Raw genomic sequence first — 72,089 nt, forward strand, 5'->3', positions numbered from 1 at the left:
CCTTAATTCTCACCTTTAAAAAAATTTTAGGGTCTGCAAACTTATATAAAAAACCAAAATCATCAAACCCGCTACATTTTAACAACGCACCAAATATGTCTCCAATCGTGGATTTAGTTAGGGTACCAAACATCATCCTACAGTTCTTTAAGCAAAAAGCCCACGCATAAATTTGTAAGTCTGGTGCAGCCAAACCGCCTTTGTTGATTCTCCTCCTCAACTTTTTCCATGATAACCGTGCACCTTTTGATGCCCATATAAATGAAGCTACCTCACTCTGAAACTTAGCCAACCATTCTTTTCTAAATCCCAGCGGTATAGTCTCGAAGAAATAAGTAACTTTCGGTACAATCACCATCTTCACAAGATTAGTCCGGCCATACAATGAAGATGGGGAGAGGAGTTGGCCTAACGGCTAGGGCGCTCGACCTCGGACCTGGGGAACTGGATTCGAGTCTCGGTAACGACGCCAAAAACCTCCTGTGATTCTGGGCAAATCACTTAATGCCGTGCCTAAAATGAATGTGTGTCCATCCTCATGTAACGTAACTGGTGCTATGTAAAGCGCTCTGATACCTGATTCGGTTCGGGTCTAGTTCGCGCTATATAAAACTCTGCAAAAAAAAAAAAAAATGACAGAGGAAGATTCATCCATCCTTTTAAAGTAGCCGCAATTTCTTTCTTAATCTTGAAAAAATTGACTTTAGCAAGATCTTCAATCTTATGAGTTATCCTGATCCCCAAATATCTCATTTCAGATTTGCTAATTACTCCTTCTGTACTTAGATTCCAGGCCATTATCTCAGTTTTATCCTGATTTATTTGATAACCTGCAACTTTTCTAAATTCTTTCGTTATTTTCAGCAAATTATCCAACGAGTGATGTAAATTAGAAGAGTAAATAATAATGTCATCCGCATATAGGCCCAGTTTTTTTTTTACCAATCTCCAGCTACAAAGGGGGTATCTCTTCTGAAGCCCTTATTTTACAAGCCAGTGGCTCTATATATAAATTGAAGAGCAAGGGCGACAAAGGGCACCCTTGTCTGGTGCCTCGCATTACTTTTATGGGATGAGTAAGGTTTCCATTAACTAAAACACGTGATGTCGGGGAGCAATACAGAGAAAAGAGAGATTGAGTGAAATTCTTCCCTAAGTTAAGATATTGCAAAAGAGCTTTCAGATATGTAAAGTTGACTTGGTCAAATGCCTTGGCGGCGTCTAGTGCAAACACCGCCAAGGGACACTTTTGACTGGAAGCCATATCAATTGTTCCAATCAAGGTGAAAGTAAGTTCCTTCAAATATCTCCCCTTAATAAAACCTTTTTGATCCTCGTGAATCAGTTTCTGAATAACCTTAGCAAGTCTGTCGGCTAAAATTTTTGCGAAAAACTTATAATCGCAATTTAAAAGTGATATTGGTCTGTAAGCATCTAGACTACTAGGAGATTTCCCTGGTTTAAGTATCAAAGAGATAGTTGCCTCATTCCACGAACTAGGTATAGTTACCTCCCCTTTAAAAACTTGATTAAATAATTGGCAGAGTGTAGGAGAGATTACTTCAACTAAAGTTTTATATACTTCAGCCGGGAGGCCATCCGGGCCAGGTGCTTTCCCCCTTTTACTATCCTTAATCACTTTAGCCACTTCATCTAGAGTAATTTCTTTATTTAGTATTCCCATTAAATCATCAGAAAGAGGTTTCAAAAGGTGTAGCCACTCTTCTATTTCGGTCTTTCTTGGATCAAGGTCTTCTGCGTAAACATTTACAAAATAGCTATGAAAAGCATCCGCTATTCTTTTGCTATCTGTTATGCTTTCTCCTGAATCAACCTTTTTAATTTCTTTTATTTGATTGCGCATTAAATCTTTCTTTGCTTTCCACGCTAACAATTTACCGCAACCCTCTCCATATGAAAAATGAGCCAACTGACTAGCTTCCCAACGTTCTTTGACTCTTTGTGAAAGTACTGATGTAAGCTCTATTTTTAAGTTCTGAAGCTTATTTTTGACTTCCTCCTCAGTTAAATTGCTCCCTGAGTGACTTCCACTACCCTCCCAGAGTCGAATTTCTTTTTCCAACTCTAAAATTTTACTGTAGTAAGATCTTCTCTTTTTAGCACCCTGAGCTCCCAAACTCCCTCTCAGAAATGCCTTACATGTATCCCAGACTATATCTCCTTTAGCTGATCCTTAATTTACATCTAAGAAGTCTTGTAACTCGATTCTTAAAGTTTGTAAATAATCCTCAAGCAATAAAATGGTACGGTCCAATCTCCAAATAGAACTGGAACCATCTATTCCTAATTCTAAATCTAAACTGACCGCTGAGTGGTCTGACATATGTGCTCCCAGGTGTATCACTTTCGTGACCCGATCCTTCAACCTAGTATCCAGTAAAAAAAAATCTATTCTTGAACTGTGGTTATATTTTTTATTACGAAAGGTAAACCCTCACTGCTGGCCTGCTTTCAATCTCCATATATCGCATAACCCTTGCTGCGCCATAGTTAACCTTAACATAGCTGACATTTTACCATTCACCACAGCCCGACTATTTCCTGTCCTGTCTAACTTGGCATCTAACACTGTGTTGAAATCACCGGCCATAATTACATTTCCTGGGACATCCAGTAATTCTGTTGTTAAATTATTTAAGACTGATGGGTCATCAACATTTGGTCCATAATACCCAACTACTACCAGAGCTTACCCTGCCACTCTTATCTTGACAATCGCCCATCTTCCTCTTTTATCTGCTAACTTCTCTTCCAGAACAATGTCAACCCCTTTCCTAAACAAAATTGCCACCCCTTTTGTTACTAACTCTTGAGGTGTAAAAACAGCATTAGCAATCCATTTCTGTGCAGAAAAGATCTCATTACTTTCTTTTTCAGTTAGATGGATCTCTTGTATAATAATCACATGGGTAAGGGAATCCTCCAGATATTTCAATATCAGTTGTCTTCTAGTTTTTCCTCGTAGGCCATTAACATTCCATGTGAGGAACTTTAGCTCCTTAATTTTAACCCCAGTCATATGAACTATCCCATAGTTCTCTTTCTTTTCGGTGGCAAAGATGCTCCTGAGGATTTTTTTCTTTTTTCTTACTTCCCCTTCCCTCCCAACCACCCCTACCCCTTCTTCCCCTCTTCTTTCTCCCTGGAAAACCCAACCAAAATTCCCATGGCCTAACCCTAGGCCAGTGGATGCTACAGTGACGGTGCCCCTATTTTATCTAGAAAACTAATGATTATTTTTATGAGTGTTTAAACAACAATCTGAACTATCTAATACTATTCTTCTTGACACTGATCCAAGAAGGCATCCACCTCATCAACTGCACGGAACGTATGCATTTTGTTACGCCACATTACTTTTAAGAAAGCAGGGAATTTCAATTGGACAGTTGCCCCCATTTCTCTGAGTGGCGCCATTCGCTTTCCTAATTCCCATTGCCTGCTTGCTGTAGTTGGCGATAAATCTGACCTAATGTCTACTGAAATTCCATCCACGATTATATTCTTTTTCTTGAGGGCTGCCGTCAAAATCTTCTCTTTTAAGTTATACGTTAGGAAATTGATTAATATTTTCCTTGGTTTAGAACGATTTGGATTCAACCGGAAGGGGTCCCGGTGAACTCTCTGAATGTCTCGTAACAGCATTTCTTCTGATTCTTCTAACTGTAACTCCACTTTTAGCAATTGTACTACAAAGTTTTTTAAGTCTGACCCCTCCTTTCCTTCTGGTAATTTTAAGATCTTCAGGTTGTTACGCCTTTGCATATTCTCCAATCTCTCAACTCTCTCATCCGTCTCTCGTTCTTTAAATTTCAAAGCCTCAATTTCCTTGCGATTATCCACAATTCTCCCCTGCATCACCTTCATCTCTGACTCAATCACTTCTGTGCGAGTACTTAGTTTATGTAACTTGTCTTCTAAGAGACTACATGAAGCACTTATACGCTCCTGATTTTTTTTTGAGGCTTCAAAACCCATATGGGTTCACTTTCCAGCTTTCTTAATAATGTCAATACCGACTTATCTGGTATATCTAAGCCATTCTGCTGAGAATCAGCCTGCCTCGTGTCCAGCCCATCCTGAGAAATTGAAAGTCCATCCAGTTCCCCCACCTCCGTCTCTCCTTCTGTTACTTCTTTAGCTATTCCTCCTACTGCTCCTACTACAACTACACCATCAGCTTTTGGTGCTATGTTAAGCTGTTGAGAGTTCTCTGTATCCGGCAACTCTGTAATTGGTAACAGCGCTTCTTCTTTCTCAGACTCCATCTCAATTGCCAGAGCCTGAAAAGGGTTTGGAGTTAAGTGCGCGGACCAATCTAAATCCTCAGTATCCCCGTCTAGGGGCCCCACCAACTTTCCGCCCTTAATAACGATAGGGGTGGGGTTCTGAGCTGTTAGTGAGCTGTGAGCTGTTAGTGCAGGTTTAAAAAATAATACCTTGGGAACTGGCTTAAAATAAGAATTTAGCGATGGGGTCGTGACTAACTTATGTTCAGGCCCCTTTTGTTTCCCTTTTCTCGTAGCTTTTTTTTGGGAACACTCTCCTAGTTTACTGGTTTTAATCACTTTAATTGGGCCCTTTTTGAGGCTTCTTTGCGAAAGTTTGGAGTTGCCCAAAACAAGTTCGTTACTTTCTGGCTTCGTGCGTCTTAATAAATATCTGGGGCGCCCAAATGCCACATCCGAACCCCCCCTAAGTTTCTCTAAGTCAGTGTCTACTAGGCACAGTTCTTGTGCATCCAGCCCACTCTCCGCGCCTTTTACCTTCAGAGACCCAGGGGAAGCCTTCACTAAAGACTCTTCTCCTCTCCCCCGACCTCCGCTGGGTTGGATTCCAACTCTTGCAATCATCCGGCGTCCTCTGCCGATTTCCTGGGCTGCCCTTCCCCAGCTCCCGCTGCGCGGCCCCGCTGAATGACGTGACTCCGCCTCCTCGGTCTCCGCTCTAAGCTGCTTGGAGATCTCCTCCATCCGCCACCAAAAAGCGAGAAAAAGTGATCTCCGAAGTGACCGCTACACCTATAAGCAGCCTGAGACTCACAATACCGGTAAGCGCCTCCTCGAACGCTAAACACTAGCTCAGTTGCCGATAAACACCCCAGCCCGGCACCGCCGCTGTTCCTGGCATCCGCGACCTGCTACCTAGCCGGCTGCCATATTTTCCCCGTGACCTCACCGCCCTCAATAGGTTTTGGGACAAAAGCGGAACCTTTAGCGAAACGTGAATGTGCAATAATATCTTTGATGTTTATGATGTAACAATGGGCAAATTAAGGCTTTGGTAATTTGGTTTTTTTTTGTCATTGGAGTATTGAGGATATACCAATTAGAACTGACTATTTGTCTGCCTGTTGCATTCATCATGGAATGTTTAGTAACGCAAACCAATTGAGTTACCAGTGGTCGGGAGTGTGATCTTAACAACGTATGTCTATCATTTTTGACTGCTTATATGCTTGGCGTTTATTGTCTAATGACCAACCTTATCCGTTACAGGGTTTTAATATGTTTTCCAGATACATGCCATCGTTAGATTTCATTTTTTTTATCTTGTGTGTTCCCATGACCACTGAGGCCCTGATCCTGCAGGTTATTTCAAATGTTGATATTACCTTCAGGGCTCCCGTATCTTCAGCAATAGGAAGTTACCAGTTACCATTGACATGGGAATGTTTTTCTCTTCATCTTTTAAGTTAGCCACAGGTACCTTCTGTAATTTCTGTATCTGTTTTGAAATAGAGTTACATTCATGTGTGGTTAGAAGGGGTTAAATTAGCAATTTATTCATACTTGTAGATTTCGTTTTACCGCTTGCCATCCCTCTTCTGATTGGACATCTGCCGTATCCTTACCAATCAGTCTGTCAACATATTGAGAAGCTACAGTCAGTTATGATGGACAGCTGTTCCTTGACCCCAGTGTCTATTCCTTTATTTCAATTCTTGTTATATAGAATATTCTAGGTTGACACTGTTTGCATTCTCACAAGTATTCCTTCTTATTGTCACTGCTGGTTGCATTCCTGGGATCTGATCGGAAGTACATTTAGACAGATCCGATTGTGATGGACTTGGTGAGAAATTTCAAAATATTGTTGAAACTACTCAGTTTTACTTTGTCTCCTATACTATACTCAGGGCTCATTCCAGGCATTTTATGGTATGTTTCACCTTTAAAACGTATTTGTATCTCAGTTGCACAGCATTTTTCTGTCTTGTGCACATTTTGGTATATATGTGCAGGTATCACTTTGTTTCACTGGTGGTGTTATAGGCACTTCAGACTAGTTTTAGCAACTGTGTTGTATTGAGACTCAATGTACTTTTCATTTTCAGACAGTATTTTTCAATGTGGTTTCCGGATGAAAGCGCCATGATCACTGAAACGCACGTTGATATATTGAGGAACCACCATTTCATGACATTATAAGCTACCATATTGTCTTATTTTCATTGTCTTGATATTTTATGTATTGTTTGTACATATTGTGATCCTATATTGTTTTGTGTGATTTTCTAGACATTGTACTGCTACATCATCTCAAGGTATATACAGCTGCACTAGCTATATGTTACATCACCAACATATATTCAAGGTCTGAAATTGTGTTGTATTGTTATGTCAATTTCTCCACATTTATTGTCTATATATTAGAACTTCACGAATTCATGAGCTCTTTAGCCATTCTAACAATAGTTTTGCATTAAAATACATTTTTAATACATAAAAGTGGTACATTGAGTATATCAGTTGTCTCATAGATAGGTATCAGTAAAAAAACCTGAGCTCAAACCTTGGTAGCTTTGGCACAGAGCAGACCGGTTTAACTTAAGAACACGTCTAAGGCATTTAGAGGTACTAAAGCAATTTAAAAAAAATGGAAAACCCAAGACAATAAAAAACCCACTCAAATTTATAAAAATAGGGTCCTTTTAAATGACTAAAATGACAATGAAAACAATGCAATAACCGGAGATATGAATTTTTGGAGTTTAAATTTAAAAACAGCTCCAACCACGGTCAACTGGTTGTGCTTGACTGTGATCTAGGAACAATGTAAGGCTGGCTGTGATAGAGAACAGGCTGAATACAGAAACAAGGTTTGTCTCGGTCAGAGGTTTTGCCTTTGACTTAGTCTCTAAAATGTCAGTAAAAAATCCTCAGCAAGGCAAGGTAGCAGCTGAATTAAGCTCCAGGAATGAGGTCCAGTAGAAGCAGATGACCTGTGGTTGGAAATCTCTTAGTGGGAGTAGTTAAAAAATAGTACCAAGGAAGGTCACTCACAGACCAGATACTTTTGGTACCCTTCTCGGATCACTGAAAGAATATCGACGGAGAGAATATCGACCATCAAAAATATCGTTGAGGAAATATCGACAGTCAAAATATCGAGTTTCTATCTACAAACAGGTAAGTACAAAAATATCGAGTTAAAAATATCGTTTACAAAAATATAGTTGTAAAAAATATCGTATTTACTAAAAACAGTGTTAAATTAAATTAATATTAATAATTAATTACTAAAATATACTTAAAATTACTTAAATTAACTTATAATAATTAAATAATTAATGAAAGTTAAATAAATATTTTTTTATTTCATATTTATTAAACATATATATATATAGTAATAAAATATAATAAAATAATACCCAAAAACTGAAAACTGACCCTGAACCCTAAAAATACCCCTTTACCCAAAAACTGAAAACTGACCCTGAACCCTAAAAATACCCCTTTACCCAAAAACTGAAAACTGACCCTGAACCCTAAAAATACCCCTTTACCCAAAAACCCAAAACTGACCCTGAACCCTAAAAATACCCCTTTACCCAAAAACCCAAAACTGACCCTGAACCCTAAAAATAAAAACAATTTTTTTTACTATCTATAGTATATACTTACATATTTTCACTTTCTATATTATTTACAGTCGATATTACTGCACTTACCTTAAAAACGATATTTTGGCTGTCGATATTCTGTCCAGTCGATATTTTGTCCAAACGATATTTTTTCCTCGATATTCTGTCCAAACGATATTTTGGAGTCGATATTATGTCTGTGCACCACCCTTCTCCTGTGAAGATTTCTACATTTGGACTAAGTCCCTTTTTTGGAACTCAGATTTCTCCAGCAGGACCAGGCTGCATGCTGTAGCCGAACAGGGCCTCAGATGGCCAGATACTCCCTCCGAGACGTCCATGTAAACAAAATTTGCTGGTGAGGAAAATCTCAGTCAGAGTGCCATACATCTTTGGCTCAGCAGCAATGTATCTTTATCGGATTAACTTGGGTGGCTTGTCTTGGTCCTTTGGAGGTTTTTGAAAACAAAATGTTTCTAAGTCCCAGGTTTCTCATGATATTAGGAACAATACACTTTGACGCAATCACGGGCCCCAATACATTAGCAGTACTTGTGTCCAAGATTCACTTCAGAGGATGCCACCAGCAGGATTCAGGGCAGGTCAATTTCGAACTGGTCTGCTGGACTCCTCCGGAAAAGAACTTCTAGGATTTTGTTGTTTCAGCCAACTTACCCTTGGAGTCCACTTGCATCTCTTGGCTACAAGAGGAATGAGGTACTGTCGTTCAGTGCCTCTCTAAGGTCACAAACAGCCGGCCCAGTCCTAATCTGATCTTCCACAAATTCCAAAACGTCTTCTAAAGCAGCTTCCTTTATGGATCGATCTATCCATTGGTTTGTGTTAGACCTGCAGTCTGAGGGTGGTCTTTTCGCAAACGTTTGTCTGCTTACCTCCTCTTTTTGCTGATTCTTTTTGTTGACCTATGGACTCTGAGCACTTTACCACTGCTGGCCAGTGCTTAGGTGCATGTGCTTCTCCCCTGAAAATAGTTACATTGGATTATCCACAGTTGGGCGATTAAGTTTATCTGTAAGTCCCTAGTCGAGGGCACTAACTGTGCCCAAGGCCTGTAAATTTGATTTGATTTGATTTGATTTGATTGTTCAATTTATAGAGCGCAACGAACGCCCGGAGGGGTCTTGGCGCTGAGGACTCAGGAAGTGTGAAGCTAGTATGTAAATGATATCAGTTTGGAAAAGCCAAGTTTTTACTTTTTTTCTGAATGCTGGAAGATCTGACCTATTTTTATTTGTTAGCGGAAGGAGGTTCCAAAGCCTGGCGGCTCCCAACAAGAAGCTCCTTCCTCCCCAAAGGCTCTGCCTGAACCTGGACACTTACAACAGTCTACGTTGTGCAGATCAGAGGTTCCTGGATGGTGCATAGTATATTATACGTGAGGTTAGATAAGCAGGGCCCTTTCCATGCAGTGCCTTAAATGTGATACAAAGAGTCTTAAAAATAATCCTCTTCTTAAACGGGAGCCAAATGCAAAGCTCCCAACTGTTGAGAAACTGATTCATGCTTAGGGATGTTCAGTATCAGTCTGGCTGCTGCATTCTGCAGGCGTTGTATCTTTTTCAGGAATTGGGTTTGGATCCCCACATATAGTGCATTGCCGTAATCCAGTCTTGAAAAGGCCAGCGTAGGCACCAGCATTTTTACTACCTCTAATGGCACAAAAGGTCCAACCTTCCGAATCATTTTCAGAATTGACCAGAAACTGGAGGTAAGGCACTTGGTTTGACTGTCAAAGGTCAGCCTACAGACAAACGTGATCCCAAGATTTTTTGCCTTAGAGAGTGGGCCTGCAGCACAGGTTGTGGCACCCAGAGAAGTAGCCCTTTAAACATATCTCAGGCCTGCCACTGCAGAGCCTGTGTGTGCAATTTTGCTGACATGTCAACTTGGCATTTAAAACAACTTGCCAAGCCATAAACTTACCTTTTTATTACACATGTGACCCCTAACGTAGACCCTAGGTAGCCCACTTTTAAGTTTTGCAGGTCCCGGTAGTTAAAAATACCCACATGTTTTGTTTTACTACGGTGAGGCCTGCTCCTCTCTTAGCTTCACAATTGACATTTCTTATTACAGTTAAGCTGGTATTCCTGGTGGAGAATGAATGGCTCTGTCATGTTTCATATCATTGGACTGGTAATGATAAAATATCTCTACTGGTAAAGTTAAATTTAACAGTACTATTTTAGAGATACCACTTTAAGAATGTTGGTATTTCTTAAAGCGCTGCATGCCTGCAGGCTCTCTTGAATATCCATTTGGGGTGGGTGACACCTTGACTTTGTGCATTCCCTCTAGACAGCCCCAAACAAAGGTAGGTTAGGTGTGTCTGAATGCCCATCTGCAACCTGATGGCTTATCTTGGACAGGATGGGAATGCAGAGCTGGCACTTACACCTGAATAGACAGTGTCCTGTCTCCACACAAAGTGTTGATTACCACTGTGTGGTGAATCTGGAGTGAGGGCTGGAAAGAAAGGCCCTCTGTATACTTCATAGGTCCTTCTTTGAAGTCTCCCCCACTTCAAAGGCACAACTCTGTATACGAACTAGGTCTCTGACCCCACCAAATCAGACACTTCTAGACCTGCAATAAAACTTTGACAAAGTGACTGCTGTGGAGCTACAAGGACTGCCAATCTGCTGGACTGCTGCTCTGGTAGAAATGCTTTCCTGCTGTGTTGCCCTGCTGCCCTCTGACCCTGCGGAGAAAGAGCTGAACACGGACTTGAATCCAGAGTGATCTCCAAGGGCTGTTGGCTTGCCTCCTGTTTTTGAGATTCAGGGTCATCAAAGTTTCACCATCTACTCTTTCGCCTGGTCAATTGGAAGTGGACTTAGGTGCTTGCTCCAGTCAAACCAATGCACCTCCTGTCTGTGTGTAGCAGAACCGGCGCTTCTTCGCTGTTGAGGGAGCAGAATTGGTGCATCGCATTCAGAACTAGCACATTGCATAAAAGAACTGATGCATTGGAACTACCACATCGTCACTGCTGCAGTGTGGAAAGATAGATTCATCCCCTTTACTGCATAAAGAAACCTGCCGAATTGTCTACGGAACCAATGCCTCTCGGCTTGCCACATGGTTTTCAGTACCAGCGCATCACCACCAGTGAGTGAAGGAAATCAATGCATCACCTCAACTGTGAGATCGACCCCTTTGTATTGCTTGACTGCACCTTGCATCTCATACAGCCAGGATCAAGGTACTTTGTGCAGCAGGCCTTGTGTGGCTCCCACATCTAGCCCATGCTCCATAGTGGTTGGAATGAACTCTTGACTTTGCTCCCGTCCTGCATGACCTAATATACCCCATAAGCTCATATTGCTTCTGAATGCTAATTTTTTATTTTAATCTCTAAAAATTCATATCTCTACTTCTACATATTGGATTTTTGTTGTGTTCATCTTGTTTTTATTATACAAAACCTATCTTTTTTTAACCTGCTTGGATTCTTTTTGTGGTGTTTTCATTTTGTTACAATGTGTTGCACAAATACTTTACACATTACCTCCTAAGTTAAACATACCTGCTCTGTGCCAATTCACCAGAGGGTCAGCACAGCCTATGTTGTGGTGTGTATCTGACTTACCCTGACTAGGATTGTGGTCCCTACTTGGACAGGGTGCATACCTCTGCCAACTATAGAACCAATCTCTAAAAATGGGGTTGACTCCTGGACACTCCATACCCAATGATGAATAAGTTCCTGGGGACATACCTGCTCACTTCTTTCTGAAGTTCCTGTATGACCTACTACAAACAATCCCACACTGTCCCCACCATTACAATCTTATAATACAATGGTGAACCCTTTCTCCCCAGTGCAGAGCTCTTGTGTCCACCCCAAGATTCTTCTAAGCAAATGAGCATGCCACTCTCCTGTGTTCACTCCAGCTAATTCTGGGGGTAGATTCCCTTCCCCCAGAATATGAACTGTAGAAAAAGTCAATACTCGGTTGATCTTTCATCCATGGACATGCTAAGATCTAAATAGAGAAGGCAGACAGCCAAGCAGGCAGGCATTGAAACCGTAGAAAAAGTGACAGCAGGACGAGATGTGCCAAGTTCTAAATCAGGCCCTAAATTCGATTCTACTTAAAATCTGCTGTCTGCCATCCTTCATACAAACTGAGCACTGCATTACCCCATTATTCCCCTACAACCAGCGCTCTGTGAGCGCGTAGTACAGTAAATATTTTTTGCTCAGAAGAGTAAGGATTTTTTGTATTGAATTTTATTTCAGGACATGAGATTTCATGAGGACATGAGTGCTGCCATCTTTGCAGGCTTCCTGTGTGTGTATTCACTTAGCTCACTCATTAAACATGCTGATCAATGCTGTGAAAACAAATTTTGAAATGGAGCATATTTTCAGCATTTGTGTGCTTCATAATACACTTGCTAAATGGAGCTCAGCTATGTAATGACTAAACAGCAAAATAATTATCATCACATTGCGTGAACCTATGGAGAAAATACAAAAACATTATTAACAAACAGAAAGTCTAGGAAGAGGTGAGAACATGCAGAGCAATACATAAACGTACGGTCACGGTGGGAAGTTGGAGGCATGGGTGATAATTGGATTGCAAATTGCAGTAGGTTAGAGATAAATCATTATTTCAGTTGTTTTCCCATTTTTCATTGTACTATTTACCTAGAAGAAACACAGTGCAGCATTATTTCTCAAGTACAATATGTTATGACTCCTATTTTATACCATGAGCACTTTGTACACTTATTAGAGCAGACCATTACTCAAAGTGGCAAAAAAGCCCACAAAAACCAAAACATATGTTGTTCTCTGTAGTTTTTAGTTAATGATCCATGCATTTTAGACTTTACCCAAAGGTGGTAGAGTGCTTTACAACAAATAAAGATTGCCACACAAGATCCAAACTACAAAATAGCAGATCATTGCATAAGGCACATAATAACAATGTACAGCTTTACAACTGTACATTTAACAATAAACAGAGATAGTTAATGTTCGACCTGACCCTTTTTGCAGGGTTACCCCCAACCTTCTTCCTTCTTCCTCCTATTTGTTCTCAGCTTTTTGTTTTTGTTTTAGGACTCTGGGCAGTTACCACTGCTAACCAGTGTCAAAGTGCATATGCTCTCTGTCTAAATTGTATTGGTGATTGGTTTATCCACGATTGGCATAATTGATTTACTAGTAAGTGAACCATTGTGCCTAAGGGTGGGCGGAATTTGCGTAGTCACGCTACGCAAAGCTCCACGAAACGGTAAAAAATCTCCGCGAGCACGCGGAATTGCTTGTTTTGCCTGTTGGCGATGCTTTTTTCCTGTTCGCGAACGCTGTTTGCGTGCTCGGGGAGAAATATCTTGCAAACACGCATTTTGAAATCACAATCAAGCAAAAAATTCCACGAAGCTGCGGATCGCTGAATTTTTGGCAATTCCACATTCTCCACGGAACGCAACCTTACACAAATTCTGCAAATTCCGTGAGCGGACTGGAATTTACCGCCCAGGCCTAATTGTGCCCCAGGCCTATAAATCATATGTTACTAGTGGCCCTGAAGCACTGACTGTGCCACCCACTTAGGTAGCCCTTTAAGCATGTCTCAGGCCTGCCACTGCAGAGTCTGTATGTACAGTTAAAAACTGCCAGTTTCACCTGCAAGTGCACTCACTTGCTAGACCCAAACCTTCCTGTTTGTTACATGTAGGGCACTCTTAACCCCATCTCCGCGGGCCTCATTACCCCGCGGCGCGGTGGGGATGGGGGCCGCACGCGGCACCGCGGTGCTGATGACGAGCTTGGCTCGTCATGGCCCTGCCTGCTCAATGGAACGCCCAGGACAGCGGGGGAATTATCCCCGTGTGGGCGTTCCGCGGAGGCCTTGACGAGCTGAACTCGTCATCAACACAGCGCCACCGTGCTGCATGACGAGCTGAGCTTGTCTTCAGCATGGAAGAGGTTAAGGTCTGCCCAAGTTAGCCCTTGGGCAGGGTGCAGTGTATTGAAAAGGTAGGACATGCACTGCTGCGCTTTACATGTCCTGATAGTGAAATACTGCTAATGTCGTTTTTCACTAATTCAAGGACTATGTCTCCCGTAGGTTATCATTGGAGCTGCCCTGTAACATCTTACAAGTGTAACTTCCATTTGGGAAGAGAGGGAGATTTGGAGTATGGGGTCCCTGAACTGACAATTTAAAAATACATCTTTTCATAAAGTTGTTTTTTTTAATTGTGTGTTTAAAAAAGCCACTTTTAGAAAGTGGTAATTTTCTTGCTTTACCAATCTGTGCCTCTGCCTGGATTTGGAATCCATCTCTGAGGGAGAGTGACAGTTGGGTTGTTTGTGCATTGAATCTAGAAAGTCACAAAAGAACGCTGAGGTGTGCCCTGCACATTTTGAAGGCCCATTACCAGGCTGATGAGTCTTCCTGAACTAGAGTGGTGAGAGGAGTTGGCACTGACACCTGATTAGGGCTGTGCCTGTCTTCAAACAAAGTTGCCTCCACTCCCTGTAGTGTGTCTGGACCCAGATCAAGAAAACGCAGGGTCTTGTGCGAAACAAAGACTTTCCTTTGAAGTTTGCCTACTTTAAAGGCAGAAACTGGCATAAGACCTGGATCGGTGACACCATAACTTTCCAACACTTCTGGACTGAGATGACATTCTGCCAGGAATGAAGAAGTCTCAGGGCCATCAAAGACTTCCAATGTGGCCCCTGAACTCCTCTGCTGGGAGTTAGGGCCTTCAAATGGTGCCAATTCCAGTTTTGGGTCCTTGGAGGGGGTGTTCCTGCTAAGAACCAAGAAAATCCACGCATCGAATCTCAGCGCCGGTTTTTCCAATGCAGCACCGCCGGCTGGTAGCAAAACCGATGAATCGCTGCAGTGTGACCAAAGAATCAACACAGCTCCTGCTGTGCGGCTGAAAGATCTCTGCAACCCGAGCACTGTGTTACCGACATCTGTGGAGAATGCTCCAACACTGGTGCAGGTCCTGCTGTGTGGCAGAAGAATTCAGTGCATCACCTGCTTTGCGGTTGGGAAATCGATGCAGCGCCTGTTCCTCCACTGCCCCATCGACACAGCGTGTCTGGATTTTCAACGCATTGTCCCTGTGCACCAAACTCTTTATTGATGTGGCCCTGCAGTAAGGAACCTAGGCTGTGTGTCCAGAGATAGATGCATCATCTCCCCTCACAGTTAGAAACCGTCTCATCACCTCCCCTGCACTGCAGTAAGGAACTGATGCATCACCTCGCCTATTTCTAAAAATCCGATGCATCACCTACCCTGGCAGTAAGGAACCGACGCATCTCATCACTTTTACAGTGCCTCACCTCCCCTGCACCTAGTTTCATATTTAGTTTTGGTGCATCCCAGGTACTTTGTGTTAAAAAGTGACGCATCCATAGTTGCTTATGTAATTAACTATTTCAAACCTTTTTAAAGTGATATCTTGATTTGTGTTTGTGGATTTTTCTGGTTTTGGTCTTGTAAATATTGGTTATTTTTCTAAACTGATGTGATGACCATTTGTAGGGTTTTAGCGGTGCTACTGTGTGTGTTTGTACAATTGCTTAACACATTGCCTCTGAGATAAGTCCGACTGCTCGTGTCAAGCTACCAAGCAGGTGATTAAGGGTTATCTTAGCTGTGTAATCCATATACCCTGACTACTATAAGGATTCCAACTGGGACAGAGTGCAAACCTCTGTCAGATAGAGACCTCCATTTATAACAGTTACATAAGGTGCACAATTAAAAGATAGCATATTGGTAAATAATGCACAGAGTTACAAATAAGTAAATGCAGCAGTGAACATGTTGTCAACTCATGCTAAATTCAGAGTAGGGTCTAATGTGACAACTGTCTTGCAGTACTTCTAAGGGCCATGGTCAGAGTCTACGCCATATAGATGAGAGAGCATAATCCCCGGGAGAGGAAGCTACGATGTTGTAGGAAAGTGCCTCTTTTGACATTGTTAGCATCACTTTTTGCTTGATGCCCAATGTGATTTTGAACTGTAAGCTCACTTTGTCCCTACTAACCAGGTTTACAATGCCAGATCAATTTGCCAAAATTGTACCATAATTGGCACAACTTCAACCACCCTTGTAAGTCCCTAGGTAAAGGGTACCCCTGGTACGTAGGGCATGGGTACCGAAGAAGATCTACTGGGGCTACACAAAAAGTGTGCCACCTCAGAGACCAATCACCAAGACTATGCAAACAGCCATAGCAGGCTGCATGTCTTGGTGCAGAGAAAACAGAAGAGTCAACATGGCACACAGCCCTGTGTACCATACCCTAATATACTTAATCGGGAATAGGTAAGTCACCTCTACTGCAGGTCTTACAGCCCTAAGTCAGGGTGCACTACATCCCATGTGTGGAAATATATGCATGAGAAGATTTTTCCCTGCAATATCTGAGCCATTGTTAGACATTCTAAGTACACCGGGAAGCCATAAAGAATACCTGGGCTGGAAACTTGTCATTATGAGTTCCCCAGCGCCATGATGGCTTCACTGTACCCTAAGATATTTGGTACCAAATATCTTGTTTTAATAAATCCTTACGGATGTCACTGTTGGATGTATTAATAAATAAACACAGGAGACCCTATAGAGGGTCTCCTGACAGTCTACCAAGCACTGGTGTTGTCTCTGACTAGTCATAATGAGCATGCTATCACAAGACATGTTTCTGACCTAATGGAGTGAGAGACTGTGCTCTCTGAGGCTTGAATCAAAGCCTGCTCTGGGCGGAAGTGCTTCACACTTCCTCCAAGCCGGAATGGTCTTCCAGAGCGGGAAGCTTCAAAGGCAGTTTCCCCCATGTCCTGCTCCACATTTGGCAGGAGGACAGGCAGGAAAATTAGTTAGATGAGGAGTGTCCACATTCAACCATTTCCACCCCTACGTTGGGGCAGCAATGTAGAAGCTACTTTTACAAATCCTCCTTCTTGAGATGGTGGGAAAGCAATCTATCAGGGCCAGGGTAGTGCCTCTTATCCCAGGAAGTGGTCACTTAGAGGGTCTAGCCAACCTAAAGGTAGGTATCCCATTGGTTCCTACCTGTCTTCCCCTTTAACACCTCTACATTTAATATTTAGGGGCATTTCTGGGACTTTAACCATATATTAAATCGTCACAAAGAAGAAATGGACCAAGAAGAGCTGCTACCAAAGAGCTGAAGCCATACTGCAGAGAAATTGTTGCCAAACCCTGCCTGCTGCCTCAAGGACTAATGTTGTGCTGCCTTACCCTGCCACTCTGAGGACTCCAAGAACTCCAGAGCACCTCCAGTCTTAGACAAATTGACAAAGAACCTCCCTTGGAGCAGACGCTCTGCACCCCTGTGACAGCAGGCACCAAACCACAGACTATGGACTTACCGACTTGCTGCTCCCCAGTGACTCAGATGCAGCACCAAGACCAACATTGATACACCAACTCTGAAGGGTCTGATCTGTCCCTCTACCAAGTTTTGGGACAACAGAACCTACCAGAGCTGTGCTGCATCAATACTCAGGGTACAGGACCTCCTGAAACCTGCAATCAGACAAAGAGTCCCCTCCAAAATTCAACTGCCCAGGAATCAAGCACCCATTGATGGATGTTGAGACTCCTGAGACCAACATTGTCAGTGGCCCAGGTGTCCTGAAATTGCCTTTCCAAGTTTCCTGCTCCTGACTGCAAGGACATCTTGGCGCATGTTTCCCAAATGACAAATCTGCTTTACACCCGACCCAACTAACTCTAGTAACAATGATCCACAAGTACTCCCATGGTCCTGAGGACCTTGTGACCTGTTACATCAAGTGGGCCCGCTCAAACATACTTTACCCAAAAGGGGGAAAAGGTAATGCCTCCCATAGTGGATTCCAATAGACCCAAAGCTATACCTGCACTAGACACTTTTTCATTATTAGAGACACAAGACTCTATTAAACTCCTGGCTTAAATCTGATCAGGGTCTCCCCTGGACACATGTCTGGCGTTTGTGATCAAACAAATTCCAGAGATCATAGGGCCAGCCCTTACACCCCTGTTCAATGCCATATTCACATCGGGCCAATTTCCAAGACACTGGAAATAGGCCTCTATTCGCCCCTTACTTAAAAAACAGACCCTCGACCCCAAGGACCCGAACAATTATAGACAAATCTCACGCCTCTCGCTACCCACAGAAATGGTTGAAAAAGCCATGAATGCCCAGCTCAGTGCTTACCTTCAAACCAATAATATACTTGATCCAGCTCAATATGGGTTTAGAACGGAACATAGCACGGAGCTGGCTCTGATTAAATCTACAGAGGTAGTGAGAGAGGCTTTGGATTTTGGAGGCAATGCAATACTGATCATGTTGGGTCTGTCAGGGCTTTTGATATGTTCCATCATAAAGTTTTGATGGACCGGTTGTCGGAAGCCGGGATACAAGGTAGTGCCTGGAACCTCCTGCAGTCCTTCCTCTCTGACAGAACCCAAACGATGGATCTAGACAATAACAGGTCCAACCCATTTTCCGTCCCATGTGTGGTGCCACAGGGCTCGTCTCTCAGCCCAACGCTTTTTAATGTTTACGTGGCAACACTGGCGGGTTTGATAAGATCATTTGGCTTCCAACTTACCTCCTATGCGGATGACATGCAAATAGAGTTGTCTCTCAGGGATGGAGAAGGGAAGGAAACAGGGATAAGATTTCTTCTTGAGTGTGTCTCATTTATTGCCTCTGTCAGTACAACAAATACTTAGCACTACCCTCTGCTCACCCAAACTACCACAAATAGAGCATTTGTATTATCTACTTTTGCTTCTGTCAACCAAAAAGTGACTAACTGGAGACTTTGTACAGTGTACTTCATTTAAGTACACTATATAGAGAGCCAGTATCCTAAAGATGTCATTAGTTGAAACGTATTTTAAGGAGAAGGGTTTTCAGCTGTTTTGAAGATTGCTAATGAAGTAGTGGTACATATGGTTCTGTGGTAAGGAGCTCCATATTCTGGTTCAGTTTCCTGTGAAATACTGTTCCATTAGTCATTCCATTTTAAAAAGTCAGAGGCTCTAGCAATTGTTCTTCAGCATTACCCAATGGTCTAAGTTTGACTTTCTGGTTCTGAGGAGTGGTTGAGTATAAGGCTTAATCTGTGATACAAGCAATCTATTATATGTTCCTGGTTTCAATGGGAAACCGGTGGAGAGAGGCCAGCCTAGGTGAGATGTGGTCATTCCTTTTGGAACTTAGATGAAGCTTGCTGCCAAGTAAAGAACAGATTTGTGTGAGATGAGATGCGTCTTAGGGAGACCAGTTGACAGAGAGTGCCCTAAGGTAACTATAACGCATGCCCTCACCGTGAACAGTTTTTTCATCAATGATGGCATTGGAGATGTTGCAGTGATACTATCAATTAAATAACTGATTTAATATGTGGGGTAATTATCAAGGCATGGCTAGGACACTAGATACAGTTACTTTACGACACAAGTTATACTTACTTAATATAACTATAACTGGCGAATTTCAGTGGCTTTATTAATTTAAAACGGTATATTTAACCAACTTTTTTACTTAAATATAACATTGCTTTAATCTTTGTTTTTTTCAGTCTCTTTCTAAGGTTTTGTTTAATGCAAATTGAGATATTATTATAATACCTAACTATGACGGCACTTTAACCTTTGGTGTTTTGAATGCATTTCTAGGGTTCTGTATAACATTAAGTAATATGTAATTATCATAAGTAATGCTAACCCCACACTGTGCACAGCCACAGGCGTCCAACCCTACGAAGGCAATCAACCCAAGGCTGTGTATAAAAAATTAGCAACATTTTTATTCAATTCCATATCTCAATATCCAATACAATGAAATGTTTAATAATAATGAATAGTATAAAAATGTTTAATAAAGTTAGAAAATAAAAATTAAACCAACATGTCTCTCCTTTAACATTTTTCAGCCTACAAAGTGCAATCATAAAACAACCTTGCATAGCAGCTCAAGAGCGCAGAGCTCTAGCTCAGAGTAATTAAAAAAATATGCAAAGTTCTCCTGTAGTCATAGATCCAATGACCCAGAAAACTTACAGTTTTTTTAAAGTTCTTTGGGGTCTGCTGCACTTCCTGCAGCAGCCGAAAACATTAAAAAATGGCATGGTGGTGCCCCTACCTCTTCTAGGGGCAACACAAGCTTGAAACTATGTAATGTTTGGCATTATGGGGTACTCCTTATTTGAAGCAGTAAATAATCAATGAGTGGCCCCGTACCGCTCATTTAGTATACATTTTTTGTTTTTAACCCTTTATATTGGTGTCCTTGTGCCCACTTCAGAAATCAATATATATTTTTTTTGGGTGGGGCTATAGGGTACCTGGGCCCCTGCGGCCCCACAATTTTTCCTGCTAGCAGCCATAGTAGTTGCTGGCATCAGTCTGCAATTATTTTTTCTTCTTTATGTAATACTGGGGAGGGGGTGCATGGCCCCATCCCAAGCCTTTAAAGCCCCAAGGTCCATATTCCTGGCACCATTTTGTTTCTTTAAGGGAGGGCATGCTACAACCTGCATATAGTGGGGATGCCAGAGTCAACCCTGACCCGAAACATGGAGTTATATGTGGAGTACCTTCTTGTTACGTTGTGGTGGACCATGCCCATCATGCGCTAGCATCAAGACCTCTGACTGGGGCCCCTCCACGTCCAATCCTAGCTCGTATACTGAATTATAGAGACAGAGACTCGGCATTACGGGGAGCAAGAGAGCTTCGGACTCTCAACCATGGGGGCTCTATTTTGCCTGTGTATCCAGATTTCACCCCTCAGGTGCTGAGAGAGCCTAACATTGAGTATGCCATGCTTTATCCGGCTCACCTGAAGGTCACTTTCGATGGCAATGCAAAAATGTACATGGACCCCAGCAATGCACAGGAGGCGCTCAATGGCTACGCCAAAGCACAGTCCAATAAGCAGGTGCAACAGAGCGACTTCAGGAACAATAACTCAAAATGGCTGATGGTCTACCTGCTGATTGTATAACTCATGACCAGTAACAATGTCTGTGGTAGCTGAATGGTATATTTTATGGAAGCCCATCCTTAACTAACATGCAGTGGAGAGGGTAGTTGCAGCACTCCAAGGTGGTAATAAGATTTTTAAATTTTGATTAAGTGATGCCAGATTGCTATAAATGCTGCGGGCTCGGGCCGGGAGCTCCTATATGTATAATATGATATTAGCATCCTGCAGTCCTAGGGTCCAAGTGTTATGTTCTGAAAATGCTTAATAGTTGTAGGCCATGGATAAATATGTTGTTTGGAAGAATATTTGAGGCGATGTTTGAGTTTGTAACAGGTGGTTGGGCACTCACTGCCCTTACATGTAATTCATATTGTTATCAGGTGTGGTGCAGGGGTTCAGAGGGAGGGGAACATGTCGCCATGTCAGATGTTTGGGGACGTGATGTGAAAAGGGGAGGGGGAGGGGGAGGGGGAGGGAGGATTATAGATCAGCCATTAATTTGCCACAGTAGCTCTGATGACATCAAAGGTTTCCATCTAAGCAGTAACATGATCACTGTAACATTTTGTATGTGCTATGAGCCTGGGTAGGGGGTATGACCCAACGATGGCACAGGGAGATCACACAATAAGCTTTTTGACCTGGAACATTAGAGGGTTATATGATCAATGGAAGATCCGTAAGGTGGTTTTATATTTGATCAGGCATCATATGTGGCTGTGCTGCAGGATACTCATCTGGCACCTAACTCTGGGTTACTGTCACAGAGAAGGTTGAAAGGTACTTGTGTAGCAGCTGGATTTACCACACATGCATGGGGAGTATTGGTATGGGCCAGACAAGGCGCTAACATTAGAAAACACGCAGTGAAAACAGACCCTAGGAGGAGGTATGCGGTTTTGCACAGTTGCAAGGATAATCTAGATGTATGCGTGGTGGGAGTGTATGGTCCAAAACTATGACAACCCCCAATTCTCTTGTTCTTTGTAGAACAAGCTTACCACATATTCGAAAATGCCAACTGTAGAGGGGGAGATTTAAACTTTGTGCAATCACCTGCACTGGACTGCTCAAAAGGCCTCCTGCGTACTCCCTTGTCAGCAGCTAAAGCTATTGCAGCAATAGCGGAAGCCTATGATTTAGTGGATGTATGGCGTTATTCCACTCCTTTGGGCAGGCAATACACACACTGTTCATCGGTGCATGACATACATACCTGCATAGATATTGTTTGGCCTCCCAAGACTTAATACCCTTCATACCAGACTGCTAGCACCTGCAGCGTACATATTCAGAACACTCCCCACTCAAACCGAAGCTAGAAATTAACGACCTACAGCCCAAGGTTCAGATGTGGGGCTTTACCTGGTATTTCTTGTTGGACACTATTTAAGGAAGAGGTATCAAAGAAAATAGATGATTATTTTTCCACTAATCTTGGCAGTGTCCCTAAAATGCTACTATATGGGAAACATTCAAGGTCTACATCTGGGGCGTGGTCATATCAAAACACGCTGGAATGCTTACCTCCATCAGAGGAAGATGACAAAATCTAGAGATCAAATTGGCAGAGCTAGAGCGTCTAGCTATTACAGATCCTTCCCCGGAGTACTAATTCGGATAAGGGCTAGTATTGACAAATAGAATGAGGAGGCCCAAACTGAAGTTGTGAATCTAATGCAAGGTTTTATGGGGAGGGAGAGAGACCCAGCACCATATTGGCTGCACTGACACGGTCGGCGAGATGGATGGAGCTGTGTGATTATAATGGAGCAATAATAAATGGCGCATTACAGATAACGACAAATTTCACAATTATTATACAGAGCTCTATACTCACGCCCACAAACACAGAAGAATCCGATGAAGACTTTTTAGCATACATAGCAATAAAGTGGCTGTCAAACTCCCATAGGGAGCACTTGATGGTGCCCCTGCGCTCTACTGAGATAACCGCCGCTTTGAAAACCATGTCCAATCACAAAGCCCCTGGGTCAGATGGGTTAACAGTAGCATTCTACAAAGCATTTCAGGATCAGCTCGTTCTGCATGTGGTCAACCTATTTGAGGAAATGGCATCAGAAGTAATCATACCGCCCAGTATGCATGAGGCTACTTTGATTACTATGACTACTCTGTTAAAGAAGGATAAGCCCCACAGCAATGCTCATCCTACGGACCACTACCTCTGCTTAATACAGACACCAAGATATTTGCCAACACTTTGGCAAAACGGCTAGCTCCCTTACTCCCAATAGTGGTGGCCCCGGAGCAGGCTGGGTTTGTACCCATTCGCTCACTGGCAAGTAACTTGCGTATGCTTTTTGGTGCGATTGCCTGTATTGACCCGGAGGAGTGCGCCACCACAATTATCCTGGATGCCAAAAAGGCTTTTTATTCGGCTGAGTGGTGTTTTTTTAGAGCAGTGTTGAGGCGGGTGGGGGTGGGGCAAGTGTTCATTAAATTTGTGAATGACTTGTATCCGAAACCTACCGAACGCATCCGCGTGAATGGTTTGCTATCAGAATCAATTCCTATCAATAGATGTACAAGGCAAGCATTCCCACTTTCCCCCTTGTTGTAGGCGTTAATAGAAGAACCCCTTACGGGCGCACTGAGCGAATATCATGGGCATAGTGGAATACGTTTTCCACATTATAATCTGATAATCACTGCATACGCAGACAACATGCTATTGTATGTCCATACCCCAGCACTGAACCTAATACCAATTCTACAGGAGGTAGAGTGTTTCGAACATTACTTCGGTGTGTGCATCACATAGACAACAGATCCTAAGCGCTACCAGGGCATGCAAATACATACTGATCTTGAGGTGGTGATCAGTGAGAACTATGGAAGGCTATACAGAAGCTTTCAGAGTCCTTTGAGAAATAGATGTGTCTGCCATTGTCACTCCTGAGGCGTATCTCGCTCCTGAAGATGATAGTGCTCCCCCGCTTTCTTTTTCTGTTTGTCAATATGCCCATATTATTACCAAAATCATCCTTTTGTACATTGAGGTCTGTTTTGATCAGGCTCGCTTGGGCCGGGAAACAACCTAGCATCTAATGGGAGGCACTGACTTAACCATACTCTGCAGGGGGTCTTAATGCTCTGGATATTGAGTTGTACTAATGCACTGCTCAACAGATGCATGCATATTATTGGCTACATGGTACTCAGGATATCCAACACTTGCACATCGAAAGTGATACAGTGCGTCCCTCGTCGCTGCTGCAGTTCTTCTTCAGTAAGCCACGGAGGCGATATCATACGACAGATCCAGCTTGGAGCACGGGAAGCCTGATCTGGAGGGCCATGGGTATGCAGGGAATTACCCTACTCTACTCCTCGAAATTACGATTAGAGCTGTGCGAATGGTTGCTAATGCGGCAGGAGAAGTCATTTGTCCTTGCTATGCATGCACTGAATTTTAGAATTATGGGCGATTACTTCTATGAGAGTGTGGTCAAACAGTGGGACCTGCTGCAATCACAATTGCTAGAGGCTCCCATGCTTGCAAGATTCCATTGTCATCACGCTGGGCAGGCGTTGAGAGCGACTCTTGGGGATGAAATGCTAGAACCCTGCGAATACACTCCCTTAATGTATTTACTGCGAACTCAGTCCCCACTGCGCATAATTTCAATACTGTATACACTCTCAAAATCAGGTATTATCTCCCTAAATATGAAGGCATTGCAAGAATGGCACACTGAACTAGATATGGATATCACAGAGGAGCAATGGGTATATTGCTGTGCAGGCACGAAATACATTTCACAAATCGGCAGGCATCATCTAATACATTTTAAATTTATGCAAAGAGTGTACCATACTTCTGCATGTATATATAGATATGGGCTGAGGGAAGATGACAAATGCGAAAGATACGGGGAAACTGGAGAAATGTTTAAACATCATGCGTGGGACTGCCCTGGAATCCAGGATATCTGGATTGCGGTTTTTGGTGAGCTCCAGGACCTTGCGGGAGTGTTGATTACTGCAACCCCCTTAATGTCCCTCCTGGGATATGTCAAACACTTGCCCAAGGGAACACGTAAGTTACTAGCACTGTGCATATTGAGGGCAAAATGAAGGATAGCATTGCATTGGATGAGGGACCCGATACCCACAATCACAGAATGGTTCGCTGATTTGTCTTATTGCAATACACAATCAGATAATTTCAATGCTCTCATACTTACTCATTGCAAACCCAAAGACAAATAGGGTGCATACCAAGCATACCTTACTCGCCAAGCCACGACAGAAGAGGCGGGGGAAGTGCATGATAGCACCTGGATTGGTTGATCAAGGTTATCCTTGCTTTTTTGGTTTCTTTGGATGGGTCCGGTAGGGACGACTGGGGATGTATTGCTGCCAGATTGGTCCATATAGTACCTTGATGCTGTGCCAAATAGAAATTATGGAATGCTCTCCCTGCTTATTCAAATGTTATGTATATGATCTAATGTGCAAGGTCATTACCCTCCTCTGCATACAGTTAAAAGACGTTCGTATAAACTGTACTGTTGTTGTCAACCTATTGTTCACCTCTTCTGGTGACTGTTGAAATTATTGCAATAGCTAGTGTGTATTATGTATGTATGCAAAATGAAAAAGAAAGTTATTTAAAAAAAATGTATGTTTGAAATATCTTATCAAATGTACACATGTACATTGTAGTTTGTTTTATTGTACTGAAATGAAGATTGAAATAGGTTGTGCATACTAATATGTGTACTTCTTGAGTCTGTAAGCAAAGTACCAAAGAAAAATGAGATTTAGAATATAGCCATGAGCCTTGTATTATGAGTAGAAATGAATATATACACTTGGATGCGCAGTTATCCAGTCCCGCAGCGCTGCCCATGAATTTATCTAATCATTCAAGTACTATCCTTGCACTCAACTATTGAATCAGTCCCTTTCCGTGGTGTCATTGATCCAGCAGCCTATAGGAAATATGTCATAAGCAACGCTACCCAACTCCACAATATACACCATTAATCATAAATCAGTAACAAGGCCCATAACTAACATGACATATTTTGACCAACTGAATCATGTGACCTAATTAACCTATTCACAATTATATACATTTATATACAACCGCGGTAAATGAATTCATCACACTTTACAGAACCCCACAAATTAATTAAGCCACTATGGCGATAGGATCTTGCTAATGGTAACCTAAACTCATGAAATAACAAGACCAGCTTGTTTTCCAAAGTAAGATTTTTATTAGCTATTTTTTTAGAAAATGCATTAGAAATCTTTATTAAAGCATTTTTATCAGAAACATTGCAAATGGTAATGACAGTTTTATGTAAATTAGAAATTTATTCAAAATCGATAATAACAGTTTAGCATAATCAAACCCTAAGTCCCTAACTACTCTTGTTATATTAAAGAAATTAAAGAATAAAGAATAAAAGTCTTTTGGGTAATCTTACATGCTCCAAAGAAAGTCCATCTGGATAACTCACCCATCAAAAGGTCAGCAAGAAGCAGCCCTCTCTTCCACGGGGTAGAGTTTTTATACCTTTCTACGCTAAACTAATCTAAGTAAAAGTGTAATTTTCTGCTGAATCGGAGTCCAATTGGTTGAAACGTGACAAGCTTCGTGTCACCACATTTTAGAATATCAGTTCCGTCACTTTCTTAGAGTCCATTGTCTCTAGCTTTCAAACAACGAGGCTTCCTCCAGTTAGCAACATTAAGCGAAAGAAAGTCATTTCTTCCTCGGATATGAAATCATGTCACAAGCTCTGCTGCCGGTTCCTGGCCTTGGCCTTGCTCGACTAAAGAATAGTCAGCTCATCACGACAAAATTGTTTCAGCAGAAAGAAAATTCTTCCATCATGGACTCTCTCTCTCTTGCTCCAAGCAGAATTTTTTGCAAACAGGAGTGCACTAGGCCCAGAACCATTTTTTATGAACTATTATATAAACAAACACAAAAGAATAATTAATGCGAGTAATACAGTTTGTTCTGTTGCCACCCTCCATTGCTAATGATTAATCCATTAGTCTAAATTACCTAGCCGAGCACACAAATAAAGCAGCATTTATATCTACCATTCTTCATTTAATCCAGCGAGATTCTTTATGCACCTGTAAAGAATAAAGTGACACCACATAGACAGGAAAGCAAAATAGGCACATGCCATTTATTCTAAACAGCTGCAATTAATTATGACACAACAATAAACAAGTTTAATTTATTATTTTCCACATACAAGGAAATGCAACATAATGCACGTTTATGAGCACACATGTTAGTAGCCCTCGTGTATTTCTTGTGTATGCAACTTTAATCTAGGTTGAATTATTACACATACAGCACGAATTGTTAGCATTATTAATTCTTGTTATGGAAGTGTGACTTCACGAGCTGAAATAAAAATATTTCTGAATCTCGCACCATCAACTCCCTCATCTGGTGATTTCCAAATCACCACACCACACTCAAAAATTTAGTAAAATTTTTCAAACGAATATGTTTCGATTTCACTTGTGTTAGTATTTCTAAAGACTTGTTTCAGCAAAATCTTTACAACTGTCATATTGAGCTCTGCGTAACTCTTCTAGCTCTACTTCCCTCTCCTGTTCCTTCTTGATTTTGTAAATTCTTCTCTTTTCCCTCATGTGCTTCTTCCTATTGTGTAACATGCAACTGATTTTTGTCCAAACTATCACAAAAATTATTACAAACAAAGGTGTTAGAATCTTGCCAAAAACTGAACCACCAATCTCTTGAAACCAGGTTTTGATAGCTTGAAATCTTTTTGAAAGACGTTCTGAAAAATCATCCTCTTCTAAAGGAACTATTTCTGAGTGCATCTCTGTGATGTTTGTAATGTACATTTCAATATTCTTACTCTCGTCTGGGATATAAGTACAGCAATGCTGTACATGTAAAATGCCACAGACTCCTCCTTCTTTTGCTAGGAGTATGTCTAGTGCAAGGCGATTTTGCATCACCATCGACCTAACCGCAATGACCTCAACATCCACTAATTGGAAACCACCTGCGGTGTCAGTGGACAATCAGTCAACAATTGTGGACAATTTCCTAATTCTTCCTGCCTTCAAGGTTATACCTACTAAAGGTATCACTGCCTCAAAAATGTCTCCCAAAATTTCTGAGAAACTTTCTCTTCTGTACCTGGGTGCATGGTTACTGATTTCAAATGAACCTTCTGCATTTCTGTCAACATGGAATATTTTTGGAAAAACAAGACCAACAAAACATGTCCCGTACCAATGGTCCGGGAGATTATAATAAGCTTTGTCTCCACAGATAAAATAGATCCCAGGAAAAATTGGATCTCTGCCACCTTTGAATCCCCAACCCCCCATGATTTGGTAAGTGTCCTCACAATTACTAGCTCCCACAAATAATTATCAAAAAGAGTATTATCTCTCCTAATGCAAAGCTTGCCACTAATTGGTTTGTCTATGTGAATTGCAACATTGTCAAATGACTTGCCATTAATCTTTTCATCCTCCTTCTGCCAGAATTTTGATTCGGTCTGTTTGACCATCTCATTTCTTTTGTAAATCGCTCATCTTTCCTCAACTAAGTTCAGGAATGTCTTTTCCTCAGCTCTCAACTTGCAGGTTAAATTATTTCTGTAAGCATACTCATAGGTGAGTTCATTAGTAACTAAAAAGAATTCTCTCATCTGTTTAGCTTGTTTGTATTTATTTAAAGCACTCTCAATTTTCAGGTTAGCGAAGATCTCGTCATAGTTTGAATAATAGTACTCTAAGCGACCAGTCTGATAAAATAAACTAGCTATCACACTGCAGGTTATGCCATAAGTAAGAGGAAGCATATTGTATGTCACTCCCTCAGAAACAGAAGCAGGCAACTTTACACAGATATAGCAATCTTTGACACTCATAACCTTAACATACTCTCCCAAAAGCCTCGAAAATGTATTGTTTGAAAAATCACCAACAGACCTATCTTGATGTGCCTCTAGTCTGTGATCAATAACTTTGTTAGCTTTGTCTGTTGCACTATGTTTGTCTTGACTAACTGAAGCTTTGCTTGTCATATTGACCTTGAAACCTCTCCTTATCGATCCCGAAAGGAAAGATGACAGCTAAAACTAACCAGAGCAGAATTAATATGAGCATACATATCAGAGTCATCTTACAGCATTTTTTAAAGATGGAACATTTCGAAGTACCACGCGTCATAACAAAAGGCATTTTTTTTTTAGCCTTATTTACAAAAAGAGAAAACAAAAATTTTCAAAAATTTCTAAAAATTCCTAATGTAAAACCTAACACCCCCTTTTAAAAAAAATGTTATTTTTTTTTCAAAACCCTCTAACAACTTTTCTTCAACCTTGCGTCACAAGTTATTCTCCAACTAAATACAATTTCTTCGACCTTGTGTCACCTAACACAATTTCTTCAGCCTTATGCCAAAAACAGAAACCTAAACAGAATCCTAAATTATAACAAATTGGTACTTCAATCGTTGTCACTATTGTCCTCAATCTCTTCCTGACTGCTACTGTTTATCTCAATCACAGGTGAAATTATAATATAAGCCCACTCAGGAGATTTATATTTTTGATTTGGTCTCAAAACTCTCTTTGCTTTTCTAGAGATTACTTCTATTGTCTTTCCTTTTTCTGCTTTCTTTTCAGGATCCTCCTGACTTGTAATCTCATTTACTTGCTCCTTTGATCTTTTTATTAACCTGACTCTCAGCCCTCCGTTTTCATTCAGCCAGGTATCACCTCTTCTCAGTAATTTTCTTTTTGGCTCAGTCACGTTAGATTCTGTTTTCCAGGATCTTTTCTTCACTCTTTCCCTTTGACATTCTTCATCACTTTCTCCAGAATCACTGTCAGAAATTTCAATTCTTGACTCAGGATCTTCTCTAATCGGCAACTTCACTCCGTTAGGAACAATACTTCTTCTGCCATCACTGGTACTCGGCAATTCGTCTTCCTCCACTTCTTCAATCACCTTTAACTTCCCAGTTCCGGATTCTTTGTTCCTGCTTCCAGAGCTTGTTTTCTGCATTTCGATACTCTCCTGGTCTTGCTTCTGAACTTGATCAGAATTTTCTGTTGATTCTGCTTCTTTTTCTTTATCTTGATCAGGTTCTTTTACCTCTTCTGATTCTTTATCAGCTTCTTCTACTGTTTCTTTTTCTAGCAGATCTTCATCATCTTCAGAATTTACTTCAATTATTTTCAAGTCTTTTCCAATCAAATCTCCATTTACAGATGCTTTTTCCAGATTTCGACCCCTCTGTCGATCTTCAGTATCTGGATTTTCTTCAGCTTCTCCTTCAGAATCTGAATCAGCTGTTGTATCACTCTCTTTGCCAGAATTTTCAGGTGTAGGTATCGGAATAGTGTGACTCGGATGAATCCACCTTTTTATTCCTCTACACTTCACAGCATTCGTTGTCACGAGAATCACCTGCCTTGGTTTCTGCCACCTCGGCACCAAACAGTTTCTTCTTCGGTGAACTTTTGTTCTGACCCAATCTCCAGGTCTCAGATCATGCGTCTGCACTTTGTCTTTTGACTGTACTTCAGTTCCCACCTGATTAGACACAGAACTCACGACGTCAGACAGCTTTTTACAATACTCCAAAATTGCACTGTCATTAATACTCAATAGTTTTCCTACTGGTACAAATGCTTGTCTCGTGACTCTGCCCATAAGAATTTCATGAGGACTCAGACCTGTCTTTTTATCTGGTGTACTTCTTAAAGTCATCAGAACAAGTGGAAGAGCATCTGTCCACTTTATGCCTGTATCAAGACACATTTTCCCAATTCTGTTTTTTATTGTTCCATTTATTTGCTCTACAACTCCAGATGCCTCTGGTCTGTATGCACAATGTAACTTCTGCTCAATGTGTAATGCTTCACAGATCAATTTCAACAGCCTGTTATCAAAATGTCCTCCTCTATCACTCTCAATCGTCACAGGGAAACCATACCTTGGTATAATCTCTCGTAAAAGCAACTTTGCTACAGTAATTGAATCACTGTGACGTGTGGGGAATGCTTCTACCCACCTTGAAAACAAACACACAACCACCAAAACATATTGCAAACAGTTGTGTCTGGGCATCTCAATGAAATCCATCTGTAATCTGGTGAAAGGACCACCCTCCCAACCTATGGTTCCCGTTCCCACAACTGATTTCCTGTTTGGGTTCATTTGCTGACAAGTCAAACACCTTTGGCAGAGAGACTCTGCAATTGTCCTGAACTTGGTATTAAACCAAGTCTCCTTGAAAAGCCTAATCATTGAATCTCTTCCAATATGTCCAGGACCATGGTACATTCTGGCCATATCAGCAATCATGCAATTTGGTAAAACTACTCTGCCATCTTTGTAAGTCCAAACTCCATCCTCATCTCGCTGTCTACACTCTGCTTTTAACCATGTGTTTTTCTCCTCATCATCAGCTTCATTTTGTAAATCTCGGATTTCCTGCCATGTCTCAACAACAGATGTTAGCATCAGTGAATTCGAAACAAATTCTTTGTTCTTCTCCCGATTAAGTGCATAATTGTTTCTTGCACAGTACTTTGCAATTTCATTTGCGTAAGCATTTCCTTTGGTGATAAAATCTTCACCTTTCCTGTGAGCTGCACACTTTACTATGGCAATTTCTTTTGGCAACTGTATGCCATCAATCAATCTTTTAATAAACACTGCATTTTTAATTGGTGAACCTGCTGATGTCATGTAGCCTCTCTGAGACCAGAGCTGTCCATAATCATGCACAACTCCATACCCATATTGGCTATCTGTAATTATGGTGATCCTCAAATCCTTTGCCAATTCACAAGCACGAATTAAAGCAATTAATTCAGCCACCTGTGCTGAACGAATCCCTTCAAGACATGATGCTTCTTCAACATCCGCCACTGTGCAGACTGAGTATGCTGCTCTTAAAATACCTCCCTCAGACAGGAGCCATCTACGAAGTAGACATAATCTGACTCAGGCAATGGTACATTTTTTAATGTCCTGCCTTGGCTTGGTACAGTATTCCATGACATCCAAGCACTCATGCTCCACATCATTTTCGTCAATATTTTCAGTATCAGGTAACAGTGTGGAAGGATTTAAATTCACACACCTTGCTATTGACACATTGTCTGATCCCAGAATTATATTCTCATATTTTGTCAATCTATTGCTTGTCAGGTGTTGCGTTTTACTTCTTGTAAGAAGAATCTCAACTGAATGGGGAACATAGACTTTTACAGGAAATCCCATTATGATTCCTTTGCTTTGCTCAAGGCTAACACTTGTTGCTGCAACTGCTTTTAAGCAACCTGGTAAGGCTTTTGCAACAGGATCAAGAACTGCTGAAAAGTAGGCAATAGGTTTTCTCAAGTTTCCATGTCTCTGAATTAACACAGACAATGCACATCCTTCCCTTTCACTGCAATACAGCTCAAAACCTTTCTCATAATCTGGCATGCCCAGAGGTGGAGCTTCACACAAGCTTCTTTTTAGCTTTTCAAAGGCTTCCAACTCAATTTCAGTAAGGACAATCGGATCTTTTATGTCTGATTTTGTCAGTCTCTGTAGTGGTTTCGCAATTATTGAAAATCCACTAATCCATTGGCGACAGTAACCAACCATTCCCAGAAACATTCTGACCTGTCTTTGTGTTTTTGGAGGATGCATTCCCTGAATCATTTTAATTCTCTCAATTGTCACTTGTCTCATTCCTTTTGCAATTCTATGACCAAGGTATTTTACTTCTTGTTTAAAAAACTGCAATTTTGCAGGAGACACTTTATGTCCCTCATCTGCTAGATGATTCAAAAGAGTTATCGTATCTGTCACACAATTGTCTCTTGTTTTAGCTGCTATCAACAGATCGTCAATGTACTGGACTAATGTTGATCTGCCAGGTAGATTTAGATCTTCCAAAGGTTTCTTTAACAGCTCATTAAAGATAGAAGGACTCTCTGTATACTCTTGAGGAATTCTGCACCATGCGAGGGTCCTACTCTGGAACCTGAAAGCAAAGATTTCCTGCCTCTCTGGATGCAATGGACCAGTAAAGAACGCATTGCAAAGATCAATGACAGTATACCATTCAGCATCATGCGGAATCTGGTAAAGAATGACTGCTGGGTTTGGAACAACTGGACAACAAGGAACAACAATTTGGTTAATCTTTCTCAAATCCTGAACAATCCTATAAGTTCCATTTTGCTTTTTGATCCCCATAATCAGTGAGTTACAAGGACTGCTCACAATTTCTTTCAAAACACCTTGCTTGATGAATTTTTCAATTACAGGAATGACACCCTCAATTGTTTCAGCTTTCATTTTGTACTGAGGAATATTAGGGAAATCTACTCCCTGCTTTACTGTTATTTTGATTGGATCGACATGTTTCATCAGACTCATTTCATTTCCTGTCAAATCCCAAATTTCACTTTTGACTGTCTCTTTTAATTTCTCTGGTAAATTTTCTTTATCAAATACCGGAAACAATCTTGTTTCTTCTGCCTCAATCATCAGCATTGTCAATCTGTACAACCCATCTTCTTCCATAGTTTGTAATTCAATTCCATCAGGTGAGCAATATATTCTGCAATTCATTTTGCACAATATATCTCTCCCCAGTAAATTCACTGGACTGCTGTTGCAAACTACAAACCTGTGTTTGTCTTTAAAATTGCCAATTTCAACATTCACAGGATCTGTAAGATCCGTTTTAATTTGTTGATTACTTACTCCGACTACTTGGATGGTATCCCCAGAGAGAGGCAGGTTTTCAATTTCCACTGATCTAACAGTAGAACGGGTAGCACCAGTGTCCACAAGAAAAGTAATTTCTACATCGTTTACTTTTCCATTTACAAATGGACCAGACTGGTCAACCTCAAGAGTGGCTCCAATTATACACTCTTCCCCCTCTCTCGGGCACCGTCAGAAGCAGTCATCTGAATCACTTCCTTGGTTACCTGTCAACAAAAAATGTCCTGATGCATGGTGCACATTATGACTTTGAGCTCTTATTACCTGATCACCTCCGCTGAATCCAGTACCTGGATTATATTTTTGACCTCCCCCACAACTAGGAAAATGAGGTAATGGAATCTGATTCTGCTGTTGTGTCAACTGCTGCTGTAGCTGTCGCTGAAGACTCAGGTCATTCAGTTGACGCTGTAGCTGTAGCTGTTGCTGCAGATCAACATCGTTCTGCATCTGTGGGTTTAATGATGTATTTTTAAATTTTCTGGCCGGATTCTTACACTCGTTTTTCCAATGACCGATTTCGCCGCTATTAAAACAGGGTAATTTCTGTTTCAACTCTTCAATATTAGCATTAAACTTTGGCTTGTTGAAAATATTTTTAAACTTTCCCTGACCCTGAAACTGGTTCTGGTTCTGACCAAAATTCACATTTTTATTCTCAAGGCTTGAAATCTGTTGCTCAGCCACTTTCACCTGAGCCCACATGGCTTTCTCTTTCAATTTCTTTTGCTTCACTTCCAATTCATCACTGCAGTATTTTGCCTTTCTCAAAATATCATCAACTGAATTTGATTGCCATCCGACAATATTATTCCTGATCATTTCTCCAATTTCTGGTCTAAGACCATAAACACATCTGTAAATAAAATGACTCATATCTTTTTCATCTAATTTTTCATAGCCACTGTACTGTTTAAAAACCAGTAATAATCTTTCATAAAATGAATGAACTGATTCTTTTGGTTCCTGATTTGTTCTGTCTATTTTTATCCAATCAACTTCTTTTGGGGCAATTTTCTTTTTCAACCAGTAAATCACTTTTTCATAAAGATCCATGACCACTGGTGCTGGAGCACCTGTCTCTTTAATTCGGTCTGGCTCTGCTTTAGGCCAACTCACAGCAATTTTGCATTCTGTCCAAAGATCTGATGGGACAAGTATGTTAAAAAATCCATCTAGATCAATCCACAGAACCTTTGAAACTTTAATAAACCTGTCCACCTGTCGGTACCATTCCACAGGCTTCTCCCTCAGGCGAGGAAAGTCGTTTGTGAAAAGCAAAATATCCTGTCTTGACCATGGTACATGAACATATCCTCCACCTGCAATTTCTCTCATTGGAAACTGTTTAGACAGTTTTTCCAACCTTTCATCATCCTTCTTTTTTGTCCATTTCACTCTCCACTTACTCAAGTCACCCAACTTTTTATTGTAAACAATCAATTCCTTTATGTGCATAATTCTTCCCATTGTGTTGAAGTTCCCAATGTCCTTCTCCGTAAAGTCTAATCTGTAATGCTTTCCCAAATTGTTCTGTCTGCTCAGATCGATTTCTAATTCTGCTGCCAGTTCTTCCAATTGATCATATTTATTCTTTGTTTTCCACTGAATGCTTTTGCTGATGAACAGGAGTTCATCATCTCGATAATACTTTAAACTGTCAGGACCAATTGTGCCAATTATTAACTCTTCCAAGTCTGCTTTTAATTTCGCGACATCAAGTTTTGAATTAGACCCTGTTTTCTCAGGAGTCTCAGCATCTGACTCTGCACCCATTGGTGACTGGTTAAAAGAACCTTGATTAAAAGTCAGATCAGGCATTTTCGTTTTCTCACGATGTATTTCAGACAAATCCGAATACATTTTTCAGCTACTTTTTGGATTTCTGTATTTAATGGAATTGTCAAACCTGGCTGTTTAATTTCCTTTTGATCAAAAACAGGCTGAACAGGACCAATAGTTACTGGAACTGTCACTGCTTCCATGCTTTTAGTTATCTGCCGAATTAATTCCTCTTTTGATCGTAAATATTCTGAAGTATTTGCAACTTCCTCATCTCTGGCAGCTCTCGTTAAATTTCTAGGGGCTCCCCTTTCCGTTGGAAATTCAGAAAAATTACTGTTTTCATTAAAAGCACTTGAATTTATTCTTGTCTCGTATCTTTCTGGAGTTTCAAAAGATTCAGAATTATCTGTGTACAATTTGGGTGATTCATTTAAAAGAGGTGCACTTGGAGTGGTTCCGGTAGAAACCATCGGAGTGGACCATGAACGAGGCTGTCTCAATGGGGCATTCTTATTATTTGTCGTATAAATTTCTTCTAAGACTGCATCTTCAGATTCACTTTCCACAACTACATTATTTTTCTTTTCAGTTCTCTTTTCACCTGGAGACCCTAAAACCATTTCTCTAATTAAATAGAGACCATCGCACATATCTGCCTGTCTCCACATTCGCATTCTATCTTCATGCGTTTCCCGTCTATAACTCGGTGTTTTTGGAGGTCTTTTTATCCCACTCGCTTCTTTCTGAAGTTGAAACATCTCATCCTCCCATTCAACTAAAGCTTCAAATTGTGTAGGTCTAGGCTTGGGTACAAGAGCTGACATCTTCTCTCTCAAATTTCTTAAAACTTTCACATTAAATGAACCATCATCCAGCCAGGTCAATACGCCGTCATCTTTTGTATAATTTTTCCAAACATCAAACCACAGAACAGTATGATAACCATATTCGCCTTCCATATACACTGCAGGTGTCTTGTACTTATGAAGTAATTTACCACCTCGCGTTTGTATTTTCTTGTCGGGTGAAATAAAAAATTTTAATTTTTGAAGCATTGTAGTCTTTTTCCCGACATGTTTTTAATAATAACTCATTTTTAAATCAAATCCGCTTAGTCAGAAATGATCGTAAATATTTCCTGGTTGTTCCGTACCACCAGCCAATCCGTGCGCGAAACACACCAACAAGCCAATCAGGTTCGAGCTACGTCACCACCCTGCTCGACCAGTAAAAACAGAGTTTTCTGCAAGAGCCAATCAGCATCCAACTCAACAAAACCACGTGAGCCAATCAGAGTACTAGCTGTGACGTATGTTACCCAATCACAGCGGGAACGCGTGACGTACACAGCCGCTGCGGTTTCTCGCGTCTCACTCCCAGCGCTCACCCCTCCTTCACAAAACCTTTTCACAGCGCCATTTTAAGGACGCTTTTCTCAATGAAATTCGATTTAATAACGACAAAAATAACAAACCATTTGTCTGTTTCTCTAAATAAAATGACAGTTTACAGTCATGCAAGAAATTCTTTGCGTGGAATAGACGACGCTATTCTCACAGAATATACATTCGCCGATAAAGTAAATTTTTACTTCAACCAAGTAATAGCGAACGCGTTTCCCTCCGAATGTGCTTAAAGTAACTATTCAAAGTTTGACTCGAACGAAATTACAGAAATCATTTACGCACTTTCAACCGGAATCCCTAATCATACACTCATGAAATCCTGGCAGGACTCTAACCAGCCATAGATAACCTGAATCGTTAGTAAAATAAACGACGTTACTTTATCCTTCACCCAAGCTCGAATATATTCTATTACTCTTTTCACAGTGAGTTTTAGAACGGGCTCATTGTCCCTATACTCAAAGCTACGATTTCATAGACAATCCTCACTATGCATACATTCTACCTAACACACCTATATCCCTAACACGAGTTGTACGACCACAACACTTGTGATATATCCAAATACCACTATTCTGAAACAGATCAAATGCACTGTGTGACTTCACTCTTGTCACACCACTCCGTACCGGTACAACTAGGATTTTTCACACTGCAGGAAAAACCCTTTCGACTACACGCAACAAGAATGAACGAACTCAACATATGTTAAACATTGATCCTATGCAACTACCATGTAGCATGTTGGTTACCATAGCAACCATCAAGGCTGCTACCAGGAAATTGATCCAGCGGCCTATAGGAAATATGTCATAAGCAACGCTACCCAACTCCACAATATACACAAGGCCCATAACTAACATGACATATTTTGACCAACTGAATCATGTGACCTAATTAACCTATTCACAATTATATACATTTATATACAACCGCGGTAAATGAATTCCTCACACTTTACAAAACCCCACAAATTAATTAAGCCACTATGGCGATAAGATCTTGCTAATGGTAACCTAAACTCATGAAATAACAAGACCAGCTTGTTTTCCAAAGTAAGATTTTTATTAGCTATTTTATTAGAAAATGCATTAGAAATCTTTATTAAAGCATTTTTTTAGGAAACATTGCAAATGGTAATGACAGTTTTATGTAAATTAGAAATTTTATTCAAAATCGAAAATAACAGTTTAGCATAATCAAACCCTAAGTCCCTAACTACTCTTGTTATATTAAAGAAATTAAAGAATAAAGAATAAAAGTCGTTTAGGTAATCTTAAATGCTCCAAAGAAAGTCCGTCTGGATAACGCACCCATCAAAAGGTCAGCAAGAAGCAGCCCTCTCTTCCACGGGGAAGAGTTTTTATACCTTTTTACGCTAAGCTAATCTAAGTAAAAGTGTAATTTTCTGCTGAATCGGAGTCCAATTGGTTGAAACGTGACAAGCTTTGTGTCACCACATTTTAGAATATCAGTTCCGTCACTTTCTTAGAGTCCATTGTCTCTAGCTTTCAAACAACGAGGCTTCCTCCAGTTAGCAACATTAAACGAAAGAAAGTCATTGCTTCCTCGGATATGAAATCATGTCCCAAGCTCTGCTGCCGGTTCCTGGCCTTGGCCTTGCTCGACTAAAGAATAGTCAGCTCATCACGACAAAATTGTTTCAGCAGAAAGAAAATTCTTCCATCATGGACTCTCTCTCTTGCTCCGAGCAGAATTTTAGCAAACAGGAGTGCACTAGGTCCAGAACCACTTTTTATGAACTAATATATAAACAAACACAAAAGAATAATTAATGCGAGTAATACAGTCTGTTGCCACCCTCCATTGCTAATGATTAACCCATTAGTCTAAATTACCTAGCTGAGCACACAAAGCAGCATTTATATCTACCATGCTTCATTTAATCCAGCGAGATTCTTTATGCACCTGTAAAGAATAAAGTGACACCACATAGACAGGAAAGCAAAATAAGCACATGCCATTTATTCTAAATAGCTGCAATTAATTATGACACAACAATAAACAAGTTTAATTTATTATTTTCCACATACAAGGAAATGCAACATAATGCACGTTTATGAGCACACATGTTAGTAGCCCTCGTGTATTTCTTGTGTATGCAACTTTAATCTAGGATGAATTAATACACATACAGCACAAATTGTTAGCATTATTAATTCTTGTTATGGAAGTGTGACTTCACGAGCTGAAATAAAAATATTTCTGAATCTCGCTCCATCATCATTATATCACCAAGGTACTTACTATACACTTTTCTTTCTTTATGGCAATACCCATGCACTGATGCAGTCACCCAAGCACTACCCTTGCACTCATACAATCACTTAGCTAGTACCCATGTACTGATTTAATTACTCAAGCACCATTCTTCCTCTGTCTGCAGCTCTCTTTTTCTTTCTGGAGTTCTTGTGTCTGTTTCTGCACCCCTCTTCCCTCTTCCTGTACCTCTGCTGCTTCTTTCCATACCTCTTTTGCCTCTTACAGCACTTCCCTTGCCTCTTTCTGCACCTCTGTTGCTTCTTTAAGCAATTGTCTTGCTTCTTTCTGCAGCCCTCTTGCCTGTTTATGTACCCCTTGTTTCTTTTTATGTACCTGTTGTGCCTCTTTCTGCATCTCTGTTGCCTTTTTCTGCACTTCTCTTGCCTCTTTCTGCACCTTAGTTGGTTCTTTCTACAATTCTCTTCCTTCTTTGTGCACTTCTCTTGCTTTCTTTCTGTACTTCTTTTGCAATTCTCATTTTGAGCAGTTAGTGAATAGTGAAGCTGCAAGATAAAAGTGATATTTAAGACTTGTTGGCAGAGGGATTACTGATTAGGCTACTTCTTATGAATGTTTAAAGAAACACTTGAAGATGGCCATATGCATGTAGGTGTGTGCTTGAAATTTGAAGTGAAGTCTGTGCAGTTTAAAGTTCTGCATGCTCTCGTGATTGAGGTATGTGTCTACCTGTACATGTATTCTTTCTTGGGTGCACTGTTTTATGAGTAGAGAGGAATACATACACTTTCTTGTACATAAATTTAGAGAGCATGAGGTCTGAACACAGTTATTTAACTATTTTAATGTTTATTTTTGTGTATCAAGGCAGTAGCAAAAGTACAAACACACATGGATGCCATCAGGAATGTTGTGAGACTTGCAAGAGTGATATGGGAGGGATTGCTGTTTGAAATCTCACTAGCCCAAGCATTCAAAGTCGTTGGTGAATAGTGAAGCTGCTCAATAAAAGTAAGGTTTAAGACATGTTGCCAGAGGGAATAGTTATTAGGCTACTTTGTATGAGTGTGTAGAAATGTATAGTCAGACTATGCCATAGAAATGTAGTTATTTGCTTGAAATGGGAAGTGCAGTCTGTTAAATTAAAGGTCTGCGTGGTCTTGTGACTGAGGTATGTACATTACAACATGTGTGGGGGGCTCTGGTCCCCCCACGCAGCCCCATGGACCATCATCTCGCCAGGGCACAAATTAAGTAAAGACAGGGGTCTGTTTGCAGCCCCCCTCATGGAGCCCTCCATGGCCCTGGGAATTGTCAGCCCCTGGGGCCGGCTCCAGCAATGTCCTGGGGTACCCACCGCCGGGTCAGTGTAGTTTGCTATGGCATGGCGGGAGAGCTGCCATGCCATAACAAACTCGGCTTCGCATCATGGAAGCGAGAGCATTGAAAATGCTCTCGCTTCCATGCAACGAAGCAGAATTGCTTTTGGGGTGGTGGAGTTTGCAGCTCCCTCTGCTCAAAAGCAATGCCGGCTCCTGCAGGAGGCGGGTAGTGGATAGGGACCATGGGGGCCTTGAGACCCCCCACGGTCACCAACAACCTGGCCATGCCACAAGGGATGGGTCCATGGGGCCACAAATGGCCTGGGGGAGGGGGGATGCCCACCCCTCTCCCTTAAAAAAAGAAAAACTTGAAAACATTGGCCAGGCCCCAGCGGATGGGGCCCTGGGGGCAGAAATCGGCCTCCTTTTTATACAAATATAAATTAAAAAATGGGTCAGACCCTGGGGATGGGGTCTTTGGGTCCAAACCTGCAAAGGGAAGGGGGCCACACAGCCCTTGTTCCTAAATTTTAAAAAAAGGAAGCGGGCAACTGGCGGAGGCCCCACCCCCTTTGTCCACTACTCTGCAAACCAACTCTCAGCTTTCTTACTGTGTGGGGTTTACTGGAGGAAACAAGTAGGCTAGTTGTCACCTAACGAACCTCAGCAGCGATGGGGACTTCATCCCCCAATCAAGAGCATGCCAGGAAGCACGTTTGCAGAGTGGTGGACAAAGGGGGCATGGCATACTATCAGAACTCATCAATCCTGCTGTGTGGGGCTTATTGGAGGTAATAGGAGAGGTAGTTGCCCCCCCAAGGATCTCCTTGGGCCAACTACCCCCCCCCTGTTAGCTCCAGTAAGTCCCACACAGTAGGATTGCTTAGAGGTCTTCTGAGGCCATACCCCCTCTGTCCACCACTCTGCAAACGCATCTCCTGGCACACTACTGGTTGGAGGATGAAGTCCACTTTTCTCCAGAGGGACCTTGGGGGCTAAGAAGCCCTCCTGGTACCTTCTGTAAGTCCTACAAAATGAAATTTCTGAGAGCTGGTGGAATGCCCAGACCCCTTTCTCCATCTCTCTGCAAACGTGACTGCTAGTTAAAAAACCTTAGAAATTCACTGAAAATGCAAGGGTTTCAGGGACGTTTTTGTTCGGAATTCGCATTTAAGAAACCATAGAAATCCACTTAAAAAAGCACTGGTTCCAGGGACGTTAAAGTTAAAAATGAGTATTTAAAAAAACCTTAGATATTCACGGAAATAAAACAAAGGTTCCAGGAACGTTATAGTAAGGCTGACAATTCACTCGTATAAAACCAGAGAAATTCAGTTGTTATGGTTAGCTGAGCTAAATATAACTTACACCCCCGCAGTGCACTGGTTATGACCTCACATATTACACCACTCCTGACATGGTCAGTGACAACACTGATGACATCTCAAATGACACCACTGGTGGCATCAGTGATTACATCATCCACAGCATCTCTGACTCACCCACTCACACCCATATAGAGTCTTTTATACACCCACTACCACTACCACACAACCATTCATAGAGCCATACCAGTACTTACACACCCAGTCACTGATTCATTGAAGTATACACAAACATACACTCACTCACACATACTGCCACTTATCTACCCACTCACTCAATAATACAGCCATTGACATATTCACTCATATACGCATAAAGGTGCTGACACACTGAGTGAGTCACACATAGAACTACTCACACACCTAGACACTCACCCATACAGTCAATAATACAGCCACTTACTCACCCAAACAGTTACACACCCACCCACTTACTTACTCATACAAATAGTAACACATTCATTCAGCCATACAGTCACTGACAGAAGCATGCCCTCATCTATATAGCCACTCTCACATTCACTCACTCATGCATAGTCAGTCATACACCCTGTCACTAACGTATAGTGTCTTTAACATACTTAGTTATTCACCCATACTGACACAGGGAAACAGGCTTAAGAATGAATCTTTAACAACGAGTGTACTAAACAACGATTCATAAACAACGGCCTTTCCATGAACAACGACTTCCTAAACCACAACGTACATGAACAATAACCTCCTCATGTTCTCATTAACCACGACTTCCTAAACCACGACATACACAAACGACTTATTAATGAATGTCTATGAAATTGGCCTATAGATAGCACTGCAACCCACGATTTAGGAAGGGCACGAATAAGGCACCTACCAGGTTTATATGCAGTCAAGTTCTGCATCTTAGATCTGCTGCATCGTGGTTTGGAGTGAAGCTGCAGTGGTTCACAGCATGGAGAGGCGAGTGGTAAGATTACAGTCTTCAATCAAGGCCCTGTTTCACTGGAGACCACAATGTATATGGTATTAACCAATAGGTATCCCAAAACGGTCATCCTTCTAGAGGGTGAATAATGAAGCTTCACTGGTAGTCCATCCCTGTTTTGGAACACTCCATGAAACAACTAAGCTGTGGAGAATAGTAGAACACCATGAGGTGAGGCACCCCTAGAGCCACCCTTTACACTAATTTAAATCTTACCTTACCTGTCTCTCTCAAATGTTTGCCATCCTGATAAAATCCACGCAAAGTCTCTGGATTTACATTAGCATATGCCAGACAGCCTGAATGGACTAGGCCCGAAGGAGAATCAAAAGATTCTGCAGTACTAGACAAGATAAGTATTGATAATGGTTCTTTTGGAGTCTTTCATGCAGGGACTTCAACAGCAAAGTGTAATTCACCTCTTAAGAGTCAGATATGGCAGCTGTTAGATCTACCCTCAGATATGTTACAGTCGAGGAGTCCAGCTTAAAATGTGAGTTAGTCTTGAGTCAGAACTTGTCTGTCTGGGTGATATTGATGCACAATGCTTCTGGTTTGTGCATTAAGGAGCACATATTTATAGCGAGGAGCTGGAGGTTAATAGGGTGATGCATACAGTTAGGGGTGGAGAAATGACAGATATGAGGGTGATGGAGTGTAGTGGAAATGGGTGGAGGCTCAAACTCTTCATCTGTGACGGACATCCAGATGATTAAATGTGATGAGGCATTGTTTATAGAAAATAGGTTTTAGATCCTTGCTGAACAACATAAGTGAAGCAGCAGGGGAGATTCGTGCTCACATATATTCATCTCTGTTATATTAACTGGGCGTGTCCCTACGCTGGAAAAAAGCATAGTAACAGATCTTTCAGCTATGACGGACAAAATAGTGCCTTCAAGGGACTCATTACCAAAGTCCCTTGAGACATACTTATTTTTTCTTCTCTCAAAAATATGATTAGCTTTTGTTTGCTACACTCAAGTTTTATGCCATCTTTGTGTTCACACAAAGTAACTGTTGTATAAAGGGATGTCCTGGCTGCTTATCGCAGGTGAATAATACATAAGAATGCCACACAACTGTTCTTTCCGACTTCTTTTATTTTGCTAATATAGATTTTTCTCATTGGAGCCTCTGTCTGCGAGCACTTATATTTACCTTCTCTAAACAAATAAAACTTTGCTCATGTGACAAATCACAAACACAATTTACACGTGTACGACTTTTGGTTTCATACATGGCCAATTATCGGAAACAGAGATGTAACTCTTATGGCGAAAATAATACACTTACATTTTAAGTATCTCGTTTGTAAGATGACTATGCTCAGCGAAATATCGTAGACCATTTACGCAATAGTTTAAACATTCTTCACTTAAAATTGTTTATTTTTGAAAGACATTTTTAATTTAATTACTTTTTATTCCATGTTTCAAACTTGCGTTTTTTACGAACATAGTTGTATATTCGGGTAATGTGACATTTGATTATTTTTCGTGGTTTAGGAAGTCGTTGTTAAGAATGTAGTGGGTTGGCTTTGCTCATGGTTTAGCCTTCATGCTTTAGGCATTCAGAGTGTCAGAAGTAGTTGTTTAATCATTCATCCGCTGACACATACACTCAATCACGGACACAGCCATACAAACACCCATACAACTTCTCAGACACACCACAGTACCCATACAGTTACCGACTCACCCACTCAATGATCCATCCAGGCAGTCAAACACCTCCTCACCCACAAACACGGACACACAGGCAACCATAGACATTGTCAGACAACCAATCAATCACCCATATAGCCATTTATGTACCCACTAACACAGTCATACACCCACTTAGACATTAACTGACAGACAGATAAACACATTCACACAACCAGTCACTCACCCATACATTTACTTAGACACCTAATCATTCACCTATACAGTCAGTCAACCACCCACTGAGTCATCCATACAGTCACTCATACACCCACTGATTCACCAATACACCTTGGTATATTTATTTAACACTCATAAACTTTTTTTAAAACACTCACAGTCACTGGATGATGTCAGTAATATCATTTGAGATGTCATCAGTAATGTCATTTGTGATGTCACTAACCATGTTATGAGTGATGTAATATGTGAGGTAATAAAAAGTGCATTGCGGGGGCGGGAGTTATATTTAGCTCAGCTAACCATAACAGCTGAATTTCTCAGTTTTTTTATGGGTGAAAAATCAGCCTAACTATAACATACCTGTAACCTTTGTTTTTTTCAGTGAGATTTACACCATTTTACAAAAATGTCACTTTCTTAACCAACAGCTACCTTTCTGCTAAATTTGATGTTATTCAATTAAGCAATTGGGGCTGTAGTCATGTGTAAAATCCCTATGAAAAATTGCATGGGGGAAATACATTTTGGAACCCCCCTCTTTTTCTCGGCGCCTACTTGAGGAATCAGGAATAACCCTGAAACTTTCTAGACAGCAGCTGAAGTGAGCATTATACTAATATTGAAAATGTTGTGAGGATTCGTCAAAGGGCGCCAAAGTTAGTGACAAAGCAAAAAACGGTCTTCATATGAAAGCTAGGTTCTAACTATAACTACCGTCTGATGACCACCAGTAGGTAATATATATCTATATCTATAGGGAGGCAGATCAAAATATGTTTTGCTCTGAACATTTTGTGGGATTTACATAACGGGAAAGTCTTGCATCAATTTTCTGCAAAAGTGGGAGTATATGTTGTAGGATTTTATTTTTCAGTGGTTAGGTGTCTATATGTACTTTGTTAGAACTGTGAAGAAGAAGTAGCACCATTCTTTTTATATATGTGGAGGAATTGTTTTTTCCAGATCAACCACTGGAACTCTACATTTATAAAAGACTTAATCCTAGGTGGGCAGAAATTATCTTGGGATATTTTGGCCTGTGTTTTCGCAAATAGCCTTAGTTGCTGCTGGGAACTTTCTGTTCTTGGAATTACTTACTTCAATGAGGATGGAGAGGAGGCTGCTGACACAAGAGTTTCCAATTTACAAGATTTCTACAACTCTAAGTGGAATGAAAGTTGGTTGTGTTGTGATGTATTCCTATAGGTTCTGTATCGATCCCCCTATTCCTGACCCTGTTCTGGTTTACAAGTTAACTAGCAGCCATCCCATGATGCAGAAACCGTTATCTGATGAGGCCGAACTACGGCACAGGAACGTGTTATCTGATTAGGTCATAACGCTTGCCATCTAATTAGACAAGCGATATTCCTCCAGCCCCTGATAAGGCATACGGAGTTCTCAAAACAAATCAAACCTATGACAACCTTGGAAAAACCCTGCGGCCATTGTTTTGATTTCACCGAGAACTTCAGCAAAAGAATGTGCTAACGACCAAGTCGTATGACATCCTTATTGACGTATCTATGTCCATCCTTACGTCAATCTCGGCACCTTACAGGTATAAATATCACCGGTATTGCCTTAAGCAAACACACGCGGTGGTGACGAGATCGGAGCAGCCAGACTTGCCGAAGCCCAGAGCAGAGCAGACCCCGCTGGCGCAGCCCCGCCTTCCTGACGCGCTGAGAACGAGACGCTGCTTTCTCCTGCCGAGAAATCCAGCTCCGGCGCTTCCGGGTAGCCCTCGCAGGCAGCCTGGAATATCGAGACCAGAGACGAGAGATACCATCCCTCATTCATCCTAGATTCCAGGTACAGAACTGAATAACCAGTTGCAGAGAATTCTTGAGTCAGTCACTTGGCAAAACAAACTTAACTTAAACTGCTACTTTCTATTCCCGCCCACGTATTAGGCTTAGGTCAGGTACACTGGGGTAGGCGTAGTTAGAAACACCAGTTGAGTACGATTAGTCAAATGTATATATGTATGTATCTATTTTATTCATTTTAAACCACCTTATGGCTTAGAAACCATATAAATGTTTTTACAGTATTATTTTATACTTCTGCTTTTATTGTATGCACTTTACTTAACCATAAGTATTGCAATAATATCGATCCATTTCTCTTGTATGAGAAAAGAGACTGATCAATAAATACCATCTTTTATTGAACACGCCCGTCTCTTCCTTTTCTCTACAATCTGGTGAGACTAAGAATGCACGTACTGACTGAGTAAAATAAGTTGTCTTTTGTTTTCACACGACTCTAGAGATACACTCTTGATTAGGGGAGAGCAAAGTTGTCATGTTCTATGGTTGTCAGAAACTAAATCCCTTCTTGTCTATCCAGGGAGGTTCAACTCCTCCTTGCCTATTCGAGAAAGTTTCTAGTGAACTCTGAGCTAGCTGGCAAACCCAAAACTTTAAGTCTAATATCGACAGTAGAAGACCTAGTTAACGTCTGGTCTAGGCCTATACTATTGAAGCTATTATTCCAATGCGCAGAGCCTATTGGGATAATAGGAACTACACTACAGTGTTAGGCGAACTGGTCCTGTGAGGAATGTTTCCCTATGCTGCACCCCCCTTAGAAACGATCACCATACTGGACAGAGACCTGATAGCCTGTCCCAGAGATTCCTGAAAGAAACTGACTTGAAATAAAATAGCTGTGTCAACACCTGAAATAATTAGCATGATTCAATGTTTACTGAATGTTATGTACAACTTCCAATGCATTAAGACATGTAATGAGTTTGTGTAGCGTTTGTCCATGGAGCATTGCTCTCCACTTTTAACCATTGTGGATATCTTGCTTTGTATTTAACCATCTTGAAGCCAAATGGGCTAAGTGATATAAACCCTTGGAAGAAATATTTTCTTTATTATTTCACATTCCTTAATCTGGTGCCTTTTTATTGATCTATGCAAAATGTTAACCCTTTCTCTGTTTTTTATTTCAGCTTGAGGTTCCCACTGAACTTGAATATTTTACATTAAATGTATTCTTATTACTCTAATTTATTTAATTCTTCCAGCATTTTAAAGTACTCGTTCAAGTATGCAAAAGTATGCAAAGCTCATACATTCAGATGTTCTGTGATTTGTATTGTGGCTCAGATTAAGTCGCCAAAAGAGAGAACATCATTTACCAACCTTTAAGTTTGTTTCTTCTAAAGGGAGGATTCTGGGCTGTTTTATCACTGATAGATATCTCTCAAATAAATGTGTCCATACTATTTATTTTGCCACGTGCACCAATATATCTTTTGTTCTATGCTGGTTCAGCGCCTGTATTCCATTTGATCTCTGTGCAATGGTATTACTTGGCTATCATGAACATAGGCCGCCTTTGCTAAAACAACTCATTCCTGGATGAGGAACAATAGATTTTTCTGAAATGATCCAAGAACTTTTTCAGCATATTTTTGACATATTCTAGTTCTGAAGTTCTAGATCATCCTGCTCTGTATTATCTTATCAGACTTATGTTAGAGAAGGGGACTGCTAATTAGTTGAGTCTGACACCTTTCACTTATGAAGTACCCTAACTTTGAGATCCCACTCCAACTTGCTGCAGTTTAGGAAGGAGCTAAAAACATGGCTCTTCGCTGAATCATTCAGGTAAGCCTAGTGATCTGCATTCTCTTTACTTACTTCTGCCGATAAACCGCTAGCGCTATGACACCTTCAGGTAAATTGCGTGCTTTAAAAACATACATTTACATTATATCACTCTTCCTTTCACCTCTATATGAACCTTGTCAGAGTCGTGGATAATTCATTAGTATTAAAGGCCTTGAGCTCCTTCATGTTCGAGGCAGCTATCATGCTTTGTAACTTTACTCCTGTGTGCTTGAAAGCCAGTTGTTCTGTTTGTAATGAATGCATAGTAGTCTGTAGTTTGTTCTCATACGTGCTTGACTTTCTATAGGCTACTTGTAGGATTGACTGCATGTCTACACATGTAATTTATTTAGGATTTATTTGTGAATGTGTGCATGCACCTTGCATTGTTCTTCTGCGTTCACTTGACAAAAGCAAACGTATTTTCTCTGCCAATGGTTGTTTGTATAGACGACCATATTGTGAAACAAAATGGGCGTTTCATAGAACACAAAACAACATTTTTTTTCTGCTAGACCGAATATTGGCCAATGATTACTCGCCAAAAAAGGAATGTGCCAAAAACGGCGCAACTAATCAGAAGCCAAACGTCACTTTCAATATATATTTTCAGAAATATTCAACAATAGACTGACGATTTAATATCCAGGCATGCATAGATTGGAAATACTATTCTCACTTAAATCTCTCAAAATTAAATATAAAATATTTGAAGTAATATGAAACTTCAGTCCCGGGCAAATTGCTATTTCCACGAATTCCACTTCTACCGTTACATGTTTCCAACATTCAATTTGCTTCCAAGTTGGATAACAGCAGAGGCCTTCCACGTTTAGAGTTATCTCCTTTACCGTTGCCCTTGAATATAGTTTTAGAAAATATATTGTTGCATAATGTAAGATATTAATATAAATTACATTAATAATACATTAAAATTATGTTTTTTTATTAAAGACTGAAGATTTAGAGAATAGCGAAATGGAAAATAGAATGAAAGTAGTTTTCCAAAGAGATACGGATTTTTCAGTCTGCTGTAACTTAATAAATTGAAGCTTTCTGTTTAAAAGGGCGTGTTTGGCCTGTCCTCTGAGCAGTGCTGAATCATATCACCTTCATTTATCCAGCTGGAAATTAGAAAAAAGGCTGGTACTTAATGTAACTCAGTTAGGAAGACACTTCGGCACCATTAAGACACAGAAATGTAGCCATGAGTACGGGCGGATTATTGCCTTAGCAGCTTATCTCAAACACATCTACGTGACTATTGCTCAAAGAAATGTCTTAATAGTCCATTAGAGCGTTAAGCATCGAGTCGAAGCAGACGACTGCAGGTACAGAACAGTGGCTCCGCGCTTTGTCATAATGACCCCGATGAACTCGGTCATTTTCTTCTTTTCCGCGATGCGTCTTTTTAAAAGTTTGGCAAGAGTGCACTTCATTTCTTAGGAACTAACTTTCCTTTGGCTTAAAATGTATAGCTTCTTACTCTGAAAAGCCCATTTCAAATGGAAATTGCATTCAGCGCTGTTAACTTGATGGAAGAACATTACATGAAGATAAAAGAGCCTTAATTCTCATCAGCAGGTAGGAGCTTTTGTAAGGCTGGAGTGTAACCTCCGTGACCCTGGCTGCAAAGACATATACAGGGGGAGTAACTACCGTATGAGGCGTGTAGTTTTTCGATTTACAAAAACACGCGCTTCACTGTCAATGGTGAATTTGTACTTTAGTGAGGTTTGGGGCAGGTTTTGCATATTGAAGATAGTTTACAAGAAATTAATAGCAACCGGTATTTCTAGCAGTATTGGGTGGATTTCATATTTGGCAGTGTTCTGTGGTGATTGTCATTGCCACAAATCTGACAAAATCAAATTGTAAATCTAACTCTTCTTGCCAGCGAGCTAAGAATTCTACAATAGTGAGTCATGGGTATAGAAACGCATACCATGTCAAAATTCCATAGCTCAAAATATCAATGCTAGACCAGGCAGGTGGGCACACAAAAGTGAGCTGAGCTTAAACGTTTTCAACTAGTATCTACAGTTGTCAATGTGACCTTCCCCAAATATTATCTCCTTAGCCCTCCTTCTATATGTTCCTAGTGGGAGGTTGCACTTAATTAGTGAGTGAAAGCTTCCTAGTCAATCTGAAACTTAGCTTCTTCAAGTTTGGCCGTGATTGTGTGACAGCATGAAAACACTAAGTCCTTGATTACGATTCTGACGGTCGAAGGCCTGCCAGACTCGAAGGGGCACTGTGGTGGCGGTCTTCCGACCGCCCTGTCAGGAGTCGGGTGGTGGGACTGCCCCAGCCCGCTGCAGCTACCAGAGAACCTCCATTCCCTGGCTGTGGTCAGGAGGCCACAATATGCTTGGCGGGAACGCCGTGGTCCTCTCAGCTGGATGTGTCATGGAGGGTCTTCCTCCATGAACACCATGGCAGAGAGGAAACAAGGGGGCACAGGGTCCCTCTGCCTCCTCCACACGGGGATGCATGCATGGGGGCACAACATATGCCCCCCTGTGTACATGCACACCAGTTCCTGCATGACTTAGACTTTTCAGTTCATGCCGTGCAGACACTGTTTTTGGTGTTTCCATTGCAGTGGCCATTTTTAGAGCAACACCCGTAAGAATGCAAAAAATCAGCACCACCAGACAGGAGGAAACTGTGAATCTGACCACAGCTTTGGCGGTACAGCGGCAGGGCGGATTAAGTGCCGCACCGCCAAAGTTGTAATCGGGCTCTTACCCAGGTGTTGTACCTCAGGAAGGTCTAGAAAACTAATATACTGCCTTTTGCTAACATAGAATGTTCTCTACAGTCATTATTTTTAGACCTCTATGTTGAAATTAGTCATGCTAACAAAGTAAAGAACTGAAAGCATTCTGCTTTCTGGAAACTGAAGACTAAAAAGAAATGTTTAGAGCTACAAGGCTATCGTGTCTCATAAAAATCGGACTTGAAAGGAACTATAAATGGTTCTATTTGCTTGCCTTCCGTGTGCTTCTATACCAGCAGCATTGTTATTGTTAAGGAGCGATGATGCAAGGCCCTGCTCCCCATTCCACAGAGAATAATTGCAGGAGAAACTAATAAGTTATGCTAGCATTTGGGAGGGAAGACATGGGAACCGAGTGAAAAGGTGGCATGCTAAAGTGCAGATATCTGACTGCAGACTCAAAAACTTGTGCAAAGATTCCTTGGTGGCTTGGCATGCATATTCAGGGAGCGCTAAAAACATTCAGTGACCTTAACAATCATGAGGATGAGAAGCCTTTTTTAGATATTAGGTGGGTCTACAATAATTGAACAGGGAATGTAGGGACTTGTATGAGTTATGCAAGAGGTTTTCCAAATATTCATTTTGTTTTATATTATAACTGCTAGGATTACCATAATAATTACCCTCATTCTGATATACATGTTTTGTGGTACAATAAATAACAATGGGGCATATCCACTTACTTCCGATTTATCTCCACCTTAACGCATCAAAAGTGGAGATAGAACTAACATCCCATTCACAAGCTGGTGCAAACAGCAGACATTGTCAGTATTCCCGCGATAACTGCCCCAAAACCTAACACCACGGCGGACACCACCAATTAACCCTAATGAGATGCAGAGTAGGCGTTCCCGTGCAAAAACACATGAAAAAACAACAAAACCACTTTCAGTACAAACTTACAGCTCCGTGAAGCGAACCAAAAACAGGGGATAAACTGTGGTAGCTGCAGCTATTTAAAACCTGCCTCAAGCAGGTGTAAAGACGGATGAATACCTGCAGTAGGCAACGGAGCTCCGCACACAGCCATACCCGAAGAACAAACTACGCCATGAAGCTACTCATCATGCAGCTCGGAGCCCTAAAATGGCCACAACACCCACTGCCACCACCCCCAGGACCCAGACCCGCACCCACCTGGACCACCACAGAGGCAGCACGGAGTAAGACAGTGGACCTACCGAAAACGCACCACTCTCACGTACCTTATGCCCGAGGAAGTCATTGCCCACTACAGGCTCAAAGGGACAACAATTTTCCGCATCATGACCCACATCGCCCAAAGGCTGACGGTCCCAACACAGCGGAGAACCAACATCTCTCCACAGACAAAGCTGCTGGCTGTGCTGCACCTGTTGCCTCTGGTACCTTCCAACCATCAACTGCCAGAGACAAAGGGGTCTCACTGTCAGCCCTATCAAAGGTCATCACACCGGTTCTGGATGCCATCCTCTGCTTCATACCCCAGTGGATCACTGCCATAACCTCGACAGACCGAATATCGGCTGTACAAAATATCGACGAAAAATTATCGACTACAAAATTATCGATTGCCTATACTTAAACAACAAAACACAAAAATATCGAAACCACATTATCGACTAAAAAAACCAACGACTACTACAATATCGACTAACAACATTATCGATTTCTAAAACATCGATTATCACATCTTTAAATGAAAAACGGACAAAATATCGAATACAAAAATATAGATAGCACATTTATCGTTTTTTTAAAATATCGAAATTACTACATCCTTGAATAAATCACTGTATTATCTTAAAATGTAGTCATACTATTCATATTTATTCACTAATTGTTTCTAAAAAGCTATAAAACATACTATATATTTTCCTAACATTTATAACACAAAATAAATACAAACATACATTTTATAATACATAAACAATGTTTCGAACAACTAAACATTTCTTACTGCAAATTATATATATTCCTCCACTTTAAAAATATAAAGATAACATTACCTATACAAAATAAGGCCTTACACATTAAATAAACGTTAATTGGCGTCACCCATATAAGGAAAGCAATTAGTATAACAGGTTAAAAAATTCAAATCCACGAATTAAAACAGACTATCAATTTAAACAACCAATCCTACTTCAGAAACTATTAGACTAATACTATATAAACAAGATTACAGCAAACTAAAAATACAGCCTAAATCTCCTAACTAAAGGAAGACGAAACTCTGCAGGATTTCTGAAAGAAAACGTATTGACTTCAACATAAAGACAGCTACACCTATATAAAGTAAGTACTACTACATTATTTTCCATCGAAAATGTAACTCTCAAACCTCACACCTATGTTTAAAAGCCAAATACCTAAAATATATGGTTTTTTTTTACTATTTATCCTACAGACAAAAAGAAAATACAGAAGACCTAGACAACACCTGGACATCAAAAGTTAAATATAAATAAGTAAGTATATAATTTAAATGTAACTTCGACATTTAATAGATAGGTAACTAAATAGAAACTAGGTAAAAACCTCTACCAAAATATCATAAATAGTTCTAAAATATTTGTACACATTTTCTCAACTTCCACAGGTACAAAAATATATACACAGAAAATAACAGTTTGAAGAACATCAACACCTGAAAAGAACTACTTGAAATCATAAAAAGATTTACAGGTAAATCAGAAATGTGTTAAACTGTATTATTAGAATACAACATTATTTTTTGAACAAATGTAATGACATTCTCTTTTAATTACCTCCTAGCACTACAATACAAGCATGACTGAAGGAGCTAAATTCATTTATTCACAAAAAGGGAAAATGCTTCTTTGTTACATGGGATATGTCTACACTCAAGAGAAACAAAAAGATTTGAAAGTTTTTTGGAAGTGTACGAAATATTATGCCAACAAATGTTATGGTAGAGCTATAACTCAGGAGACTACTGTTACTTATACTAAGGAACATAATCACCCACCCAATGTAACAGAAATAGAGATTAGACAAATGCTAGATTCCCTTAAAGAAGCTAGTACTAGTACTGATCAACCAACAACTGCTATTCTAAAACACCATTTAAGTGTACTTCCCCAACATGCTTCTAGCCAATTACCATCTATCGATTCCCTAAAAAAACTATAGCTAGAAAAAAAAGAGCAACATGCACTACTCCTCCCACACCAAAAACTTTTGAAGAAGTGCAAATTCCCCCTGAACTCTCTGTAACTCACAATAAAGATGATTGTATACTCTATGACAACAAATGTAAAGATAAAAGAATTATACTGTTTGCCACAGCAAACAACATGACTAAACTTACCCAATGCCAAACTTGGATGATGGATGGTACTTTTTCTGTATGTCCCAAACCTTTTTTATCAATTATACACTATCCATGGTCATTTCCAAAATGCTAATATTCCATTCCTTTATGCCCTTCTACCAAACAAACAGCAAGCTACCTATCAAGAAATACTAACTGAAGTCAAGCAACATACTAACAACTATTTTCCACAAAAAATTATCATTGACTTTGAAAAAGCTATGATAAACACCATCCTTAAAACATACCCACACACAGCAATACAAGGTTGCTATTATCATTTTAACCAATGTATCTGGCGACATCTACAACAATCTACCTTGAGTATCCAATACGCCACTGATAGCACTTTTGCATATCAAATAAAAAAACTCATCGCCCTAGCCTATGTTCCACTGACAGATGTAACTGAGCACTATAACTTGTTAATAGACAGCCCCTACTATAAAAGAAACGAAGAAAGACTAAGCCCTATGCTTGACTACTTCGAAGACACATGGGTAGGAAGGCTACACAGATCAGGCCATAGAAGACAACCCAAATACCAAATAGCTTGGTGGAATGTCTACCTTAGCACACTAAATAAGGAAGCAAAAACCAACAATGCAGTTGAAGGATGGCACAATGCCTTCCAAGCAACTACAGGCCGAGGAACACCTACCCTTCACAAATTAATACAATCCTTACAAAAAGAACAGAGTTACCAGGAGCTCCGAATGGAGCAATCAGTAACTTTGATCGGACCTAAACTCACCAAAGAAAGGAAAAAAATGTATAACACACTCCAAAGTCAAGTTACCCTCTATCCAACTAGCAAAGGACTAGACTATCTATCAATGATTGCAAAAACTATTCTTTAAAACATAACATAACTATACACGTGACATTAAGCTTTTTTTTTGAAAATCCTTAATTTTTACATGTAACAATTTGCAATTAAATTATCAAATACATAATATTAACATATATAAAATGTATTTAGATAGTGTATTTACAAAATGTTACATACAACGTAACTAAAGCAAAAATTAAAACAGTTTCCCCACCCATAAAAAGGATTAGTAAAAAATTACCTTTTTGTTGCACCTTCAAACGTAATCCAATTCCAAGCAATCCATACGACACCATAGCAAAAACCCATTCAATCCATGGAAGCCCAAAAAAAATGCAAAAATACAAGCAAATCCATTGTGACTCCTCTCCAATGTAATACACACGATATACCATTGAAAACCCGAAAATAGTAATTTGTTAAAAAAAACGCTCCTGCAAAACGTGAAAACCAAAACATTTGTGTGCTAAAATAAGAGTATATAATACTCGTCACACAACTCTTATCGAAAAAGAAGGACCTCCTCAAAAACAGTAAAACGCGACGATAACCTTGAAAAAATAAAATACATACCCACCCACACAAAAACACCCATACATATATAAAAAGACATATTTATACACCAAACATATTATCTTTGTAACATTTAAACATATTAGCTCACGTCACACACCTACAACTAAAACGCGGTAAAAATTAAATATCGTACACTCTACCTAAAACCAAAAACACAATCTTCTCTTAATAACCCTATGTACATAAACTTAAACACACCACAGATACACTAACACTAACTTCATTAACTTATAAAATACAATAAAAACAAACTTACCCTCTCTAACGCGAAGCAGCATCCAACCGCGATCTGTTGAAGCACCAAATAAGCCTAAATAACATTACGCGGTTAAAAAGTAGTCCCTGTATACAGCAAAAACCTCATTAATTTCTATATTTCAACACTTTAAAAAAATACACTGAGTATTACATTAAGTGTAAATAATTATTTAAATTGTAGAAAATTATTTCTTAAATATTCATTACTTTCAAATAATTATTCAACTGTTATCTGTTACTTTAAATAATATGTTATTATTTATATATACATGTTGAAAATAATCTACATGTTAAACAAATGTGAATATATAACCTTGTTACAAATAATTTGTTTATAAAAATAGCTCATATTAGTTTAAACATTATGTATGTATCTAAAAATGTATTTGTGTGTTTTTCTATGTTAAAATTAATATTATAAATATGTTAAATATTCATAATATTAATTTGTAAAAAAAAAATGATAACTTTGTAAAAAACAAAAATGTTACTGTTATAAAACAAATATACATATTTATCTATGACAATATATTCAATGTCTATGTGAATAACATAATTGTTATTAAATGAAAAGTACATATTACCAATTTGTTTCTTTAACTAATTTAATTACAATATACGTGAATAAACATATAAATATTTAAATATCATTTATTTGTTAAAAACATATATATGCACTTCATATATTTTTTAGGATAATAAAAATTGTTTACTTACAATTTTCAATAGAAATAAAAAATACATCTCTACTTACAATTTATTTTGTATATGTTAATAAACTGTTTTTCATTTATTCCATTTAACCCTGTGTATGTTTCCTTCTTTATCATTCTATGTGATTATTAATTGCATATGAAATATTCTATTTAAAAATGCATTTTAAATTTTAATAAATGTAAAAATGTATTTATCTTTTAACTACTACAATAACAATAATTATCATTAATACAAATTTTTTATATGTAATGTTAAAACTTTATTATAGTATCCTACCAATAATAGTTATTTGTATTAAAAATGTTTTCTTATTTACACAGCACCAATTATAAACTCACAAAACCATACTACACATTAAAACCATACAAATTACAATTCCCACTTCACCAATTGTAAACTCATGGAAGGTGCTGGACACTGAACCCATACTAATTACTATTCCCACTCCACCAAGTATAACATCAGGGAAGGTGCTGGACACTGAACCCATACAAATTACTATTCCAACTCCACCAAGTAACAGCAATTCATCAACTTTTATTCGATTATCAGTTTGAATAATCATGAAAAGTACATATTAAAAATTTGAACACATGAGTAAGATAAAATGAGTAAAAATAGAAGAGACATTTAAGTAGAAAAATAGGTTTTACAGTTCTTTATAATACTGATTTGATTAGAGACATTACGACGTATTGTTAAGACTGCTTTAAGGAATGTCGCTATAAGTTTAGCTTCATGTAATGTTTTTAGAGATTGCAAGTAAAGAAATGCTGGAAAGGATTGTCTATATCCACTGGTTCGGAGAATCGGGATAATCCACGTTTTCCTTGGTAGTTTATAATATTTGCAAAAAAGGACAACGTGGATCGTAGATTGTGGGGAGATTGCGTCGCAGGGACATTTCATCAAGTTGCGCGACCAGTTGTGCATTTCCGGAAATGAAACTAAGCGAAAGAAAATATTAAAGCGTAGTCTTGTTAATAAAAACTTTTCATGATTGGATAAAAAATACGTCAGATAGGGCTGTATGCATTTTTCAGACTGTTGGGTACAGATTTTTTCGTTTAATGGTTTAGTGATCTCTGCCTGGTTCCGTAGATACCTCACCAAGTATAAACGTAATTTTTACCCTGTACCCCTGTACCCAAAAACCCCAAACTGACCCTGAACCCTAAAAATACCCCTTTACCCAAAAACTGAAAACTTACCCTGAACCCTAAAAATACCCCTTTACCCAAAAACTGAAAACTGAACCTGAACACTAAAAATACCCCTTTACCCAAAAACTGAAAACTGACCCTGAACCCAAAAAATACCCCTTTATCCAAAAACTGAAAACTGACCCTCAACCCTAAAAATACCCCATTACCCAAAAACTGAAAACTGACCCTGAACCCTAAAAATACACCTTTACCAAAAAACTGAAAACTGACCCTGAACCCTAAAAATACCCCTTTACCCAAAAACTGAAAACTGACCCTGAACCCTAAAAATACCCCTTTACCCAAAATCTGAAAACTGACCCTGAACCCTGTAAATACCCCTTTACCCAAAAACTGAAAACTGACCCTGAACCCTAAAAATACCCCAACACCCAAAAACTGAAAACTGGCCCTGAACACTAACAATACCCCTTAACCCAAAAACTGAAAACTGACCCTGAACACTAAAAAAAACCCTTTACCCAAAAACTGAAAACTGACCCTGAACCCTAAAAATACCCCTTTACCCAAAAACTGAAAACTGACCCTGAACCCTAAAAATACCCCTTTACCCAAAAACTGAAAACTGACCCTGAACCCTAAAAATACCCCTTTACCCAAAAACCCAAAACTGACCCTGAACCCTAAAAATACCCCTTTACCCAAAAACCCAAAACTGACCCTGAACGCTAAAAAAAACCATTTACCCAAAAACCCAAACCTATAACATTTTAAATATAATTATATACTTACAAATACTTACGTTGTAATGGTATGCGTTGTAAAAGTACCTGCATTGTAAAAAAATTCGTTGTAAATACATGCGTTATAATGGTATTTGCGTTGTAAAATTTTCGTTGTAATGGTAGTGCGTAGTAAAAGTTGCGTGGTAAACGTTGTATACCTTTAATAAATATTATTATTTCCTTCTTTATTATTAAATTACTTCCCACTCTATTCCCCTATATACCCACAACCCGCTATAGGAAATAAAAAATGTAATTTAACATAATTAGCAATTTATCAATTAAATTAAATTAATTACCAATTAAATTATAAATAATCAACAAATATTTTTTAAATAATTAATTAAATATTACTAACAATTAATAAATTTACATATTTAATGATTTATAATTAAATTACTTCCCACCCTATTCCCCTATAAACCCACAACCCGCTACATGACATAAATTATTTAAATTAACATAATTACCAATTAATCAATTTAATTAAATTATTTACAAATTAATTCTTATATAATTAAAAATATCATTTAATTAACATTTAATTAAATATTACTACCAAATCATAAATTTACATATTTAATTAATTATAATTAAATTACTTCCCACCCTATTCCCCTATAAACCCACAACCCGCTACATCACATAAATATTTTAAATTAGCATAATTAGCAATGAATCAATTAAATTAAATTAATTACCAATTAAATATTATATAATTGAAAACTATTATTTAATTAACAATTATTTAAATATTACTACCAATTAATAAATTTACATATTTAATTAATTATAATTAAATTACTTCCCACCCTATTCCCCTATAAACCCACAACCCGCTACATCACATAAATATTTTAAATTAGCATAATTAGCAATTAATCAATTAAATTAAATTAATTACCAATTAAATGTTATATAATTGAAAACTATTATTTAATTAACAATTATTTAAATATTACTACCAATTAATAAATTTACATATTTAATTAATTATAATTAAATTACTTCCCACCCTATTCCCCTAAAAACCCACAACCCGCTACATGACATAAATTATTTAAATTACCATAATTACCAATTAATCAATTAACTTAAATTAATTAGCAATTAAATTTAATATAATTAAAAAATATTATTTAATTAACAATTAATTAAATATTACTACCAATTAATACATTTACATATTTAATTAATTATAATTAAATTACTTCCCACCCTATTCCCCTAAAAACCCACTACCCGCTCCTAGAAATTATTATACTATTTGAATAAATTTTTATATTTATTAATTGTTTATAAAAAAAAAATCAATATAAATACATAAAAAAATAACATATATTTAATCATGACTGTCGATAACACAACTTTCGATATTCTTAAAACCGATATTTTGACTTTTGATATTTTTAAACTACTAAAAATAACGATATTTTTTACTATCGATATTACTTACTCGATATTTTTTCAATCGATATTTTTTAACATACATGAAAATCGATAATAAATACATCGATATTACTTACCTCGACATTAATGCCATCTCGATATTCTGGAGTCGATATTATGTCCAGTCGAAAATAAAAACTCGATATTTAGACTACACACCACCCCAGTACCCTCACTTCCCCAACACTGCGCAGGAACAGCTGGAGACAAAGCAAGCTTTCTACGTCATAGCCGGTCAGTCCATCATCAACCAGCACTTCCTAGGATGGCACATATGGAACGGGACTGCAAGTTGGTAAGTACCAAGTCAACACACCAAACATCCCAAAGTCTCCAATGCACAAAGCACAACTGTGGGGAGGCACACATGACCAAACCACATTCAACATGTCAAACTACACGACCACCTACCAGACACGACCACACCACTTCTTGATCATTCTGGGCTACCCCTGCACCCACTACAGACATTTCATGGCACCACAGCCACACAACAGCTGAACATGTGGAGATGCGGAATGCACCCATAACACATTTGAAGCACTGCTCTGCCCTCATGACCCTACCCCAGTCTCCTGCGGGTCAGCGTCCCGTGGCAGGGGCCTGTGTCAGACGCTGTGCATCCGGGGCCACTAGCCAGGTGCAACTCAAGTCATCCTCCTTGTAGTTCTGACACTCCATTTCTGAGTGCCTGATGACTGTTGGTGTAGTTGTCAGCACCAGCCACTCCCTGAGGGCTGGCTTACACTCACCCCACACACAGCCAGCACAGGCATCACTGGTGGACCTGCCATCACATCCTGGCAATCCAAATATTGACCATTTTTTCCCTGCACTGTCACAGGTGATCAAGGATATGCGCTCTGCCCTTGGATGATGACCGATACCAGGCCACAACAGCTGAGAGGCAGTACAATGGGGCCCACATTCACACCTGGGGCATTGTTGAACGCACATTTAGCGTGTTGAAGTCACGTTTCAGGTGCTTGGACTGCACAGGTGGAAACCTCCTGTACAGCCCGGACATCGTGTGCAAGATTATCGTTGCATGTTGTGTGTTGCACAACATCTGTGTTCGCACCAGGGCCCCATGGATCCCAGTTCCGGAGGTACCGGAAGATGATGGTGGTAATGGGGCAGGTGGTCCACATCCCACTGCAGCTGTGGCAGGAATGGCCCGTAGGAATACCATCATTGACACTTACTTCTCATGAGCACGTCACATTGTGACCATCCATGGCAATCAAGTGACAGTAGAAGATGTCCAACTGCACTGCATGTGTGATTAAAACATATTTGCAGGTTACCGGTTGTACTTGTACATTGTCATGTTACATTTCCTTGAGGTTTCAGATGTTATTTGCCAGGTTGGGCACATTTGCGGAACCAGGTGTGTCCTTTGTTCAACTGTGGAGTGGTTGCTGTTTGTACCGGGATGTTGTCAATGTTGAGGTGCACTTCTGCTTATGTGCGTATGCTGCACGGTGGGTGTGTCGCTCCTACAGCTCTGATTTGTCTGTCACTGGTCTCTTTCATGCTTTGTGCCTGTTGGTTCTGTTCTTCCACGGTGCTTAGATGTTGTGTTGTACATGTTGTCCTCTGCAGTTGGCTAGGGTGCATCCATGGTACTCAGCTGTTGATGAATTTTGTTCTGTGGCATTTTCCGTATGCTGTTCTTGTGCTTTTCCCTACATTAGCGTGGGTATAGCCCATCGCTGTTTTTTTCGCATTAGGGTTTGTGTTTTGATCTCCGTCGAGGTGGTTGTATCGCGGGCATTGGCTGTGGCTTTGGCAAACTATTGCATGCTACCGCTGTGTTGTGAATTCCATGTTATCACAGGGTTGTTTTCCTGCAATAGGCTGCGATGTTGAAAGTTGCATTACTCTACTCTTGCGGTAGTTATCACAGGTTTGTGTGAATATACCCCTATATGTTTTAAAGTACCACCAAATGTGTGGGGATTTGTACATATATACAATATTTCAGATGAGACTTACTCTGACAGGGTTCTATGGAGCGCAACACTCATTATCAGGATGAGCATAACTTGTGTAGAGAGGAGTGAAAGGCACCTGCTAGTTCTCCCTTTCTCTAAAGAGGGCAGGATACGTATTGTCGTCATGGGTCTTAGCAGGTCTATCCAGGTGTGCTCCACCTGACAAGATGTTGGGTTTGTGACACTTGCATTATATCGTAGGCCAGAACATTCATCTTATTCTGATCCCCATATTGGAATTTGCTTGGTGCCGACCGGTTAGCAATGTCATCATACTATGTCTTCAAACTGCCCTCAAAGCCTTCCTCTTTCTACTTTAATGTCTAATTATCCTATGACACATTGGTCCGACTATCAAATGGCATCCTTTCTCTCCAACAATATGTGTGTAATGCAGTGATGTATAATTTGTGCAGAACATCTTGTTTATAAATACAATCTCATTGATTTCCCTTCAACAGCCACTAAACAGGCTGACAACTGTATTAGTATCCACTCAGTTTGGCATCAACCTGTTTACCACAATCTCGTTTGTGTACACTGTCTCTTGTAGCAGTTTCTGATACATAAGGCAGATGGAACAGAGCTGCTATCTAGGTCTGAAATAGCTGAGCTAATAACCTCATGCCTAGCCCACTGTCTTCGTTTCTGCTGTGTTGGTAACCTCTAATTTGTGCACTGTAGGAATAATGGTTTAATGTAATTTTGAGGGACTGCTCATTTTTTACAAATGTTCTTGATCTTTCATGCTGTTTCTTTTTCTTGCTGCTGCTGTGATCTTTTCCATTGCTAGGAGACTTACACAATTAGCACACCGAGAGTATAGCAGAGGAAGACAAGCACTTCAGATGATTTTTTCTTAAAGTGAGATCATCTGAAGCTGGATTCATGCTGTTAGAATTTTTTCTCTCTACAGAACGGTGGCTTTGTGAAAACCGCTCATGCAATTTAATGCCACCAGGTTTGCAAAATGTCAAAAGGTTCAATGATCTTGTTGTCTCACTGAATTAATTGCTTGTTAAAATCTATAAAAGTGTATGTAATTCTTAAACTATTATTTTGATGAAAATCGGTGTAGACTGTTCATAGAGAATATGAGTTTCCGATATAATTGTACTACACAAGACAGCATGCAATTTTTTTTACAATTTTTCAAAGGCCTTCTCAGACATCCTGCCTCAATGACTCTTTGGGAGAAGGCATATCTCTTTGTTTCTCAGGAAATTAAAAATGCTTGGCTGGTTCCGATTTTGTAGTTGGGGAGGTTTTTGACCTGTGAGCCTTAGGGTGGCTTTTCCCAAAAACATTTTTGATGATCTTGTTTTCGTTGACCCACTGCTGACCAGTGGTAAAGTGCATATGTTTACTCCCTAAAACATGGTAACATTGGTTTACACCCAATTGGCACAATTAATTTACTTGCAAACCCCTAGTACAGGGTAGCAACCAGGATCCAACCTGCACATTAAATGCTCCTAGTTGGCCTGCAGCACTTACTGCGCTATCCACTTCAGTTGCCTTTAAAGCATGTCTCAATACTGTCATTGCAGGAGTGTGCAGTTTTAAACTGTCATTTCGACCTGGCAAAATAATAAATAGGACCTGTACTTTTTACTTTTACGTGTTGCTACACTACTGGAAGACCTGTTTTTCCGATAGGATAAGATTTGCAATGGATAACATTTGGCTTTATTACATTTATTGTGATAACCTATTATTGGCAGCAGGTAGGAATATTGAGTTTGGTGTCTAAATAATTGTATTTTAAACAGTTTCTTTAATGGTAAGGTCTGATTTAAAATCACAATTCTGGAAATACACCTATTAGAAAATTGGTATTTTCTTGTCTCCACTATTTGGTTCCTACAGTCTATATCCTGGGTCACTTGTCTAGATGTAGCTGGCAGTTGGTCTTTGTGTATTAATCCCAGACAGTGAGACAAAGGGGAACTAGTTGTTGACAGAATGGTCCACCTCTGTCAGGACGAGAGTGAGGAGCTGTTACCTACCATAATTGTACATCACAAAGACTATGCCTTGGCACTTATACAAAGTGGTTCACACTTGTCTCAGACAAGATGGAGCTAGGGCAGGGAGGAAGGAAATTGCAAACACCTCTGGGGTGGCAACCTCTAGAAACTTCTTCTACTTCAAAGTTGGCATCAAATATAAATAGTGGGCCTCACATACAACTCTTCAGTACACATCTGTACCAGTGGAAGACCCAGAAGGAAACCTGCTGGGCTGCACTGTTACAAGATGGACTGTTGCTCTGCTGCCTTTTTGCGTGAGAAGGACTGGACATGCATATGGAACCCAGGACCACCAGTGACTACAGTGACTAGTTGGATGGCCTCCTTATTAGTGCCTCAGGAGCAGGGAGCAAAAAAAGCTCCAACCAACTTGAACACTGCACCTTGACTGTACTTGTTGTGAGTCTAGTCTCCTAAGTGATACCACCCCAGTCCTGGACCATTGGTAGTGGACCTGAAGGTGCTCCCCCAGCCCAGCTATTATCTTTTTGGCAGAACTAAGACACCGCAATGCATGTCCTCCCTGCTCCACATTGGGACTGCTGCTACTCGAAGCATCCTGACTCAGTACTGAGCAGCTCTTCGGAACTGCCAATTCGCAATGCATCCTCATCACAGAACATTCCTTCACAGCCCTGCAGATCCCCAGAATTGCTGTTGAGCAAAGCATCCTTGACACAGGCCCTCACATCACAGTCGGTAGTTCAACAGAACGGCCACTGTGTGATGATTCCTAAAGACAGGATCTCGCAACACTTCGCAACAAGGATTTAAGGTACTGAACTGGACTGAAAACAAGCATCCTAGGACCAGGATGCTTGTTTCAGGTCCAGGGAGGACCTGCCCCGTCAGTTCGGGCTGGACTGTTCCCATTTGGCACAGGGTCAATATTGATTTGCATATGGCCGAGTCTCAAACTGGGTGGCATGCTGAGCAAAAGAACAATAGATTTAACCCAGAACTCTTGACTGAGGATGAATGTATGATTTATTCAGCATTCTGTCCATCATTTGTTTGCGTAGCACTTTTCACCCTAAGTGGGATGGGTATGCCTAGACGTGGGTCCCTTGCTCACTGTACCACTGGATTCAAGCTAGCCTGGCTAATGAAAGGTAATACCCAGAAACCAATCCCAGGATGCTTATTTCCAGTCCAGAGAGGACCTGGATAGGCAGTTCGGTCTGGACTGTTCGCATGAGGCACAGGGTCAAGATTGATTTGCATATGGCTGGGTCTAAACTGGTGTGGCACGGTGAGCAAAAGAACAATGGATTTAACCCAGATCTCTTGACTGGGGGTGAATGTATGATTTATTCAGCATTGCATCCATCATTTGTTTGCATAGCAACCTTCTCTTTCAGGCTACTGTTGCTTGAAGGGCAGACCCCACCATCGTTTATAGCAGATAGACTTGTATCACACACCTCAGAATCTTCAGCCAAGGAAAAGAAAATCCAAAGAGTCTAGGGACAAACATCCTGCCTCAGTAGTTTTAAAAAAAATGTCATCTCCCTTAGATGTACAGGGTCTGTCTCCACTTGCTAAATCCGATGTCAAATCGACCCCCTTATCAATTGGCATATCCAAAAGCATATCTGGAAAACAGAGATCACTAATTGCTGTTTCCACCACCAGACTGGTATGTAGGTGTGCCTCTAGGATGATATTGTCACAATTTGCAGTCCAAGGTCTCCAGATGTAGCAGTAAAAAAGTATGAGCTGGATCGTCCACTTTTCCTTTACTACTTTTTTTAGGATCTTCACACCCATCTTTTTTTTATCCCTGTCTCTTGGGGTGAAAACATTCTCAGAATAGAAGGTTGCGACTCCCTGGTGCCCCAGGTGCCTGCATACCTCGAGAAGCAGTTTATGTATGTAATTCAGTTTTTTCACCTCCAAGCTTGTCCCCGGTAGTGGCGTGAGCTTCTCCTTTCTTGCCACCTGGTTTGGAGTCTCTGCCTTTGAGTAGTAAAGTAGAGGTAGCAGGGGACGCCATCTGCAATTTCGCCTTGCCACGGGTAGCCATCTTATCTGGCTCTCCGATCTGTTCTTCTCCCTGCGAGCAATCACTGTCTGCAAACATCCACGGCGGACCGCAGCCGTGCACAGCCTTCACTGCTGCCGTCAGTAGCAGCCGAGTGAGAGCCTCCCAACGACCACAGCCGAATCCGACCCTCCCACAGTGAAAGTGCGCATAGCGCTCAACTAACCTCTCAGCTGGAATATTCCCGTAAAGATTCCTGAACAGGCCACAGCTCCAGCACATGACCCTCTCAGTAATTCAGGAAGATTTCTGCTGGGAGAGGAGCAAGGTAAGCGATGGCCTCAATCAGACACTATCTTGCCCCCTGTTGCTTTGTTGTAAAATAATGTATTCGATTTTTCCTTACTTTTCTAAGTTGGTGTGGGATTTTTCTTGTGTAGCATTTTCACGTAATTTTTGTTTGAAGTGCTGTATAAACGCTTTACACATTGTGTCTAAGTAAAGCCTGACTGCTTTTGTACCAAGCTAACAGAAGGTTAAGCATAGGTAAACATGGGGGTTTGCTTGTGTAACAACAAGTGTGGTTGCTGCTAAATTAGGGTTTCACCCACCCTGTACGAGTAACCCAATTTCCTACAGGAAGGTTCTCACCTGGGAGAAGGTTCTTCAACATAATAATGATTCTCAACACCAGTTTTTTAATTAGGAGTCCACAGTGAGATTTGCCTGGACTGGAGCCAAACCCCATGTGATAACACCTGTAAAAAAACTATATATACAGTTGCATGGTGCAATACATATAGCTACCATAACCAAGCATACCATTACTACCCACAAATTTACCATGGAAAAACCTTTGGCACACAATTATTTTTGTAAAAGAAAAACAATACAAATAAATGTAAATACAAAAAATATTTTCCTAGGCAAATTAATGTTAGTATACCAGAAAGCAATTTTGTCAGATTTCAAAAATGGATCAAAACTAGTGCATCTCTATGCAGTAGAACACTTTTCAATGTATCACGCCTCAATTCAACGGAATGCTTCGCAACCACACGCAAATTTTTTCACCACTTATCATACCATCACGTAAAACTATGTAAAACATCAAAACACTACTCATCTGTTTTCTCAGATAAATATATATTAATGTAACATATTAGAACACAAGACACAAGACGCACACTTTCTTCTATAGTTACGCAACACAAATATAAAAGTTCGATGTTTTTAATTTCTACACAACCAAGCACCCAGTCCCCAGCCAAGCAGAAAACCCCTCTGAGGAAGGTCAAAAAGACAATACTTTCCAGCACAAAATAATTATAGAATTAGTTACGTTTTGCTTCAGCAAACAATTTAGTTTACAATACTTATTTTATTGTAAATTATGATTCACCCTTAAAAACCATAGAAAAGCAATGCTTTCACCATGTTGTAGTCAATGATACACTGACTTCTGAGGTGACCACAGATACCTGACTGAAGAGGAGTATTTAGGAGACATACTTTGAAACACTGCTATCTGTCTGTCAAAGTAAGTTTACCTTACAAAATGTATATGTGTACAACTAGAAAGCTATATACGAATAGAAATATCATTATGTTTTGTACATTTACAGCCAATTATTCAGCTGAATTTGAAAATCACAAAAACCAAACCAATTGTCATCCTTTTCAAATTACACAATATTTTAAGATGGAATACATGTATAATTTGCGTTTTTAAAATAATGGCAATATTTCCTGAACAGTGACAATGTTCAAATTTGAAAATAAAAATAGATACATTGTAGTCCATTCTGGCCAGCTGCTGGAAATTTCTTGTGGCAGATTTACTAGTCTAACTCTTCCTAGTGCAAACTCAGGGAAGGTGCTTGACAGTCTCAGGGGGCTGATTTACTATTCAAACTCCACCAAAGTGCTTACTCAGAGAAGGTGCTGGACAGTGACTGAGGCTGGATATACTATTCTAACTGTTGGAAAGTGGGTTATTGGTAGAGGTAAATAGGCAAATACGACTGGCAATAAGGCCGCTAATACAGTATAGGGCTCAGAATAGGTCTCAGTAAATTATTCCCATTCTCAACCCTGGTAGCTTGGCTGTGCACAGGCAGGCTTAACATAGGAGACATGTATGTAGAGCATTTACCAGTAAATAATTAAGCCACAAACCAGGATAAAAGTCCAACACCAATTTATACATGTAGGATAAAATGTATCTTTAAAATTACACTAAAACTACAAAAATCCAATGTTGGGAACCGGAGATATAAATTTTTAAAGATTATACACTTTGTAGCACTTAGAAACCTATAGCGCCAATCTGGAACGTCTAGTCATGCGTGATCGGGACAAAGTCAAAGTTTCAGGCCAACTGTGATGGACTCCTTGCGGTAGGCCTCAGTTAAAAATATACTTTTGGACTTAGAAACCTTTCTGGAGCGTGTTCTGCCAGGGTCCCTCGATTCTCTTCACTGGGCAGGATTAAGTGAGGGTTCCCCAGCTTACTTTTCAGGGAGCTCCCAGTCAAACTCTGGAAGTCGGATCGCTGGAGCTTTTCAGTAGGATAAACCAACAGATCAGGCCGGCTCTCGGTTGAAGGTTGCAGGCATGGCTCTCGCGGTTGAGTCAGTCACCTTACAGAGCTTTATTCCAAAGTTGCTCTAAACTTCTCCAAACCTCTAGAACTTCTGTCTGAAGTTCCTCTTGAGTGCCCAAGGTCACCAAAACACAATCCAGAAGTATGGAAACTCCAAAATGTTCCTTGAATGTTTGGGACCAGAATTCCCACAATGCACCTGAACAAAACCTTACAAATCCACTGGACGCACTCCAGGTAGGGGAATCTTGGTGGTGATAGTCCAGGCGAGCTCTGTTAAATGGTAGCTTGTAGGGAGTCCACTGTTTATTCCTTTTGATGCAAGGTACATCCACAGGGCTGTAGTTCCAGATAATGCCGCAGGCACAGTCAGTCAGAAAGCAGGGCCTGATGCTGAAAATCTAGCATCCAGCTTGGCAAAACTTCTTCTTCTCTTAGCTTTAAGCAGCAGATCTAAAAGGCTCTGCTCCTTTCACATATATATTCAGTGTTCTCTTGGGTCAAGCTGGAGAGCATTCCTTTTACCACTGACTAATCAGGGAAGATCATAGGAAGGCTGAATTTTGTCTTACATCCAAGAAAGTGCACATTGTGTCTTATAACGTCTTCTCTGTGCATTTCAGGATACATTCAACCACTTTTAACTTCTTTCCTGTACACCTTAGGATACATTCAACAATGGTATATTGTTGAATTTATCTATACAATTCCCCTGAGTCCTAGAATGGTATTTATTTTAATTCCTAGCAATATTTCTGCATTTATAAACTATTGCTATTTATCCTATGGGGCTAGGCATCTACAATGGGGAATCTGCAATGTGCAATTTCTTTATCATCAGGGTGTATAAAACACGTTTTATAAGGCCCTTGCTTATAGTTACAGGGCCCTCCATCCCCGGGACACACTAAGGGGAGACTTTAAGGGCCCTGAATATGCAAAAAACGTGTGGAGCATTACTCCACAGGGCTCCTAGCACCACAGTTGGGTTTGGAAGGCACTATACTACAATGGGGAAAGTGACATGTGCAATTTCTCTATTCCCAGGGCATATAAAACATATTTTCCAAGGGCCCTCCTTATAATTGCATGGACCCCTCCTCCCCCACCAACCCTGGGACACCTTGTGGAGACCTGGGGGTACCTAAAATGAGAAAATGTTGTAGTTTTTCACTTTGTACGTGCCCCTATCACCTTATTGCTTCACCAAATAATAAAAATTACCGCCCTCCCGCATGGAGGCTCAAACACCTGCCTGGACCGCGCCCAGTGCCAGGACCCCTGGCTCCCGCAGACACCAGCCCTCCCGCCGGAACTACGACGCCACCGAACTCTACGCACTCAACGCCGGCCGTATCCCGGGATGCTATCGAGCCACCCCGAGACGCACTCACGGACCCTTCTGCTGCCACTCCTGGAAGTACACCTGCTTCCGGACCTGCACTACTCCAGCACCGACTGAGACCAAGACGGGCAACAGCAGCAACCACCTGAAGTGCATCCTGCTCAACACCCGCTCCGTCCACAGACACGCCGTCGAGCTCTGGAACCTGCTCGACACCACAGCCCCAGACGTCGCCTTCCTCACGGAAACCTGGATGAACGCCTCCTCAGCGCCCGACATCGCCATCGCCATCCCAGACGGCTACAAGATCATCCGGAGGGACCGCATCAACCAGACTGGAGGAGGCATCGCCATCATCCACAAGAACACCATCCGCATCACGACCAACACCGACGACACCCTCGCACCCGCCGAGCACCTGCACTTCCAGGTCCACATCAACCCCAAGACCACCCTCAGAGGCACCCTCATCTACAGACCCCGGGACCACGCACACAATTCAGCGAAGACATCGCCGACTTCATCAGCCCGCACGCCCTTCCATCCGCTGACTACATCCTCCTCGGGGACCTCAACTTCCACCTGGAGAACAACAACAACCGCAACACCACCACCCTGCTGGACAACCTTGCAAACCTCGGACTCAAGCAGCTGGTGACCACCCCCACCCACTACGCCGGACACACACTCGACCCCGTCTTCTCATCCAGCAAGGACATCGCCTTCAGCCACGCCACCGGACTCCACTGGACGGACCACAGCTGCGTCCACTTCAGCTTCAGAAGGACCACGACTCACCACCACCAGCAACAGGTTGCACGCAGAAGCTGGAACAAGATCACAACCGACCAGCTCGCGACCTCTCTGAGCAAGAACCCACCCACCAGCGCAACGAACCCCAGCCAAGCGGCCACCAACCTCACGAAGTGGATCAGCGACTGCGCAGACGACCTCGCCCCCCTGAGGACCCCGCCCAGCAAACCCTGCAGCAAGAGAGCCCCATGGTTCACCGACGAACTCAAGAGCTCCAAGAAGAACTGCCGAGCCCTCGAGAGAGCCTGGCGCAGAGACCCAACACCAGCCAACATGACTGCCCTCAAGCTCGCCACCCGAAAACACCACCAACTGATCCACGCCACCAAGAAAACTGCATTCAAGGAACGACTGGACAACAACGCACACAACAGCAAGGAACTCTTCAACATCGTTAAAGAGCTCTCCAACCCCAACGCCGGAAACAACGACATCACCCCTTCGCAAGACCTCTGCAACTTCCTCGCCGCCCACTTCCACAACAAGATCGCGGACATACACAACAGCTTCAGCACTCAACCGACGCACGCCACGACCGAACCACTGCCCCCCCACCACCACCCTCCGTGCCTGGACCCCGATCAGCACCGAAGACACCGTCCGCACGATGAACTCCATCCACTCCGGATCTCCGAACGACCCCTGCCCTCACCACGTCTTCAACAAGGCCGACGCTGTCATCGCACCCCACCTGCGGGACATCATCAACACCTCCTTCGCCACCGCCACCTTCCCGGAGAGCTGGAAGCACGCCGAACTCAGCGCTCTACTAAAGAAGCCTTCAGCCGACCCCACCGACCTCAAGAACTACCGCCCCATCTCACTGCTCCCGTTCCCTGCAAAAGTCATCGAGAAGACCGTCAACAAGCAGCTGGCCGCCTTCCTCGAGACGAACGGATCCCTCGACCTCTCGCAGTCTGGTCTCCGGGCCAACCACAGCACCGAGACCGCCCTGATCGCAGCCACCGATGACATCCGAGCCCTGCTCAACAACAGAGAAACGGCGGCCCTCATCCTCCTGGACCTCTCCGCGGCCTTCGACACTGTCTGCCACCGTACACTAGTGCAGCGCCTCAG

Source organism: Lissotriton helveticus, chromosome 2_2 (assembly GCF_964261635.1).
Source record: "Lissotriton helveticus chromosome 2_2, aLisHel1.1, whole genome shotgun sequence".
In the NCBI taxonomy this organism is placed as follows: Eukaryota; Metazoa; Chordata; class Amphibia; order Caudata; family Salamandridae; genus Lissotriton; species Lissotriton helveticus.